The 60948-nt window shown below is 36.3% G+C and overlaps 1 protein-coding gene across 3 annotated transcripts; it reads left to right on the top strand.

The window, feature by feature from the left end:
- Positions 1–6537: 6537 nt before the first annotated feature.
- Positions 6538–45874, top strand: LOC148948906 (proteasome inhibitor PI31 subunit-like). Of its 3 annotated transcripts, none has more exons than XM_089094131.1 (6): positions 6538–6604; positions 16624–16749; positions 26221–26368; positions 29756–29999; positions 42749–42865; positions 45609–45874. In XM_089094131.1, exons 2-6 carry the CDS (start codon positions 16633–16635, stop codon positions 45778–45780), a joined length of 798 nt encoding a protein of 265 aa, XP_088950257.1. In that variant the 5' UTR covers positions 6538–6604; positions 16624–16632; the 3' UTR covers positions 45781–45874. The 3 variants fall into 3 exon arrangements, with proteins under 3 accessions (XP_088950257.1, XP_088950258.1, XP_088950259.1); XM_089094132.1 differs by having other exon boundaries at positions 6540–6668; XM_089094133.1 differs by lacking the exon at positions 6538–6604 and adding an exon at positions 7942–7963.
- Positions 45875–60948: the final 15074 nt, after the last annotated feature.

Here is a 60948-nt window from a genome sequence, read left to right as displayed (position 1 = left end):
GGGCTGTCCCCTCCTGAACGCCTCGCTCTTTACGCTAAAGTTTGACTTTCTCACAACTCTATTTTTTTTAAACAATGAAAAACTTTAGCGTAAAGAGCGAGGCGTTGAGGAAGGGACAGCCCCTTTCAAATACGGAATAATTTCTGTTCGTTTTAATGTCGTTTTAATGTCGCTCCTTACTTTCAGTTAAAAAAAATTGTTTTTTTTATTTAATGCGGACAAGGATCGAAGCGAACGCTACCATTCATTAAAAAGCTAGAGATTAAAAAGTCTAAAAAAAAAGACTTGATGTTCTAATTGCTGATTGTTATTTATTGTGTTACATTCCTCGAATTTATTTTGTTATCATGTACTGCGTACCCTCAGAGTTACAAATGGCTTTAATGGACATGTCAATTATTCGGATTTAAAAGATACGCCACTGGTGTTTTGAATAGCTTCGAAACTCTTCTTGATAGGAAGAATTGCCGCCAACCGGTAGCGTGCCGCTAGAGACAAATTGGTGGCACGCCGAAATTCTTCCTAAAAATCCGTTATTCACCGCAAAAATTACCTTGCGAGGTGTCACTTCATAAAATAAAGAGGGGGCGCATAATCAACTTTTCGGAATTTAAAATGGAGAGCAAATTTATCGTTTTTTCAACAAAAACACCAAAAAGGCATTTTCTACTGAAAAAAAAACAGCCAAAAAGTATTCTTAAAAATCTAGAGGAGATATGTGCATCTCATGGACGCTACTGACCACAGACGAAAAAGTGTGTAGATTTTTAAGTATTCTTAAAAATCTAGAGGGGATATATGCATCTCATGGACGCTACTGACCACAGACGAAAAAGTGTGTGATACAAATGTCGCTGTGCAAGACCCCAGCGCCACGTCGATATTCTTTTGATGGCAAATAGCTAATTTTTAGGGAAAATATTGGGACGTCGCCAATTGTTCTCCGTTAGTGTGCCGGCGGCTGAAGCCGGTCTTTCTATTTAGAAGGAGTTTCAAACCTCTTGAAAACACCCCGAATGATGTATGGTTCAAGTCCGAATGAACATACGAGTCGTCCAAAGCCTCTTAGAACTCTGAGGACGTACTACAAATTACCAAACGTAAATTTGAGGTAAAAGCGACACAAGTAACAACACGTAAACATCTAGGGGACCAAGAGTTTACTTTCAGACTTTTTAATCTCTTTTTATTCGACACGGTAGTGTTTTCTTCCCTCCGTATCCCTCCGTTCCCTCCGTGTTTTCATGATACATGTCGTTGTATTCAATGAAACCCAGTTATCACAGTATTATACCTTTCAACCCAGTGTGTGTCACGAAAGTGAAGCAGCTTTTGTTTTTCATGTGCAGCAGAACACAGGAAAAGCTAATGACTCAGTTTGTTTGGGGAAGAGGAAGAAAAAGAAAAAACAACAATGTCTTGCAAACACCTTATAACATTTAAATTAGATACAGTTTGGAGGCCTTAACTTGGACAAAATTTGAACAGTGGAAGCTTGAATGCCTGTGAAAGCAAGTAGACTTTCTATCTCCATTCTAGCAGGATCTCAAAGGCTCCAAAATTTCAATCCGATTTCAATACCAATTCTAAAATAAAGTAGAAAGGCCCAAAATTTAGCAGTAGAACTTACAAATTCTGCTAAGGAAGCCTTGCAGTGATATGTCTAGCTATTAAATATAGTGAAAGTCGAATCAAAATCTAAAATTGTTCCACAGATTTGAAAAAAGTTGAGGATATGTTTTTTTTTTATTTATTTATTCAACATTTTAATCTCATTCCTTTTTTCTTTCCGAGATCCAAGTGAATTTTCTGGAACAGATATGGTAAAGTGCGAGATTCGTTACCTTTGCATTTTCTTAGTTTCGCCAAAATGACCCAATTGAAAGTAAGAAATTAAAATCTGTTTCTGACCTAAAATAAGTTATTCGTTTACCGAATTTACTGCTTTTGCATTGATTTGACCTTTCTTATTTTTCACCCTTTTTTACCAAAGCTGAACAGTGAGCACTAAATAAATAAACAAGATTTGGCCTTGATTTCAAGAGTTGAAGAATATACTTTCAATTCACGGTTTTCTTAACTTAGAATCTATTATCTGAGCTAAATTCTCATCTACGTTTTCAGAGGCAACGCTTTAGCGTTGCCTATAGTAAAGGCCATACGGCTCCAAAGTTTTATTATTTATTTATTTATTATTTTTTTTCCCGGAGGCACTTCATACGGAAGGGGTCGTTGTAGAAACTTCAAAGGTGGCTCATTCGATTGAAAATCGAGAGTTCTAGTGCCCTTTTTAATAGTCGAAAATGATTGGAGGGCAACTAGCCCCTCCCCCCGCGCCCATCATTCACCCAAACACATCCCATCAAAATTTTGAGATAGCCATTTTGTTCAGCGTAGTTCATTTCACGATAGAAAACATGTTTTTGAAGAGGACAATCCCCCAAAACCCTCAGGGCAAGGGTTTTATGTTATGCCCTATGGGCATATAAGGTCTTTGTAGACGGCGTTGTCGTAGAAACTTCATAAAAGGCTCATTCGATTGGAAATTCGAAGGGCTAGTGCCCTTTTTAATAGTCGAAAGTGATTGGAGGGCAACTAGCCCCCCCCCACGCCGATCATTCCCCCGAACATATCCAATCAAAATTTTGAGATAGCCATTTTGTTCAGCGTAGTTGATTTCCGGATATAAAATATATTTTTGAGGTGGACACTCCCCCACAACCCTGAGGACAAGGGTTTTAAGTTATGCCCTGGGGCCATATAAGGTTTTTATAGAAGGCGTTGTCGTAGAAACTTCAAAAAAGGCTCATTCGATTGGAAATTCAAAGGGCTAGTGCCCTTTTTAATAGTCGAAAGTGATTGGAGGGCATCTATCACCCCCCCCCCACGCTCATCAGTCCCCCAAACACATCCAATCAAAATTTTGAGATAGGCATTTTGTTCAGCGTATTTGATTTTCAGATAGAAAATATATTTTTGAGGAGGACACTCCCCAACAACCCTCAAGGCAAGGGTTTTAAGTTATACCCTGGGGCCATTTAAGGTTTTTATAGAGGGCGATGGCGTAGAAACTTCAAAAAGGGCTCATTCGATTGGAAATTGAAAGGGCTAGTGCCTTTTTTAATAGTCGAAAATTATTTGAGGGCAACTAGCCACCCTCTCATGCCCACATTTTCCCAAAACACATACAATCAAAATTTTGAGTACAGCCATTTTATTAAACGTAGTTTTGAGTTCTGGAAATGAGGTCTTTGAGGATGACAACTCCTACATCCCTCAGGGCAAGGGTTGTAATTTAAGGATTCTCTGAATCCTTCATATTATGGCTTATGGAAGGGATGCTCGTATAAACTTTAGAGAGGGCTCATTTGATTGGAGATTGAAATTTCTTGTTCACTTTTTAAGAGTCAAAAGAGATTGGAGGGCAACTAGCCCCCCCCCCTAACGTAGTCTAAAGTAATGTAATTTACTTAATTAACGCAAGATTGTGTTAATTAAACTTGCTCCTAATTCAAGTTTATCGGATCAACCTATTTTGCCCCCCCCCCTCCCCTAAAAAAAACCCTGGATCTGCCCCTGGGGTAAGGGCAGTATAACTTTTAATTTGTAATTCAATGAACCCCGTTCCAAAGTTTATGCGACCACCTCTTCCACATAAAGTGCCCCTTGGAAAAAAAATAAATAAATAAGCAATCCTGCAATAACTAAACTTATAAAGTATTTTTGAGTATTTTAACGTCTTTCAAAACTCAAACGGTCCAGCATTCTACCGCCCAAAGAGTCTCTAAACTCCTAAATCGGGAACAGAGGAGATAAATGAAGTTCCGCCCCGTATTGGATGAGTCTCCAACCTCATCCCTCCCCCTCTCCTACTGTCTACTACGCTAAAGTTTGCTTCTTTATGCCAACTACGCTGCCCCACTCCAAAGACTTTAATAAGGTAAAGTTTTGTATGGGAATAACACATAGTAAATCTATTATAAATACATAAAATTACAGCCATACTTAAAATAAGGTTAAAATACATACTTTGCGATAAATGCTAAATTATTGTGGCACAAAAAATCCGAAAAATGGTCTAATCAAAACGATCCTGTTCTTTCTGCATCAACAAATCGAATAACCTTTTTTTATAAGCTACAACAAATGGACTTTTTTTATAAGCTATTATTTCGATCCATTCATTGTTGTGTGAAAAAATCGGGTTTGATTTTTCAGAAGCATGTAATTAAGCTGTCTATAGCAAAGGTCATAAGGCTTCCATGTTTTATTATTATTAATTAAAAAAAAACCTTACATAAAATTAAGTTTTCTTAGAAGAGTAAAGAGCCATATTGAACTCAGGACCAGCAGAAATTCATTTCTATTATAGTTAAATCTCAAAAAGACCAGAAATTACTGTTAAAGAATAAAAAAAAACCGAACGAACAGAAATTAAAATTAACTATCTTACAAACATAAAGATAACCGGTGCAACCATAAATAAATGAATAAATCTTATATAGCTTCAATATTTTTTATTATTTTCCCTCCAGAGCTGCTTTATATGCAGGGATTAAAATTACCATTTTGTTAAAAATAGTTGAAAGGTTAAGTATCAAAAGTTCGGGCGTCGACAAACCCCCCAGGGCCCGGGGGCAGGAAGGGATTCTCGTATTAACTTCAGAGATGTCTCATTTGATTGGAAATTGGAAGTTCTCGTCCAGCTCTTAACAGTCAAAATTAATCGAAGGGCAAATAACTCGCCCCATCCCTTCCTTTGAACTAATTCTGTTTATACCTGAAGGCCCAATGCGAGTTAGAATGTTTTGGTATTAACACACACCTATTAGGCATCTGCTCTCCTCCCTAACCAGAAAAGAAACAGAGAGTGTAAGGCAGTGGCGGATCCAGGGGAGGGGAGAGGGGGCACCCCCCCCTCTCCGAACGTAGTCTAAAGTAATGTAATTTACTTAATTAACACAAGATTGCATTAATTAAACTTGCATTTTTTTTCAATCCATTCATTGTTGTCAATCGCTCTCCACAAGTTATGCAAGCTGTCTATTGTTCATATATAAGGTTTTTATCAAAGAGGTAATCGTATAGACTTTGAAAAAAGCCTCAGTCGATTTCAATTGAAAGTTATAGATCCGATTTTTAAAGTCAAGAATAAACGTACATTAAGCAACCCCCCCCCCCCCCATGCCATAAAAACTTGAAACTTTTTGCAATAAAAAACGAACAAAAATTAATTAAAACAACTTTCCGAAAAATAAGTTTTTCAAAGAAAAGTAAAGGCCATTTTAAACTTAAGCTCAGGAGATACAAACACCTGTTAAAATTCAAACTAAAAACGACCAGAAATTACTATTAAAGAATAAATGAAACCCAAAACGAACAGAAATTAAATAAACAATCACAGCAAAAAACATACAACAAGTAATAACAAAAATGAATAAATGGATCTTAAAGCGAGTAATGCTTAGATTGTATTTTGAAATCAAGCTTAAAACGAAAATAAATATTTTGCTATTAAAGTATAAATAAAACTTAAAACGAACAGAAATTAAATAAACAATCAATGCGAACAAACATACAATATATATTAATGTAAATGAATAAATAAAACTTAAAACAAGCAAAACTTAAATTGAATATGCAAATCAAGAATTAAACGAATAAAAATAACTACAAACAAGAGTTTGGGTATCGCCTCACTGCAGAAGCCTAAAACCTAGTGCGTCATTGGCGCTTTACTGAAATTGAATTATATTACAAATGTTTTCTTTTATACTTAGTATTGAAGATAAATATTAAAATTACAGTAAAATTTTGAACTGATGAGCTTTCAGCAATTAATATCATTATACATAAAATGTTAAGTTTAATTTATTATTTCCTTCCGAGATTAGTCAAGACAAATATAGTTTCACTACAAAAAAAAATTGGATACTGCACCCTTCTTTAACTGTAAAAACCTAAAGCATTCTGCGTCATTGGCACTTCACTGAAAACGAATTAGTCGTATATTACAAATGTATTCTTTTCCAGTTCTTACAGCATTGAAAATGAAAATAAAAATTATAGTGAAAAAAAAAGTCTTGAACTAATAGATCTTTCAACAATTAATATCATAATATATCTAATATTCAATTTGACTTTGTTTATACTTTCCAAGACTGTTCAAGACTCATATAGTTTTCAGTAAGGTGCCAATGACGCAGTAGGTTTTAGGCTTCTGCAGTGAGGCGATACCCAAACTCTTGTTTTTAGTTATTTGTATTCGATTCAAACTTGATGCGTGCTAGAAGACGTTAATGCGTGCTAGAAGACGTTAATGCGTGCTAGAAGCCTAAGAAACAAAGGATAGACAATTAAGAACCACCAAATCGGTTGGTATCGTAACATTGCTCCAACTAGACTGTTCTGTTACATACATTATGTCTGTACTAGTGACCATGCTTTTTCGATCTCTATGGATCATCTCAGTGGGGAAATTTTCAGCTTTTTCTGGTTTTCGCATTCGGCAACAGCGTAAAGTAAGAAGTTGATACTTTCGAAACCTAAGAACCTGCTTCTTATGTTCAGAAATAAATGAAAGAATAAACTTGAATTTATTGTGGTACATTTTTTATTATATCCTAGCCTCCCTTCTTTGAAGTGGCTTTGCAGTCCTTGATGAGGGGGTAAATTTTTACCAAATCATATTATTGAGTTTCAAATAAAGTGAATATACCATTTGATGCCTTTTTTTATGCTGATTTTAATATAGCCTAACAATCATTTCTATCGGAAATGAATTTTATCCCCCCCTATATATGTCAATTCAGGATATATATTTGCACATATGGGGTGGGGGTTAGGCTAGGCTAGGTTAGGGGGGGGGCTGAAATTCATTTCCAATAGAAATGATTGTTATATTTGTAATCAGCATAAAAACAACAGTAAATATATTCCAAATCATATTATTGAGTTAGGAATAAAGTAAATACACCATTTGATGCCTTTTTTTATGCTGATTATGAATATAAAAATCATTTCTATTGGAAATGATTTTTAGCCCCCTCCCCCCCCCCGATATATGCCAATTAAGGGTATATATTTCTTCATTAGGGGGGGGGTATAGTTTAAACTTACCTCCCATTTACATCAGGGTAAAGTTCTACAAAATCATATTAATGAGTTAGCCTAGGACAAAAGTGAATACACCATTCAATGCCTTTTTTTATGCTGATTACAAATATAATAATCATTTCTATCAGAAATGAATTTCAGCCCCCCCCTATATATGCCAATTCAGGGTTAGGTTAGGTTAGGTATAGCCTATATAGGGGGGCTGAAATTAATTTCTGATAGAAATGCTTATTATATTTATAATCAGCATAAAAAAGGCATCAAATGGTGTATTCACTTTATTCCTAACTCAATAATATGATTTCATAGAACTTTACCTACATCAGAAACAAAAATTTGCCCCCCCCCCCGTCAATGTAGAAATATTTACCAAATCATATTATTGAGTTAGGAATAAAGTGAATATACCACTCAATGCCTTTTTTAATGCTCTTTACAAATATAATAATCATTTTTGTTGGAAATGAATTTTAGCCCCCATTCCTATATATATCAATTCAGGGTATATATTTTCACATTAGGGGGGTGGGGATAATTTTATTTCTGATGTAAATGAGAGATAAGTTTAAACTTCCCCCCCCCCTAGTGTGCAAATATATACCCTGAATTGGTATATATAAGGGTAGGGGCTAAAATTTATTTCTGACACAAATGATTATTATATTCATAAAGAGCATAAAAAAAGGCATCAATTGGTATATTCACTTCAGTTATAACTCAATAATATGATTTGGTAAATATTTACCCAAATTTTGTGTTATGAACCAATTAACAAGAAGCAAGGGTATGAAAAGATAAATATATAAGAAGGTGGCCACTCCTAAAGGAAACAGGAGCAGCTCTTGGGGTAAGCAAAGGATAAATTTGTCACAGTTCATATTATGAATTAAAATAAAGTGAACATACCACTCAATGCCTTTTTTATGCTCTCAACAAATATAGTAATTGATTCTAATGGAAATTAAATTAAAAAAACAAGTTTTTTAACTGAAAGTAAGGAGCAACATTAAAATTTAAATCAAACAGAAATTATTCCATATATGAAAGAAGCTGTCCCCACCTCATCGCCTTGCTCTTTACACTAAAGTTTTTTATTGTTTAAAAAAAATAGAGTTGTGAGAAAATCAAACTTTAGCATAAAGAGTGAGGCGTTAAGGAGGGGACAGCCCCTTTCATATATGGAATAATTTCTGTTTGTTTTAAGTTTTAACATTGTTCCTTACTTTCAGTTAAAAAAGACTTGTTTTTTTTATTTTATTTTTGAACGTTTTTGAATTAATGCAGGTTTTGATTTTGGCTCACTGTACATGAATAATTAAAAAAAAATATAAATATTATTTTTACTTTTATTTAGTTAAATGGCTTTCTCAAAACCTGTTTAATTTTATTTACCAACGTTTTCATTAGTAATAAATATACATAAGTTACAAATCAACTTACATAACAAACCTCTATATTCTTATATTTTTAATATGTATATTAGAGGGTTTGCCCCCTAGTCAATAGCTTGCTCTTCAAGCTAAAGTTTGAATTTTGTTCTAATTCTTTAAAAATGACCCCTAAATCACAAATGCCATGAATTAGAATAAATAGCTCTTATGAAAGTACTAAATAATCTTTGGCTTAAAGAGCAAGGTATTGACTAGGGGATGAACCCAATCATATATGTAATGTTTTCTGTTGTTTCAAGTTTTGATGTTGCTCCTTACTTTCAGTTAAAAAATTTGTTTTTTTATATATAATTTCTGATCTTTATTTAAATAATGCTGGGAAATCCGGTGCCCCCTTCATAGCAATGTCCCTTTTCCCATGAAAACTTCCTTCATGGTAAGATCCTCCCACATAACCCCAACCCACTCCCCCCCCACTACTAGAAAAATTCCCCTCTGAAAATGTCTGTATACTTCCCAATAACCAATACTATATGTTAACATTGGGTAAAGTTCATAACTTTCAGCCTTCCCCCGGGGACTTAGTGGGATTTAGTCATCCTAAAAGACATAGTTAGAATATTTTTGATCGTTCTGAACAAAATGGCTATCTCAGAATTTTGATTCGGTGGCTTGGGGAAAAAAGTGATCGTTGCAAGGCGTCAAGTTGCCCTCCATTTTTTTGTCACTTAAAAAGGGCACTAGAACTTTCAATTTCCATTTGAATGAGCCCTCCCACGATATTCTAGGACCACTGGGTTGATATAATCACCCATGGGAAAAAAATAAATAAATAAACATGCATCCATGATCTTTCTCCTGGCAAAAAATGCAAAATTCCATATTTTTGTAGATAGGAGCTTGAAACCTCTGCAGTAAGGTTCTCTGATATGCTGAATATGGTGGTGTGATTTTCATTAAGGTTCTATAACTTTTAGGGGGTCTTTCCCCCTTTTTTCAAAAATCAGCCAAATTTTCTCAGGCACATAACCTTTGAAAGGTAAGACTAATCTTGATGAAACTTATATATTTGAAATCAGCATTAAAATCTAATTCTTTTGATGTATCTATTGGTATCAAAATTCCGTTTTCTACAGTTTAGGTTACCATTGAGCCAGGTTGCTCCTTACTTTTGATTCAAACTGTTTGATTCAAATTTATCCACCCCACCTTCTAATGTGCAAATATATGCTCTGAATTGGAATATACCATGAATTGTTGACAGCATTTGAGAAACTTCAAACAGTAAGAAAATGTTTTATATTTAAGTTGCCTACTAAATGAGGTTTGAATTGTTATAAATGAGTATTTTTGGAATATGTTACTCTTGAACAACTAATTTATAAACTAGTGATATGTTTTAACAACTTTTCAATAACTTAACTTGTGTTGATAACTTCTTTGTGTGGTTACAATTCAGGGTATATATTTGCACATTGGGGGGGTGGGGGTGGGTAAATTTTAACTTCCAATAAAAGCAATTATTATATTGGTAAAGAGCATAAAAAAGGCATTGAGTGGTATGTTCGCTTTATTTGTAAGTCAATAATATGAGCTGCAAAAATTTACCAAGCAAAGTAAGCAGTTGCATAGGGCACCAAGCAACAAGGGGCACCTTGAGCCAATGGTGTCAGAGGTGCACTCTGTGTTGGAGGGAGAGACCATTGCCAGGTGCCTTGTGACTAAATCAAGACAAAAATGATTAGATAATTGCAAATTCTCCAAAACCAATTTATATGACCTAAAGGATCTTGTGTTTTCTTAGGTATGAAATTGCCTCAACTTGAATACTCCCTCTTGCTGCAACACATATCAGTTGCTGGTGATTTTATGGCACTAATTTCAAATTTATTAAGGAGAGTTGTGTTTATATGGCCAAACATGTCAGAAGGATTACTTCAAAAGAAATAAATATTCACTACTTGATCAAAAATGTACAGAATGAATTTGTTTCTTCCCTTTTGAAAAAGATCCAAGACCACAGCATGCAAAATATTATTCTATAATATTAGAATGCACTCCCAATGTTGGCCACGCAGAGCAAATGGCATTGGTGGTAAGATTCTTCAAAATTGCAGCAGATGAAGATGTGTTCATTAGGGAAAATTTTTTAGGCATTGATCCTGTTGCCAATTCTTCTGGTGAAGGCCTCGCAGAAGTATTACTAAAAGAGTTGCAAATATGAGACATTCTTTTAAATCATAGGCAGAACGATAGCACTGCCTAAGTAAAGAACAATGTGGGCACAATGTATTATTTTTTTTCTTCTTCTTCTTCTTTCTCCATACCTGAGTACTTCATATTGAAGTAGTTGTTGTAGAAACGTTGAAAAGGGCTCATTCATTTGGAAACTGGAGTGGCTAGTGCCCTTTTTAATAGTTGAAAGTGATTGGAGGGCAACTAGACCCCCCCCCATGTCTATCCTTCCCACGCACATATCCAAGCAAAATTTTTAGTCAACCAATCGTCTAAGAGTAGCTGATGTCCATCTATAAAGTTTCTGTTTGCTAAGAGCCCTCTTTCACGGCCCTCATGAACATACTGGCGATCTATGTCATGGGGACAAGTTAGATTGATCTTGGCACAAAGTATCATTTATTATTTTTTTTTTCTTTAGAGCAGGGCACTTCATATCAAAGAAGTTGTCATAGAAACTTTGAAAAGGGCTCATTCAATTGGAAATTGGAGTGGCTTGTGTCCTTTTTAATAGTAAAAAGTGATTGTAAGGCAACTAACACCCCTTCCACTCCCACCATTTCCCAAAACAAATCCAATCAAAATTTTGAGATCTCCATTTTGTTCAGCGTAGCTGATTTTCAGATGCAAATTATGTTTACGAGGAGGACACTCCCCCACAACCCTCAGGGAACGAGTTGTAAGTTATGCCCTGGGGGCATATGAGGTTTTTATAGAAGGCATTGTTGTAGTAACTTCAAAAAAAGCTCATTTGATTAAAAATTCAAAGGGCTGGTGCCCTTTTTAATAGTAGAAAGTGAATGGAGGGCAAATAGCCCCCCCCCCCACATCCATCATTCCCCCATACACATCCAATAAGAAGTTTGAGGTATCTCGTTTGTTCAACGTAGTCGAAAGTTCAGGAAAATATATCTTATATAATGATAATCCCATCAGAACTCTCGGCGCACGGGTTATAAGGAATCCCTAAAGGGCATATAAGGTTTATATAGAAAGTTCTTGTAGAAATTTAAAAAAAGGCTCATTTGATTGGAAATTCAAATTGCCCTTTTTAATAGTCAAAAGTGAGTGCAGAGTAATTAACCCCCCTCTCACGCCCACCATTTCCCCAAACACATTCAATCAAAGTCTAGAGGTAGCCATTTTGTTCACTGTAGTTGAAAATTCTGGAAATTATGTATTTAAGGATGACAAACCCCCAGAGTCCCCAGGACAAAGGTTGTAAGTTATGCCCTGGGGGCATATAAGGTTTTTAATGATAGATTTGTCATAAAAACTTCAAAAGGGGCTCATTCAATTGGAAAGAGGATTAGTGTCCTTTTTAATAGTCTAAAGTGATTGGAGGGTAAATAACCCCCTTCCCAAGCGGACCATTCCCCCAAACACATCCAATAAAAATTTTGAAATTGTCATTTTATTTCACGTAGTGGAAAATTCTGGAAATTAAGTCTTAGAGGATGACACCCCCCCGCCCTCAGGGCAAGGATTGCAAGTTATGCCCTGGGGGTATAGAAGGTTTTTATTAAAAGCGTTGTCGTAGAAACTTCAAAAGGGCTCATTTGATTGGAAATTGAAATGCTAGTGTCTTTTTTAATAGTTGAAAGTGATTGGAGAAAGACTAATGCCCACCATTATCCTTGACACATCCAATGAAAATTTTGAGATAGCCATTTTGTTTAATATAGTTGAAAGTTCTGCAAATTAGATCTTAGAGGATGACAGCCACCCTCACAGCCCTTAGGGTAAGGGTTGTAATTTATGCCCTGGGGGCATATAAGGTGTTTATAGGAAGTGTTGCAGAAACTCAAAAAGGGCTCATTTGATTGGAAATCAAAAGGCCTAGTGCCCTTTTTAATAATCGAAAGTAATTGGAAGGCTTGACATTTTTATAGTAAAGATCAACGTGGCTATGATGTATTATTTTGTTGTTGTTGTTGTTGTTTAGACCAGGGCACTTTTATCAAAGGAGTTGTTGTAGGAACTTCAAAAAGGGCTCATTCGATTGAAAATAGAAAGGGCTGATACCCTTTTTAATAGTCAAAAGTGATTGGAGGGAAACTAATCCCCCTCCCATGCCCACCCTCCCCATTTGACTTAATGTTTAAAACTAAATGTTGCTATAAGATTAAATCAAAATGCACTGTGTTAATGCTAATTCCCAATATGGCATCTCAGCAGTATCCCAAGAACAGCTGAGGGTATTATGTTCAAACTTTTGGGGCTGCTTCTGCTCTTAAAATTTAACCAAATCAAAATAGTATAAGTTTATCCGAACTATCAAAGAAAGTAAGCAGATTTTTTGCGAATGGTATCAAGTTTTCCTTTTCAGGTCAACTAGAGGAGGTATGAAACTAAATTAAACACTACTATTTTTGTCCAGATTTTTAAGAGGGTGTATGTTGTTAAAAATTGCTGAAAATTTTTCTCTGGCATACAAATAGCCGGCCAAACTATAACTTCTTAAAAAAACGAAAAGATTTAAAGTATTATTTTCTTTTTCTCTGAAAAGACTATGTCAATATAAAACAAACAGAAATTAATTAAAAAAAAATTTTCTACAAAATTAGTTTTTCAAAGAAAAGTAAAGAACTCTATTAAACAAAAAATGAGCAAAAATAAAATCAAATATTCTACCAAGCGTGAAACTACCACAAATCAGCATCGATAAATAAATGAAACCCAAAACGAACAGAAATTACAATAAATAACCAAAAAATGAGCAAAAATAAAATCAAATAATCTACCAAGCGTGAAACTACCACAAATCAGCATCGATAAATAAATGAAACCCAAAACGAACAGAAATTACAATAAATAACCAAGTCAAACTCAAAACGAGCAGAAATTAACATAAGTGGGGCTCAAAACCCCTATGCCTTTTCAAGGCCAGAAAATAATTTGCTCTTATGTTAATTTCTTATGTTACGTCAAGGCACCACAAGTCCAAAGGGGTACAAAAAATCATAGGCAATATTAGGGAGGGGCAGAAAGGGCACTTGCCCAGGGCACAGAAATTTTAGGGGTGCAAAATTCCAAATAAATAATCAAACAATTGTGATTTTGCCATTCTTGAAATTTTATTTTATAAAAATAAAGTAGAGGGTGTTTTTTCTTTTTTCCCATATTTTTACCACCATTCCTTGTGAATAAAAGTAAGTATATCAAATTAAAGAAATTTTACATTGAATTTCAAGCAAAAGGCAAGTTGACCAAATTCATGAAATTAGAAGCATTCAATTGGAAGCTAATAGATGAAAATTTTGTTGACAAACGAAAATTTTGTTAAAATTTGTCTTGAAATTTTTTGGGAGACATGGGGAAAGGGGCACTAATCAAGAGTTTGCCCGGGGGGGGGGGCAAAGAAAGGCCAGAACTACCACTGCAAAAGAACAAAGTTACAGCTGAAAAGTTTGACAGTGGTAACATTGACTACATGGAGGGAACTTTGAACATAGGTAACCCCAAAGTAACCCCATTTTTTTCTAAAATTGGAGGAAACTTTTCTCAGCTCTAACCATCAGAGATAGCCAATCAATAATAGCCTGATCTTAAACATTTTAAATGTTTTTGTTAGTTTACCAAATTAAAACTTCCTCACATATCTCTAAAAATATTCATGTCAGGTTTTAAAAACTGTATAAAAATGGAAAAAAAATATTACTTAGGCCTACTCATCAGCACTAGACAGCAGCAATCTGCATAGCAAACTGAAGAAAAAAATTGTGTGTATCAAACCTGATGTTCTTCTGGTTTGAATGACACCTTGTGGATGATATACAGAGACTGTATGTTTGGCCAGTAGGTGTCACAAGAATGAGTGAAAGCAAAGTAGCAAAGTAAGCACAAGAATTCACAGATTGCCATGACACCATCAATGATGACGACTGCTCTGGTTGCCCTTCTTTGATTACAGGTAATGGTAGTGGCTTCAGCTAAACTTAGGATTTTTAAGAACAGGCACTTCACAATAATATTTTTATCAAATGATTTTCCTTAGGTGTTGAGATCAGTGCTTTACAAAATTGTTTCTGAGTACCAACAGTTTAGGAAACTGTGCTCCTATTGGGTCCCAAAATTCCTAACTGAGGACTACAAAACCAAAGATTTGAGTGTACAATGAAGCTCTTGACTCATTACAATGAAGAAGGTGATGGTTTCTTGAGTCAGGTTTTATGTGAAGACAAAAGATGGGCTCTGCATATTATGCCCAAATCAGAGCAACAGAGCATGGAATGGAGACACACACTCACTTGTGAAGGTGAAGGGCAAACAGACTCCGTCCCAGTGTAAAATCATTTAGTCAGTGTTTGGGATAAGCATGGTGTTTTGTTGGTTGATTTCATGCAATGATGAACCACTGTTGATACAGAAGCACACTGTCAAACCCTAATAAAGCTATGCAGAGCAATTTAAGACAAAATAATTGCTATGCTGACAAAGCGAAATGTTCTTCTCCATGACAATGCAAGACCTCACACTGCAGGTCAGAACTGCAGTTTGTTGGACAGTTTTGGCCGGTACGTTTTAGACCACCCGCCCCACAGTCCTGATCTTGCACCAAGCAATTACCATTTGTTCCTCCACCTCAAACAACACCTCGGTTGTAACCATTACAATGAGGATAATGGCATGAAAACAGCATTGAAATCTTGTTTATCAGAGCAGGTGGTAAGTCTTTATGAGAGGGTGTTTTAAAATTGGTTCAGAGGTATGATAAGTGTTTGAACAAACTTGGCAACTGTGTCGAAAAAGTATGAACCCTTAGAGTGAAGTCTGAACTTTCTGGAAATAGATTTACTTTTCTAAAATAATCTTTTGTGTGTACTTACGTTCAAAAAGACCTTACTTAAAAAACACATCTTATATTTAGAAATAGGCTAACATAAAGTAAGGAATCTAAATGTGAATAGGCTACTTCTATTAGCATATTTTGCTTCAGAAGCAGCCAACTGCTATATTTAACTGCAAAAAAAAAAAATTCAAAACAACAAAAGAAACGTCCAACAAAACCAGACAACAAGGGCCAGGCGGAAGATCCCTGTCCTTGACAGAGGTCAAATTAGTCCTAAGCTCTAAAAACTAAATAACCCAAAACAAAGGTCTTGTGGGATATCCATCACATAGCTAACATAGAATAGTATAGTTTATATGCAGCTAGCCTAGAGAAAAATTCCATATCCAGACATTATATATATATATATATATATATATATATATATATATATATATATATATATATATATATATATATATATATATATATATATATATGTATATATATGTAAATTTTCCTCATCAACTAGGTTGCTAATATAAATGAGTGTGCCTAGGCTATAAATGTCTAGATTAGCCAACTTATTGGCTACACCCAATTAAGGTGTTACAGGAGTTTAGATTAGCCACCTGATTGGCAAAAAGCAAGGAAGCATTAAATTAGGCTAGCTAACTAGTTGACTATTAAAATATCAGCAAGGGTAAGATCACCATTTCAAAAGTTAAATTACTGTAAATCTAAAAATCGAGTTGATTCACTATTAATTTTGTTTAAATTTTCTTTATAAAATGTGATGAGCTTGAATATTTTAGCCGTAAACAACCCTGAATATTTGGAATGTATTGATAGTCAATAATTGAGTGTAATCTTGGAAAATGCTTTCCAATCTTTGACATAGTATTTTAAAGTTAAAACAAAGTATCCAAATTACATATAGACTCAATCTTGGGCAGATTTAATTTAAAACAAGTGTTGTGAAGCGGAATAACTGTGTTTAAATAGGTTAGGCTAAATGGATAGCTTTTGTCAAAATTTAGGTGCCACTCTTTAAGCCAACCTTGTGAACATGGGCTTTGAATGGGCCTCAATTTAATTTTCATCTTCTAGAACATTGAGATGGAGTTCAAATTTATTTTGGAGCTTTTGTTTAAGAGTGCTACTGTAAGAAGTAGAGCTGATGCCCTACTTCTCTTGGTAAATGCAAAGCTCATTGAAGTTGGATGTCACTTTGAAGTAAGTCTAAATATGTCTAATCAAAATATTTATACATTTTGTGATTGATGCTACTTACATTTTTATTGGAACTATTGTATCAGTTTTAGAAGTGAGAGTTCAAATTCATTATTTTTTTACAGTATATGTACATTACCAAAAATATGAAATAAAACATCCTCCCCCCCAGTTGGGTTCATGACTCAAAAACAGGGAAACAAGGAATTTAAAAAAAGGTCAATCAATATACATATATAAAAAGAAAGAGTTCCTACATACATACATCCAAGCTGTAAGAGCAAATAATTATATAGTGAATAAAATTATCAAGAACTATTTATAGCTTTTAAACACCAGATATTGAATCAAAGGTAAGTCAAATCAAATGCCTTAAAAAATTTAACTTTCTATTGGTTGTGCATCAAAAACAACTTGTTCTCATCATCTGCTGCATAGCTAAACTATTTTAAACAGCAGTTGCAAAAAGGTCTCTTTTTTAAGTGATAAATTTTGATTGTGGAGGGCAGAGCTCACTGGCTAGCTAAAATGTATTGTATTTGCAAGATCCAGCCAAGTAAATACATATCTATGAATTAATAAAATATTATTTGCCAGCTCGCTTTGCTTAATTTTTCATCTGATATTTATAATTAGTAAAAAATTATGTGATTTGTTTGAACAATCATCATCACAAATTATTTCCTTCCTTTTTTTGTCACATGTGCATCATCTCCTCATGATTATGAAACTAAAAGTTCTCTTTTGATATGTAGATTGTTGGCTGTAACTGCATTTAGTATTAATTATGTCGGTTCACTAATTTGAGAAGATGTTTTACTAGATTTACTAGAAATTTTTTGAATTGCGTTGTTTTAAAGTTAAGGAATTTGGTGGATTATTCTTAGTTGTCTACATTTTTCTTTTTCTTTTTTTAATGGCTGATGGTGTATTTCTGTGAGAAATTTTGACTTTTTGGGTAGATTGAATGTCTTAAGCTGAGTATGTCAAGCTCCTTTTTTACCTCCTTCTGTTCTTTTTTCACTTGAATTTTCAAAAAGGGCTCATTCGATCGGAAATTGGAGTGTCTAGTGCCCTTTTTAATAGTGAAAAATGATTGGAAGGCAACTAACACCCCTTCCACGCCCACCATTTCCCCAACATATCCAATCAAAATTTTGAGATAGCCATTTTGTTCAGCGTAGTTGATTTCCACCTAGAAATTATGTTTTTGAGGAGGACACTCCCCATAGCCCTCAGGGCAAGGGTTGTAAGTTATGCCATGGGGACATATGAGATTTTTATACTAAGCATTGTCGTAGAAACTTCGAAAAGGGCTCATTCGATTGGAAAATGAAAGGCTTAGCACCCTTTTTAATATTCAAAAGTGATTGGAGGGCAACTAACCCCCCTCTCACGCCTACCATTTTCCCAAACGTATACAATCCAAATATTGAAATAGCCTTTTTATTTAACCTGGTTGAAAGTTCTGGAAATTATGTCTTTGAGGATGACAGTCCCCCCCCACAGCCCTGAGGGCAAGGGTTATAAGTCATACCCTGGGGCATGGGCGTAGGCAGTATTAGGCATCATATTGTCTAGGGGAGGGGCAGTCGATAGTGTGATGGAGTTTTATCAACTGTTTTTTCCAAACCATCTGCTTTTTCAGCCATATCTAATGTAAATTTGAAGCTCTAGGGGGGGGGGGTCAGCTGCCCCCCACCCAACGCCCATGCCCTGGGGATATATAAGGTTTTCATAGAAAGTATTGTCGTGGAAACTTCAAAAGGGGTTCATTCTATTGGAAATTGAAATGGCTAGTGCCCATTTTAAAAGTCGAAAGTGATTGGAAGCCAACTAACACCCCTTCCACGCCCACCATTTATCCAAACACATCCAATCAAGATTTTGAGATAGCCATTTTGTTCAACATAGTTGAAACTTCTGGCAATTAGGTCTTTGAGGATGATAACCCCCTCAGAGCCTTCAGGGCAAGGGTTATAAGTAATGCCCTGGGGGAATATTAGGTTTTCATTGAAAGCTTTGTCATAGGAACTTGAAAAAGGGCGCTTTTGATTGGAAATTCAAAGGGCTAGTGTCCATTTTAATAGTCGAAAGTGATTGGAGGGCAACTAACCCCCCTCTCACGCTCACCTTTTTCCCAAACACATACAATCAACATTTTTAGAAAGCCGTTTTCTTCAACGTAGTTGAAAGTTTCGGATATTAGGTGTTTAAGGATAACAACCCATCCCCCCCCCACAGCCATCAAGGCAAGGGTTGTGAGTTATGTCCTGGGGGCATATAAGGTTTTTATACAAAGCGTTGTTGTAGAAACTTCAAAAAGGACTCGTTCCTCTTGGAAATTGAGAGGGTTATTGCCCTTTTTAATAGTCGAAAGTAATCAGAGGGAGAATCCCCCCCCCTCTCAACGCCCACCATTTTCCCAAACACATACAATCAAAATTTTGAGATAGCCATTTTTTTAACGTAGTTGAAAGTTCTGGAAATTATGTCTCTGAGAATGACAACCCCCCACAGCCCTAAGGTTGTAAGTTATGCCCTGGGGGCATATAATGTTTTATAGAAAGTGTTGTCGTAAAAACTTTAAAAAGGGCTCTTTCGACTGGAAATTTAGAGGGGTATTGCCCTTTTTAATAGTCGAAAATAATCAGAGGGAGAATCGATCCCCCCTCCAGCGCACATCATTTCCCCAAACATTTCCAATCAACATTTTTATATAGCAATTTTATTGAACGTTGTTGAAGGGTCCGGAAATTATTTTTTGAGCATGACAACCCCCAACAGCCCTCAAGGCCAAGGTTGTAGGAAATTGAGAGGGTTATTGCCCTTTTCAATAGTCGATAGTAATCAGAGGGAGAATCCCCCCCCCCCCAACCCCCATCATTTCCCCAGACTATTCCTATCAACATTTTAAGATGGCCATTTTGTTCAACGTAGTTGAAAAGTCTGGAAATTATGTCTTTTACGATGACAACCCTCCCCCCATAGCCCTCAGGACAAGAGTCTTAGGTTATGCCCTTGGGGCATATGATATTTTTATAGAAAGTTTTGTTGTAGCAGCCTCAAAAAGGGCTCATTTGATTGAAAATTGAGAGGACTATTGCCTTTTTTATTAGTCAAAAGTCATCACAGGGCAAATGTCTCCTTCCACGCCTATCATTTCCCCTAACACTTCCAGTCAAAATTTTGATATAGCCATTTTGTTAAGCCTATCAGAAAGGTCTGGAAATTGCGTCTTTCAGGATAAAAAATCCCCCCAGCCCTCATGGCAAGGGTTGTAAGTTATGCCCTGGGGGCATATTGGGTTTTTATAGAAAGTGTGGTCATATAAACCTCAAAGGGGGCTCAGAGGATTGGTAATCAGACGTTCTAGTGCTCTTTTTAAGAGTTAAAGTGATCAGAGGGCAGCTACCCTCTCACCTCTACACACACGTCATACTGTCCCGAAATGCGTCTAATAGAAATTTTGAGATAGCCTTTCTATTCAAAATAGTCTAAATATCATTTAACAAGGCTTTTGGGGTTGAAAAATCCCCTGAGATTAGGGGCAAGGGATGTAAGTTATGCTCGGGGTTTTTCTGGAAGGGATGGCTGTTCAACTTCAGAAGAGGCTCAGTCTTTCTCCCTGAAAAAGACTATATGAATATAAAACGAACAGAAATTAATCAAAAAAACTTTTTGCACAAAATAAGTTTTTCACAAAAAAAGTAAAGAATTCTATTAAACCAAAAATAGAATCAAATAATCTACCAAGCATACAACTAGCACAAATCAATGTCAATAAATAAATGAAACCCAAAACAAACAGAAATTAAAATAAGTCAAACTCGAAACGAGCAGAAATTAATCTGAGTAGGGTTCTAAACCCTAGTTTTCTAAGTTTTCACTTATAATTTTAAGAAAACTAAAATTAATTAAGATTTTAAGGAACAAATATCAGCATATGTATATTAAACTGACAATGCACATTTTTTCAGTAAATTCATTTGATTTTTTTCTGTCAAGTACAAATTATATTTGTACTATGGAAGGACCACCTCTTCCAAAAATGGAAGAGGTGGTCGTATAAACCTCGGAGTGGAATCAAATGATTAGAAATTGAAAGTTCTAATTCACCTTTTAAGAGTCAAACGTGATCCGATGGGGACTAGCCCCTCCCCCCTGTCTCCCAACCTTCTTTTCCTCAAATGCGTCCAATAGAATTTTATATAGCCATTTTGTTCAAAATAGACCTAGGACAGTAAAACAAAAACTCCAGGGATAAAACAGTCCCCCAGAATCCGGAAGCAAGTCTTGTAAAATGTGCCCTGGGGGCATATAAGGTTTTTATGGAAGGGAAGATCGTGAAAACTTCGTAGGGGGCTTATTCAATTGTAAATAATAATTTATAGTGTCCTTCTCAAGAGTCAAAAGTAATCGGAGGGCAACTAGCCCCTTCCCCAAGACCCTTTTTCGCAAAATTCATCCAATCAAAATTTTCAGATAGCTGTTTTGTTCAAAATAGTTTAAATATCAAATAACAAAAACTCCGGGGCGATACATCCCCCCAGAGCCCCGGGGCGTGTTTTAAGCTCTGCCCCGAGGGCATATAAGGTTTTATGTAAGGGGTGGTCTCATAGACTTCAGAGATGACTCGTTTGATTGGAAATTGAAAGTTCTAGTTACCTTTTTAAGAGTCATCAAAATTAATCGGAAGGGATCTACTCCCCCCCCCCGTCCCCGGCGCCTTTTCCCCCTAATACATTGAAGTTATCAAGTATTTTGCAGTAGGTTGCATAGGTTGCATCAAGACACGGCTAATTGTAGACAGAGAAAAGCCAAGACAGATAGTCCAAGTAATTGAGAGGCAAATGTTTAAATGGCGGGGGCATGGGTAAATGGCAGGGGTATGCATGACTCTCTTATTGGACACATATTTGTTTGTTAGTTTTTTGGAAAGGCATGCCTGCCTAGAGTCTCAGGCATGTTGACCAAGAATTTGAAATTAACATAAGACCGTTAGATTGCCTGTAATGAGAGGCAAACAAGGCACGCCCGCCTATGGTCTTAAGGAGGTTGACCAAGAATTTAGAATTGACACAGGACCATTAATTTGCTTGAAATAACAGGCAAACAATCGTTTAAAGCCATCTTTATCTTTCAAATAGTACCTATTCGTTGCCTAAGCTCAGCCCCACATTCTGATAAAATTTCAATTTTTCACAAATTTTTAGAATCTTGGGTCACTTGCCCGAGACTCTGGGTGGGGGGGCGTCCCCAAATATTGTCCCAGATTCCTGTCTCAATTTAGCACTTGTTCACGGATGCCCAGCGTCTCCAATCACTTTCCCAATAGTATCTATTCATTGCCTCAGTTCAGTTCAGTAATCTGAGCCAATTTCCACTTTTCCTAGTTTAGGGTCACTTGCCCGAGACTCTGGGCAGGTGAGGTGATATGTGCATTCTATCACCTGGGTGTTTGAAGTCAAAGTACGGAAAAACATGGATATGCCTATAGTAAAATACGAAAGCTAGAGCTATTCTTGTATTCCTCTTAAAACGTGTTTAATAAAAGCCCCTGTCCATTTTAGCCTTACTTAATGTAAGCCTCGAATCAAAATGGTGTTATTTGATATTGTAATAATAATGTTAACATGTATAAAAATGTTGTATTTTGCTATCATTTATATAATTTATTTACATTAAAATGTTTACATACCAATGTTATACAGCACCCAATTTACTTCTCCTTTCACTTCTTAATTTAAACACTTCAAACACCTTTTTTTTACTGTATATTTTCACCATAAACAAATACGACTCAACAATGTTTAAATATTTGTTGGGGGGGGGGGGTGACGAGTTGTAACTCCGCCCCGGGTGTCAAGACCTTGATACACCACTGCTTATATGTATTAGTAACTATTGTTTGTTTATTAGCTATGAGTGTTTATTTAGTTTCTGCTCGTTTTGGGTTTCATTTTTGCCTCAATAACAGAATATTTTTGTTTGTTTTAAGCCTAATTTGCATATCTAACTTAAGCTTTACTTATTTTGTGATTTATTTTAATCATTTATATTAGCAACTTTTGTACGTTTTTTGCTATGATTTTTTATTTAATTTCTTTTAGTTTTGGGTTTCATCTGTTCTTTTAAAGTGACTTATGGTCGTTGAATATGATTTATCGTGCATTTGAGTTTCTTCTGATCTCAAGTTTAGTATGGCATTTGTTGTTGGTTAAAAAAGTTCTTTTTCGATTTTTTTAAAATTAATTTATTAAAATAAACTGAATAGGATAATTGAATTGTGGTCAATTTTCAAATAGCTTACTTTTTCAGCTAATATTTGTTATAGTTTTTACTAGCCTGCTGTATAAGTCAGGTGAACTTACCATGGAATATTTGCAGCTGGTATCTTTTTGCTATTAATGCACAGCTTGTCGCAACTAAATCATTATATATAGGCCTAGGTATAAAAGGTTCCCAGAAACTATTCCAGAAACTATTTTGTATTATGAATATTTATTCCACCAAACTATAATATAATACTGTTTTTAACACTGTTTAATACTGTTAAAAACACATTTTTTACACCAAACTATAATATGACAAAAATTGATCCACTCCTGTTATCATAATGCAGAAGAGAACACAGTGTTAGCCGCTTTTGAAATTTATGAGCATACAAGTGGCTGAATTTGCTACTTAAAATACTACTTAAAAACAACAGAATTTAAAAAGAAACCGGTGTTTAAAGTTAAAACGGATATAAATTATCCTATGTACAATGGGAATTAAATGCCCCTCCCGCCTTCTTAATCCTCCTGCTCTTTACGCTGAAGGAGGATAAAAGATGAATTTCAAACGTTATGAAAGACAATCGGTTAATAAGATACTTACAATGACCAGCTGGCTGTCTTCGCTGCAGTCTAAAATGCTTGCAAGAAAGAACTATCAAACTTAAGTGGGAAAAGGGGAAGAGAAGGTATTCATCTCACATCATTAATTTGTTGATTTAATAATCAACAATTTTAGAACACTATGATCAGAATAATTAATAAATATTGATAATAATCTACTCTTGGAATGCACCCATATTCTTTTCTTATTCTCTATGTGATTTTTTTTTCTATTTTAATTTCTTGTAAGGCTCAAGTAACATTTTTCTGTATCATGGATAGAAGAAGAGGGGGTTAAGGCAAATCCAGTCTGAGTAAAAAGATTCTTATTTTCAATCTGATGAAACCACAGTTTGTATAATTATCCAGTGTGATCTTTCCTTATCTCACCCATTGTAAAAACCCGGACCAAGGTGCGAGTGCTCCAGAGAACGTTTTTGCAGATAGAAACATAGGCGGCATCAGATCTTTTCACGGGTAGACAAGTCAGACTGTGATCTAATCGGAAACAAGAGGAAACCCCCTATTACGAATAATGTACTTTGTTGGAAACAATCGGAAACAGACTAACCCGCTAATGCAGAAAGAAGTGGGAGGAGCTTTTTGTTCGCACCAAGAACGAAGACCAGAAATGATCTGCGATAAGCTTACTGGATAATTATATGAACTGTGGATGAAACAAACAATTGAGCAACAACAATCTTATTCTATAGGGAGTACTGAAAGATCGGTGAATTAAAGTTGTAGTTATGATCGAGCAAGAGCTTTGATATAGAGCAAGGATTCTAATGAATTTTTGGTAATGTTTCTTATCAACAAAATTCATAAGATTTTGGGTGATCTTATGAACTTTGCAATGATCATTATTATTCCAAAATCCTCAAATATTCCATACTGGTTTGTAAAATTTGATGTACCCTATTTTGTGTACTTTGGTAGTCATTGTTAAACAGCTTTTTTATGTAATTTGATTGGAATGCAACTTTTAGATTAGATGAGAATTATCTGTTTAGTCTAAATTTAGTTAAATTAAATTCAACTCTTAAAATTAATTTAGATTGCTAGCAGGTTTTTCTTACCTATAAATATTTCTTTATTCTAATTAATTTTCTTAGTCGTAGCTCTTAATCTCCAGAAAGTTCAATTGATCTTTTAGACCACTATCTATTAAGGCTAGAAAATACAAATGAACCTATAGTAACATAAAAATTGACAATGAATCTTATTCCAACTCTTAATATGAGGAGCAATTAATTTGCTTAGAAAATGGTTTCCAACATGAACAAACTACTCCCAGCTTCTTAACTAAAAAATCACATCTGATCATGATATGTGCTCCTCGATATACCTGCTGCAGAAAGAATTTGAGGAGGCAAGTATGGGTCCCCACAGTATGGGGACCTTCAATCAGAAGATATTCAACATATAAGTTAATCTTCAAATGATTAGGCGCACCAAAAAATCTACTTGGAGGCAAAGTAACCATTAGTAAAATCCAGCTGAATGAGGCGTTGTGTCGTTAATAAAGAAGTGATGACAGCCATGGCTTGGAATTTTTTCTTTAAATTTTGTTTATCAATACCAAACACGCTATCAAAGCTTTACAAAGCTGTGAAACTCAGGAAAGGAGTGAAACTCAGAGTGTTTTTTTCTTGGGAACCTTCACCTAATAGTTACGGGATTGCAAATTTGTCAAGAACAATCTTCAGGGACAAGCTATTTAAAAGGCTCTCGATGTCTCTGTGTGACCGGTCACAGATTCTGTCTTCTCTTTGGTATAATTATAATCTTGCTTTCTATTTTTAACTTTAATAGCATATCTACGTGCATATATACTGGTAACCTTTCAAGATTTCCTCTATGATACTTATTTTGTCAGCTTTATTATTCCGTAACATCTAATCACAGGAATCCCTACTTACTTGGTCCAAGACCACCACTCTTTGGGATTATTTTCGAAATTTCAGTCTTGAGCTTTAAGATATTGGAAACATTATGTATTAATTACTACCTTCAAAAAGTATATTGTAGGCTATATATATTTTTATTAATAAATTTTGAATCATGTGATTTTTTCCAGTGAATCTCATGGTTTTTTGTTTTTTTTTATTCCTGGTGGCAGTCCTCGTTTGACCCTTTAAGTAAATGCAGGGGTTTTAAACATAGATACGGTAAAGCTTTGAGACTCAATTCCTTCTTTTGTGGCTCCAGAGGTTTTTGGCAATCGATTAAACTATTTATCCATAATTTACACTTTTATTCATCACAAAAATTTTGACCCTTTTTTTTTAAATAAAAAAAAGATTAGCAACAACAACATAAGTATTTAACCCTTGGTCTATATTTACCATTTATTGATGTATGATTTCAAACAAAAAATAAAGAATATTTTTGAGGTTTACAGTCTTCCACTTATAAAATTTATAGTTTGTTTTATGTTTTTAAAGGTATTATCTTTGTGTTGTATTTGCTTTATGGTTATGATATGGTAACTAAGGTTCATTGTTTGTAACTGCACTTAAATAACGGTTTTGCAAGAATGTTGTTATGAGCGTAAACTAAGAGCTTTGTGCAAATGTTGATTCTTGCTTAGGTTGGGGATGAGACTACAGTCGTTCCACCGGAAAATTGGAATGAAGGTGAAGTTTACGATTTGAAGTTAAAGTATGAGGGGAAAACTCTATTGTTGAAAGGTGTCAAGACAGAAGAAGAGCTTTTTGTTAACTTGCACCTCCAATCGGGTAATATTTTTCAGGCTTTTTTGTATTTCTTATGTTTTTGTCTTTATAATTTTTTGTATTTACGCTTTAAATAGTTGACATAACATGGTTTAGGGGGTTTCTTGTTCCCATTGCATTAAAAAAAAAGTATCCGCTAGAAAAACAAATCCAAGTTTAGCTGCCACTTGGGGCTGTTTAATTGAGTCAGTGAAAAGGGTTGGGCTTCTGGTAAACCCTATCTAAGTTTAGCACAGGTTTCTGTAAATGGCTTTTTATAAAAAAAAAAATTGCCCTGTTTTTTTATATTAAAATTATTTATGCAAGTTTAATAAAAATGGATATGAGTTTGTAAAGAAGTTTGCGGAATGAAACACATGCAAAAAGACGAATGTTGCATATGTTCATTATTACATATGTTCGATATGTCGGAGAAAATAATTCAGGTGAGCATAAATTACACGACAAACCCTTTTCTGGTATTAAATGTCATTCCTAGCAGTGAAAATTTATCAGCACGGCAGCTGTCCGGAAATTAACTTGATCAAATACTTACCGGTTAAAGTAAGTTCTGACATACAGGTAACATAGTTTCTCAGGCTTTAAAAGCCATCATGCCAGAACATAATTTGTACTTTACTGAAAAATATTACAAATGAATGTGCATTGTCATTTTAATATTCATATACTGATATTTAACAATCAAAATGTTAAAATTACTTGTCTGAATAAAGTTGTGAAAGTAAAAAAATTTTTAGTTCTTCAGTAAAGTGCAAGTTTTGTTCTGGCATTGGGAAAACATTGAGGTTATGAGCTCTACTCATATTAATTTCTGATCGTTTTGAGTTTGAATCGGTTATTTATTGAAATTTCTGTTCGTTTTGGGTTTCATTTATCTATCGATGCTGATTTGTGGTAGTTTCACGCTTGGTAGATTATTTGGTTTTATTTTTGCTCATTTTTGGTTAAATGGAATTCTTTACTTTTCTTTGAGAAACTTATTTTGTGGAAAAAGTTTTTTTAATTAATCCAAACATAGGCCCAAATAACTCGTTATTTGGGTCTATGTTTGCTCTCGTTTCCCTAATAAGCAGCGCTTTTCGCTTTAGTTGAGATCGTTACAGTTCAGCGGTAAAAACTATGTAGGTCCAAACAACAGATGAAAGCGAGTTAACAGAGCATAGTCTCGTCAATTAAAGTGAACGATGAAACCGATCTAGTAAGATAAAGTCTCGCTAATTAACTTGTTTTTATTCCGTTTTTTTTCTGATTCTGTTTATTATTATTATTTAATTTTGACCCACACTATACAAAGGTATAATATGTGGAGTAACACAAAGAAAAACACATAAAAATACAATGCAAATTAAAATAGAAATCACAAGGAAACCAGTTACTGAGTAACACGTAAAAAGTAAAAGACACTAAAACAAAAGAGAACAAAAATGAACAAAAATTGGAAAATCCAATAAAGCAGTAACATAAAGAAATATGGACGCAAGCTGTCTTTATTGTTATCATTATTCGATTTTTACTCACATTAAAATACTAAAAAAACGTGGAGTAACAAATGAGAGACAAACAAACAATAAAGGAAAAATAACTTAACGACTGGAAAAACCGGATGAGGCGGTGGTGCGGAGAAAAAAGGATACAAGCGGTATTTGAAACCTTTGTGTGTAGTACTTCCAAATTGACAATAATATCGGGAACAAGAAATTTGTTAATAAGAACCCGTTTTTTTTGCCCAAGGAGGAAGGAAAAACAAAAATTTTCAAGATCTAAAATAATTTATCCGGATTCTTCTTAAAGAAAAAATAAAGAAACTTTTTAAGTTTCTTTACCTTAAAAACCAGTAACGAAGCTTAAAAATATATGGTTGAAAAAAAAAATAAAAACTGTAATCGAATATCTAGAGATGCAAGAATATAAAAAGTTCAGAATAACATATATGAGACAGCTTTCACGCAAACTTTACTTCGTAATACGAATACAACTAAAGTTAAAGCATACTAAACACCTTCCACAGAATCATGTCTAATGTCTATTTTTTTTTCCATAATAGACCTTGGAGGTCTTTGGGGGAGTTCTTAATGTTGCCTATTTGCAACTAAGTAAACTGATGAGAGTTAACTTATCTAGGTGCCACGCGCATGACGTCCACTGGAGAGGGTACTCCCCCTCTTTCTACTCACTATTTCTTTCTTTACTTGATACTAAATACGAATTAATTGATGTATAACCGAAATGTTTGTCATCTTTCTTGTTTTTCTTCCTCTTCCTTTTGTCAGTATTTAGATCTGTTTCCTGCTACTTTTCTTCATTTTTACATATTTACATTTTTTGAAATTGTCAAATTTAACTTTAAAAAGTCAAAACTTGACCAGCAGTATCAGTAGTGTCTGTGAAGTTTCTTTTACCATTATACATGAAAATGGGCCAAGATCGGACTACCCTCTCGGAAAATTTGGAACCTGAAAACATTTATTTCCCTTGCAAAAATTAATTCAGTATTTGTTTGGAATTTGAACTTTTTTTAGGATTTGGAATTTAATATTATCATTCTATTTTTGATGGTTTTCCTCCAAAGCCTTATGAATCTTAGTGATTGATAACAATCCATCAAAGAAATATTGAAAAAAAACGTTGCTATTTGTTACACACAGGAGAAGATCATGTGCTCCCCTTTTCCGTTGAAAAATTGTAAAAATACGAGTATAGAAGGGTTTGTTTCTGATCTATTTGTTTAATTCTTTTTTTATGTGGTAGATTAATTAGTGTTGATCTGTCTTTTCATCTGCACTCAATCTGTATAAGGCATTCCATAAGGTTCAATTCTAGGAAGAAAAAGTCTGATCGTACTAACCAGTCTGATAATTTCATTGTGTTTTTCCTTTCTCAGTTTTTGTAAGTAGTTCGATTAGCAACGTAGTCAGGAAATACTTAGGTGGTCCAGATCGCCTCTCCTATTCCCCGTCAAATGTGACAAATCATACCGAAATATAGAACTCAGGAACGAAATTCAACCGTTTTATTCCGAAGAGCTAAATTATTTTATTTTCAGTATGAATTTCACGTTGAATTTGAAAATGCAATCATAATTGTTTAGTACCCATAGTTTTACATAATGATTTTTATAGTTTTTTTCCGATATTTTGTTCATGTGAAATATTGCGACTTCGACTTATAATTCAAATATTATGACTTTGAATCCTGGTTTTGCCACGGAACAGGCTGATTTAGTAAACAATCAATTAACACCGCTGAATAACTATTGCTCAGATAAAGGATAGGATTTACTACATCAATTTATTGTAGGTGAATTTAAGCAGACTTTCAGTGGTGGTCATTACAAAACTCACAAATCCCTTACACATAAGATTTTCTGTTTTTGACTTTCGTTTTTTCAAGGTGATAACGGAATCGATGCTAGCGTGGCGCTCCGACTTGATGAAGCGACTGATAATTATTCTCGACTAAACGATGCTTTTCACCATTGCGATTTATTGGTTGCTCGGATCCAGAAGGATGTAATTCAGCCCCTATTCAAGAAGAAAGAGAAGACTCAGCTGCCGAAAGTTGTACCTTCGGGTGGACCGAAAAGTCCTCCTCGTGATCCACTTCGTGTGGAACGAGGACGAAGTCCGCGAGATGAGTAAGTAAAATTTGCGGAGTTATAACACGTCCAAAAAGGGGGCGTGTCTGTTTTTTCCTTTAAATGTAGTTGGAAATTGAGAAGATTCTAGTTAGAAAGATGTCTATTTAAAGTCGTATTTGTCTAGATAAATGTACTTCTTGAGTGGTAGGGAATATGACCTATGATTTGGACATAAAAAGGTGTTTTAACGATTTTTTTTTTGCTTAAATTTTCAAATAAAAATACTTCCTGCAAAAATGTCAAAAATCTTATTTTTGGTCTCTTGTAAAAATAGCAAAAGGTTAGATACGCCCTTTAAGTTTAAGGTAGACGATATATAAACAACATATAGCGAATTCGTAGGTGCTAATCCCTTGCTCATCAAGAATTCCATTGTTCAAAATCAAAGTTTTTTACTCACAAAAACTTTTATTTGGTATTTTAACAGTTATTTTGCCCTATCTTTATAGGGAAAATAATATATCCCACTGAAACCTGAAATATATCCCACTGACAACTAGTATAAAGTAATAGAGCGAAGAATAATAGAGAGAAACGTAAGTTCAATATTATTGTATTTTTAATTGATGGCCACTGATAATCCATTCAACTTTGATTGCTATAGATATATTACATCGTGGATAATGAATTTAACTACCGACATTCTTGGAAATTCCATTTTGTAACTAATCTCCGTAACTAGAGAAAAGCCTTTTGGTGACCTAATTTTACAAGCCTGGCTAGTTCAATGGCCAGGACATAAAATTTCCAGTTTTGGAGCTATAGGGTTGACCTCATTTCAGTTGATTCTCCTCTATAAAAAAATAAAATATTTATAATATAATCCTATATATTTCCTATGTATTGTTTCTATATATCTATTCCTATGTATTCCTATAAGGTATTAAATTTAAAAAGCAAGTTTTTTTTTACTGAAAGTAAGGAATGACATAAAAACTTAAAACGAACAGAAATTATTCCGTATATGAAAGGGGCTGTCCTCTCTTCAACGCATCGCTCTTTACGATAAAGTTTGAAACTTTCTCACAACTCTATTTTTTAAAACAATAAAAAACTTTAACGTAAAGAGCGAGGCGTGGACAGCGCCTTTCATATACGGAATAATTTCTGTTCGTTTTAAGTTTTAATGTCGCTCCTTACTTTCAGTTAAAAAAAAATTGTGTTTTTTATTTAATTTCTGAACGTTTTTGACAGAGGTGCCATTTCAGCCAAACCTTAGGGTGGGCAAGCAATCGACATGGGCCCCGAAGCAGGCTTGTATAAAAAAAATATTGCCTCTAGCTTTATCCGAAAAAAAAACTGCCTTCCGTGGGAGTTACCGTAAAAATTAAGGAAATTGTCTCAATTGCTTTGCCTTTCCTTCCTTCGCTCTTATGCCATAGGTTCGGAAAAGGCCAGATATGTGCGGTATGTGCGATGTTAAAAAAACAGCCGTTTGGGAATCTTCCACTTTTCCGAAGCTATAACTTCACGAAAGCCGAACCTCTGTAGAAACTCACGCTTTGACTAAAATATATTCTGTAGCCGAATTCTTCAGCTCGCTGCTTACAGTAAATACCTTAGTCCAAGTCGGAGTCACGCTCCGGCTATGACGATGCAAAACTTTGCTCGATCAAGTATATTTACAAAATCAAAAAATACAACAAAATTTTGAAACAGATCAGTGAACACTCAAGGCAACAAGGGGAACCGTCGTGGTTTCATCTTTGCAAAGTCGTCAAAAAGCTGGTCGAAATCCAAGTTTTTATTTAAACTCTTCTCTGCAAAGATCAAAAGCAGGTGACTAAGACGATCGTCTCCTTTGGTCGAGCGTAGATAGTTCTTCACTAATTCCAGCCCAGAAAACAAGCGTTCATTGCTGGCTGCCGTAACAGGAAGTGTGGCAGAAATATGAAGAACTTTGATAATTTCTGAATAGGCCACTGGAAGTGTCTCGATATTATCGATGACGTCCATGAAGTTCTTCGGCTTTGCCTCCTCCTCCTCGAGCAAAAACCACTTGGCAATACCAGTTTGGGCTTCAAGAAGAATCTGGTCAATGTCCATTTCAGAATAAAGTTCAGAGAATTGCTTGAGGAGCCCTGTATCCATGAACTTGGTAGAGCTGGGGTCCAGAGCTTCGAGTGTACTGAGCACTGGAAGGTTATCTGTAAACCGTCTGTCGAATTCCGCAATCAGACGATCTGCAGTCTCCAGGTATTCTCTTTTCAGTTCTTCCTCTACAGTTGGAGCTCTATTGTTGGATTCAATAAAGTTTTTTTCTAAAGTCGAAGTGTTCATGAATTCTTTCATGTGTTTGATAATTTTTTGGGTTCTTCTAGGTCGTCCCTTCTGACCCGCAGAGGAGGATCCGGTCGCAAGTCCATTCACGTCAGGTACTTCAATTTCAAGACCTACAGCAAACTCTTTTGCCTTCTCCAAAAGCGATGCAAATGAAGTGTCAGAGGGCAGTTCAACTATTTCCTTCCCTGTTACTTGAATCAAGGTGTGGGACCTAGATATTACCAGATCGACTGCCTGAAGCTGCTCAGAAAGGGAGTTTGTCGTCCTCAGAATTGCTTCCATATAGAGCAACTGGAATATAACTGTTAAAGATTCCATTTTTCTCTGGAGCCCAGCTGCTTCTGCTCGAGCTTCACTATCAGCTCCCTCGCTGACTGCAGACAGTACAGCCAGAACACATTAATATCGGAGTCTTATATTCGATATTGATCGATACCAGTATGACCATCTTGTCGTAGCACTCCTTTCTAATTCCAGGACTGGAAGTTGAGTAGCCTTTTGAGACTCGACAAAAAGCTGATGTCTGGTGTTGCTGTTGAAAATGAACGTGTACAGATTTTGGACTAACGAAAAAAATGAGCCAACAGTCCCAACACCTTCAACGCAGTTTGCAATGACCAAATATAGTCTATGCGCATGGTAATGGATGTATATTGCTTGTGACGCTTTCGCACTCAGTCGCGCTTGAACACCAGAGAAGGGCCCGCTCATCACGCTTGCTCCGTCGTAGCACTGAGCGGCACAATAGTTCCAGTCGAGACCAAGTTTTGCCACTATGTCGTGAATGAAGCTGGCTGAACTCTCAGCATCCCGGCTTTTCATATGGTAGCATCCTACTGGTCTTTCTCGTACTTTTCCCTCGTCGAAGTACCTCAGAAGAATGGCGAGTTGTTCTTTCTTCGAATTATCTTTTGTCTCGTCGACAAGAACAGCAAAGTATTTGGCACGCTTAAGTTCTTGCACTATTGTAGACCGAAGTCTAGACCCGATAACTGAAATTAGATCGTTCTGGTATTCGTGGGAAGTATAGTGGCCGTATCGTCTTTGTAGCTTGTTGAAAAGCGTGGAGAATATTGCAACTCGGCGAGAAGATTGCAAGTTTCGACGAAATGTCCTTTGTTTCCCGAAGATCCAGTCTCATCGCGGCCGCGAAAGGCTGTACCCAGTCGCCCCAGCAGGGCCTTTACTTTCAGTAAAGCCCTTACGTGTTCCCTGTTTTCATTCATCTCCTTATTCCTGTCCGTTGACAAAATAGATGCGATGGGTTGCATCCACTTGGCTTGTATAGCTTTGAATTTCGTCCACGAAACTGCACTTTCCCTATGGCGGTCACTTTCCGCATGCTCTCCTAGAAATGTGGCGATGCCCTTCCATCGTCTAACGCCAGTCTCGATGAAAGGGCTTGCCCTGTATCTCTGTTCGCGAAGGGTCGACGTGCCGCCAAAATGTCTGCAGCAGAAACAGAAAACCGAATTTTCCTTGACTGAGTACTCAAGCCAAGGATGCTTTCCATAATACGAAATATTAAATGACCGTCTGAGCTTGCCGTTTGCTGAAACCTGCGCAGGGTACCGTATCAGCTGTGGTTGACATGGATGGTCGTGAGAGGATGAAGAAATATCAGTAGGACCACTTGAACGATGGTGCTCTTCATCTCGAGTCGTATCTCGTCCAGATTGTGCCTCTTGAGCAGTGACAGGCGCAGTGTCTCTTTGAGTCGTCTCGTTTTCTACTAGCTCGATCTGACCGACCACCACGTCCTTCGAAGGACCCAAAGCGATGGCAATGGATTGTTCGGGTGCTGAGTCAGGCACCTGAAAGATATACCCAAAGGTTAAAAGCCACTCTTGTACTTTGAAGCACTATTGAACTCATTTTCAACATTTAAACAGTTGCTTTTTTTTAGTATGTTAAGTCCAAAGTGCGTAGCAGTTTCCGCTTTCGGCACAGCAGTTCGGGAAAAATAGTGCTAGAACTCATCGCTGGTTTGACAGTTTACTAAAGTATATCGAACTTCGGAAAAAAAAACGGAAATTTCAACAAAGTCAAAAAGGGCGTTTATCAGATGATTGTACATGCGTTGATCCTTATCCACCCGTAAAGACAGGAATATAAACTTTGGGGTTCACGCAATAGCAATCCAAATTGCAAAAATCCTTTGAAGAAGTCCTTAAATGAATGACTCGGGAGTCATGTCAGATCGCAAATAAACTAAAGTCGCGTTCGATTTGCTGTAGTTTCAGTTACGTCCTTCTCCGTTGTGGGCTTATTTGAATTTTTTCTGCGACGTTCTCCCATTTAGCCTGAAGAACTACTGATAATGTGACCGCCAAACAGGTTCATAATTTTGGACCAAATGGCGAAACGTGAAGCGTGACTACAGCAAATCGAATGCGGCTTCATATCACCAGTCGACATTGTAGCAAATCGAATGCTATAAGCACTGCCAAACTGTGTGGTTCCATCAATAAAAAAAAAAAAAAAAAAGAAAAAAAACGACAATCTTTGGCTTATGCCCCTAAACCTATGTAGAATTTTTATCAATAAAATAAACAGAACTGCAAAACTGTGTGTTTCAATAAATAAAAAAAAGAAAGAAAATAAAATAAAACGACAATGTTTGGCTTATGCCCCTCAACCCATGTAGCATTGTTATCCATAAAATTAACAGTGTTTTGCATAAGAAAAAAGAACAAAACAAAACAACATAGAGGTAATCTTAATCAAACAGTTCGTGGTAACGAACTGTAAGTAAGGAGCGACCTTGATCAATGGTAACCGAAACTCTAGAAAACGGGTTTTTGATACCAATAGATTCATCAAAAGAATCAGATTTCAATTCTGATTTCAAATATATAACATTCATCAAGTTTAGTGGCTGATTTTAAAAAAAAGGGGGAAAGACCCCCTAAAAGTTATAGAACCTTAATGAAAATCACACCCTCATATTCAGCGTATCAGAGAACCCTAATGTAGAGGTTTCAAGCTCCTATCTACAAAAATGTGGAATTTTGCATTTTCTGCCAGAAGAAAGATCACGGATCCGTGTTTATTTGTTTGTTTTTTTTTGTTTTTTTTCCCAGGGGTGATCGTATCGACCCAATGGTCCTAGAATATCGTGGAAGGGCTCCTTGGAACGGAAATTAAAAGCTCTAGTGCCCTTTTTAAATGACCCAAAAAATGGATGGCAACTAGGCCCCTTCCCACGCTCATTTTTCCAAAAGTCACCCGATCAAAATTGTGAGATAGGCATTTTGTTCAGCATGGTCGAAAATATGATAACTATGTCTTTTAGGATGACTTAATCCCCCGAAGTCCCCGGGGGGAGGGCTAAAATTTATGAACTTTACCCAATGTTAACATATAGTATTGGTTATTGGGAAGTATACAGACGTTTTCAGGAGGTTTTTTTTCTGGTAGTGAGGGGGGGGGGGTCGGGGGTTATGTTGGAGGACCTGTCCATGAAGGAAGTTTTCATGGGGGAAGGGAAATTGCCATGAAGGGGGCGCCGGACTTGCCAGCATTATTTATTGGTTATTGGAAAGTATAAAGACATTTTCAGGAAGGATTTTTTTCTGGTGGGGGGCCTGGAGGAGGGGGTTACTCGGGAGAATCTTTCCGTGGAGGATGTTTCTTTGGGGTAAGGGAAATTTCTATGAAGGGGGCGCCGGATTTCCAAGAATTATTTAAAAAAAGATCAGAAATTAAATAAAAAAAAAAGAAGTTTTTTCAACTGAAAGTAAGAAGCAACATTAGAACTTAAAATGAACAGAAATTATAACGTATATGAGGGGGTTCTCCCCCAAGCCAATACTTCGCTCTTTACGCTACAGTTTTTTTTAGTGCTCTCAAAAGAGCTATCTATTCTAATTAAACGGCCTTTGTGATTCAGAGGTTTGTGATTTAAATTTTTTCTTAACTTTTAACGTAAAGAGCGTGGTATTGACTAAGGGGGGAACCCTCATATACGTAAGAACATATACGTAATAAAAAAAAACAATAAAAAAAACAAGTGATACCGCTCAACAGTGATCGAAACTTATAAAAAAGAAAATTTGATGTTAATAAATGTATCAAAGGAATGGGTTTATAATGCTGATTCTGAAGATATAGATTTTATTAAGTTTAGTGTTACTCATCAAAGGCCACGAGCCTGAGAAAATTTACCCGATTTTTTAAAGAGCGGGAAAATATCCCCTACAAGTGAAAGAATTTTAATAAGAATCACACCGTCAGATTCAGCGTATCAGAAAACCCTATTACATAGGTTTCAAGCTCATATCTGCAAAAATCTGCAACTTTGTATTTTTTGCCAGAAGAAAAATATACGAATATAGAAGTTAGTTACGTAAGTTAATTTGTAAATTACGTCATAACCAATTTTAGAGACAGCCATTTAGCAAAAGAAAAGTAAAATTTTTATGCAAATTTTGTTTACTTATTCAATGACGGTGAGCCAAAATAAAAGCTGCATTAACTAAAAAACGATCAGAAATTAAATAGAAAAAAAACAAGTTTTTTAAACTGAAAGTAAGGAACGACATTAAAACTTAAAACGAGCAGAAATTATTCCTTATATGAATGGGGCTGTCCCCTCCTCAACGCCTCGCTCTTTACTTTAAAGTTTGACTCTGTCTCACAACTTTATTTTTTAAAACAATAAAAAACCGTAGCGTAAAGAGCGAAGCGTTGAGAAGGGGACAGCCCCTTTCATATACGGTATAATTTCTGTTGGTTTTAAGTTTTAATGTCGCTCCTTACTTTCAGTTTAAAAAACTTGTTTATTTTATTTAATTTATTTGAAACCAGGTCTACTGCATATCCAGTATTATTTTGTATTTATTATTTTTCAGTAAAAGGCTAGTTAATTTTAAAGATAACTATACTTCATTGGTTGAGGGGCTATAATTTTTCGTTTATTAAAGAAGAATTAAATGACAGAAAAAAAAGGAAAGATCTAAGAAGAAAACTAAAAAGTAAAAGCGGCTACCTAACTTCTGAATTAGCTTTTTACAACAGTAAGAAAGAATAAGCTTTTTTTAGCGCCATAGGGAGTTCCCAAAGGGACTAAGCTGGTCAACTGATAATTCCTTTGAGGTGATTTTCGGCGTTTTCCTAGCAGGTATGCTGGAACATTTTGAGGGACTGTCCTTTCCTGAACTTTAAAAAGAAAATTTACTCCGATTAAAAGAAAAAATAAAAAATAGGCTTCCCGATGATATATGTTTCATTAAAACTGAACATCTCTATCTCCGGGACAAACCGCGAGAAGTTATATAGTTTTTCTAAGATTTCCGGGAAAGTAGGTGTCAGCTTTTAGTTTTGTGTCGATTATTCGAATCTTTTATCCAAGCTCTACAAGCCAGGGCAAGACTGCCCAATCAATTCTAAATAGTTTGGCCAGACAAACTAAAAAAGTCTATAATGGGCGAGATAGGGTGAACATTTAAGGTACTGCATCCCCTTAACACCATATAAACTACCCAGCGTGGTTCAGAATAGTAACTTTAGTCAACCAGATCGCTAAAAAAAATAAACGACTTAATAAAACACAAATACTGTAGGTTGCTTACTTGCCGAGCCGGTTCACTTGGCTTTTGCTTCTTAATCCATCTGTTCAGAGAAACTTGCTTTTCTGCTTCTTTCTCCTTCTTCAATGCTACCAATTTACGCTTTTGAGCTCCTGACAAACTCATGAATTCTCAATGGCTCTTCAGCTACTGATATTAGATAGTAAACTGGCGAACTGGGCGAATAATTCATGGGTTATATATGGATGGTGTTACGGTTTTAAACAAATTCATTCATTTAATAAACTGATCTTTATAATTTCCCGAATTTCCTTTTTGGCGCTCCCGACAAAGATGCCGCTTCTAAAAACAATTGTACCCTTCCATTCTATAAGACATTATAGGATTACAATTCAACGGAATCAAAACCAAAATAGTTGGCCGGCACGAAAACTTAAACCTTCAAAAATAAGTAGAAAGTACGTAGATAAGTAGATCTAATATTTGGAAGTAGAATAGTCCCAAAATAAGTATTCTACTACCAAAATAAGTAGAAGTGGAAACACTATTCATGACAGCACATAAGAAAGATGTTGAATCAATAAAATCAGAAACTGATATATCACTTCACCCCTTGCACGACCCAGTTACACTATTAATCTCACTATTATCAAAGTTAATCTACACATAAGTGTAGCAGTTTAAAAATTCTTACTAATTGCTAATTGTAATTTTGTTCCTGTATATTTTGTGAAAGAAAAAAAGGCCTTTTTGGGAGGAAGCTTGGGCCCACCCCTGCCCCCCCCCCAAATGGTGCCCCTGGTTTTTGAATTAATGCAGCTTAATTAATTTTAGCAATGAAATTGCTAAAAATTAGTGCAGCAGTGTATGTAGAGCACTTCCAAGTTTGAATTTCGTTACAATTCTTTAAGAATGCTGGGAAATTCGGCAGCCCCTTCATGGAAAATTCCCGTCCTTCATCAAAAATTCCCCCATGGAAAGATCATCCCATGTAAACCCTCCCTCAGCCCCCCGCCCCCCAGAAAAAAAACCCTGAAAATGTCTGTATGCCTCGCAATAACCTATACTATATGTAAACAATGGGCAAAGGTCGAAACTTGCAGCCCTTCCCCTGGGACTGTGGGGGAAGTCATCTTTAAAGAATAGTTTTTAGATTTTTCGACCATGTTGAACAAAATGGCTATCTCAAAATTTTGATCGGGTGACTTAAGGGAAAAAATGAGCGTGGGAGGCTGCCTAGCTGCCCTCCAATTTTTCTGGTCACTTAAAAAAGCCACTATAACTTTTAATATCTGTTCGAATGAGCCCTCTCACGATATTTCATGACCACTGGGTCGATACGATCACCCCCGGGGGAAAAAAAATAAACAAACAAATACGCATCCGTGATCTTTCTTCTGGCAAAAAAAAAACAATTCCATATTTTTGCAGATAGGAGCTTGAAACATCTACAGTAGGGGTTTCTGTTACACTGAATTTGATGGTGTGATTTTCATTAAGAATCTATGATTTTTAGGGAGTGTTTCCCTTTTTTTCAAAAATAAGGCAAATTTTTTCAGGCTCTTAGCATTTGATGAGTTAGACTAAATTTAATGAAACTCATATATTTGAAATCAGCATAAAAATCTGACTCTTGATGATCTACTTGTATCAAAATTCCGTTTTTTAGAGTTTCGGTTACTATTGAGCCGGGTTGCTCCTTACTTACAGTTCGTTACCACGAACTGTTTGATTGTGATATAGTTATTCACAATGTTTTGAGTGAAATTTACATTAGTGGAATAGAAAATTGACATTAGACTAATTTAAGTGAGTATTTGGATAAAGAATTTGGCTGTTTGTATTTGGGTTTGTTAAGGATTAGGGTTGGATAAGGGTTTGAATTTGGGTAGGGTTTATAGCTTTTGTAAGGCTATCCGTTTTGTCTCACGGCTGGGCATTGAATTGAAACTTTTAGTGACAGTTTTGTTGAAGGAGGGGGGGGGAATTCTGTGGTGGGAGAAGGGGACAGAACAATTTTTGCATGAACCTTGCAAAAGAATATTTGCACCGGTTTTTCTTTATTATAACAAGCATTCAACAGGGGTCGCTGGGCAATACTTTTAACTAGACAGTGAAATCTTTTCCTATTTTACTAGTTTACTTTCAACAAACTTTCAACAACTTTCAAAGTTTACTTTCCTAATTTACGTACAGCGTACGGGGGGAGAAGGATCAATTCGATTTCACTATTTTAAAATTTAATCCCGTTTTCCAATGTTTCTATTTCATTTTTATTATGAATGAAAGGTAGGGTGATTTCAGAAATGTTTTTGCTCTTTGAAGGACAATTTGAAAAAGAACACAGTAAACCGATTTGGGCAATATTGTCAGAAATGGAGATAGTTTAGGTAAAAAAGTTTGGATTTAATATTTGGGATCATACTGGCTAAGCACGACAAAATGAGAAAACATAGGAGAACAAAGAAAAAACGAGGTAAAGAAAAATGCAAAAAAGCGAAACTCTTTTTAATGTTATTTCTGCTCTGAGGATGGTTGTGCGTAGTTCTCAAACGAAATATTTGTATTAAACTTTTCTTTCTTTTTCTACTGGTTGCAATTGACTTCCTCATTCTCGTGAATTTTATAGTTTTTTCAAAAAAGTTCAGAGCTTGTGGGGAGGTGGGATGCCGTCTAAGGTAAGAAATGACTTAATATTTCTGTCCTTTCGTCTGTGGGCTCTATCAGTACTCTGTGGAAAAACTGATTCTTGATTCGATTTTTTATTTAGCATAAAAATAACAAAATAAATTTTTAATTCCTGATTACTGGTCCTTGACGTATTCACTGACAGTACAAATGTTGACAAACGTACTGTTTCCCCTGTTTACTGTTGCAACCAGAATTCGCATCTTATCTTGAACCACCTTGCCTTAAAGTATCAAGGACATCGAAATAGGAACACGCTTCCAAGGATTACTCCCTGGGCATTCAGATAACCATAAGAAATGTTTAAAGTAGCAAAGACATCAAAATGAAAACATTTTTATCCCCGGCTCCAACTTAGGTCTATTCATGCCTGAATACCGGGTTTTTCTGTGATTTTTCTTTTGATTGCTACAAAATTATGAACTTAACAAGACACGCGCAAAGTATAACCATTTGTTGCCATGCTTAACCGTAAAAAAAGGCAAAAACTAAATCGGTAAGTTTGGAAAGGCTTTTCCTTTTGAAACAATATAGACCAAAGTATAATCACCTACGGAACAAGTACTGACAAAACCTATCCTCTCCACACAAAAAAAGTGACCCTTTGTATACCTATGCGAACCTGGCAACTAAAAACCGTAGTTACACAATTCATCCCGGTCACTCGTGGCCTGAATCACGCTCTGGCATAATTATTGGCCGGAGCAAAGTACTTTGGCTCGGAGCGATTAAGTAGTACAACATTTTGCGTCTAGAGGCGCTGAGGTACGCGGGGTCACTTTTGGAAAGTTTTGTCAGTACTTGTTCCGTAGGTGATAATACTTTGATATAGACTAACCACAAAAGTGATCAGTGGGTTTTTCATTAAGTGGTTTTATGACATTTGAATGCATCATGTCTGGGAGATTTTTATCTTCCTGTCTGAATCAAAAATTAATTTTAACATTTATACTTCATATGATAAAAATTAAATAATGAAAGTGACATTTCGGATTCAGTAGAAAATAAGGATTCTTCTGATATGTGAATAAAGTTGAAAAGCTAAAGGGATAAACTTTAAAAAAATGTATGACTGCTATTTCAAAAAAAAAAATCTGGTTTGCAAGTCAATTAACTAAAATAATCCGAAGTGTTTAATATTAAAAATATCAATGCATAGCTTAGATTTTCTGCTATTCCATGACATATACATTTCTCTTCAGCTTCTATTTAGTAACAGCATGTCACGGATATATTCTTACATAATTTTACTAATTCAGTCGCCTGATTTTCTACTCAGTTTACTGTCATTTGATGGTATTGCTGGTGTTTTTTGATTACTGGATCGGAAAACATCCACTTTTTAGAGCTGCATGATGATATATTGTTTTCGCTCATTTTGTGGTGATTTTTTGCACACGTTCCTTATTTTTAACTATGACGCCCTTTAAGTGTTAAAACTGCATAACTTCATTAAAAAATGAAATTGTGGGTTTTCTAATGTTTTATGACGTATTTTTATTGTCCTTGGTATTTTCAAGTAAGTTTTTTTTACTTTATGTTATTACTTGAAGGAAAGAAGAATTGATGAGTTTCAAGTGAAGATTGAAACCTCTTTGCCTATCAGTATTTTTCAAGATCAGCAGTTTTGTAATAAATATTATATTATAAAATCAAATATTTAGTATTCTTAGTAAAAACCTCTTTGCCATTCAGTATTTTTCAAGATCAGTAGTGTTGTAATAAATATTATATTATAAAATCAAATATTTAGTATTTTAATAAAAACCTCTTTCATCCAAACCACAACCTCTTTGCCATTCAGTATTTTTCAAGATCAGCAGTGTTGTAATAAATATTATATTATAAAATCAAATATTATAGTATTTTTAATAAAACCTCTTTCATCCAAACCACAATCTCTTTGTCATTCAGTATTTTTCAATACCTGTAGTATTTTAATAAATATTGTACTATAAAATATATTTAATATATGTAATGAAAAATTGCTGGATTCACCAAGGATCGTCTTTGGGATTCTCCTTAAAGGGGGAGGGGCCCTTCAAGATTGAAAAGCGTTTTTTTACTAGTTAAATATCTGATAAGCAAGCGTTTATATATATTTTCCGCAATTCTCGGGGGAGGGGGCTTACATAGGAACATCTCCCTTTCTAGGTACGGTTGGGATATTAAGATGCTATACCAGAAATGATCGCTTTGCCTTCTATTTCATTTGTCTTTAAAACAGATTATTGTTCATTTCAGTCGTTGGTCTTATGGACGTGGGGATCTAGATCCTACGGGGAGGAGTAGAGGAGGAATGATAATGGATCCTTTTGGTCGTGGACGCCCAGACTGGGAAGGAAGTCATGGACTCCCACGGTAATGTTTAGTGTTTAAAATTATCGATTGAATAGATTTGTTCCAAGAACATGTGTCGCGGTGCCTTAGGGAGCTAGGATTTTCTGAAAAAGTGGCGTGGAATATTAAAATCTGTTTTATCTGTTTCTAATTCAGTTTGTTTGAGTCTGGTCCTTATTTTTGTTGTTGTTTGTTTTCTTCTATTAATGTACTATTCTAATGAAATTAAGATTTTGCTTCGACCTTGATAGAATAAATTTACTGAGATTATGTAGTAAATTTCAGCTAAATGTATTAGGCTTATTAACTTTTTTTTCCTGAACATTGAATAATTTTAAGTAAAATTATTATAATTTTTTGCAGAATTTAAGCTTGATGATATTTCTGTTTTTGTTTCAATAGAATTAAATTATTTGTAAGTAAAATTGAGACTAAACTATTACCGAACAGCTTTATGTGGCTTATAATAAAAATAAGGAAAAACTGCATTCTAGGCCTTCTTATCTCAGATAATCTTGCTTGAAGAGGGTGTAAACCAAAATCCGCAATATCTTCCACCTCATCATAGATTTCAAACAGGCGTTTGATCTTGTCTGGAGAAAAAGTCTATGACACATTCTTTTTCACTTTCCACCTAATTTGGTCTCCCTGATAAGGCACATGTACACGAAGCTCAGAAGCCGTGTTATCACTAAAGAAGATCTTACCAAAAGCTTTGAAACGTTGACTGGTGTTCTGACCGGTGCCCTCGTAGGAGGGGTAATGATGGACAAACATGCTTATGCCGATAATGCAGCCCTAATTGCTGAGTCTCTCTGTGTTTTCTGATCCCAGGCCGACACCGTCCACACGACCACCAACATTTTTGGGATAACCAACAACATCTCGAAAATGAAAGTCATGCACTAAATCTGACGTAAACCTGATTTCGGGTAAACTCCAATCTTCAGCTTGAAGATGATAATATAGAGTGGATTGAAGAATTTACCTACCTTGGCAGCTTACTTACCCTGACACTGACCACTCCATAAACAGCAAGAGACGCCTGGCACTTGCGAATTCCAACTTTTGAAGTCTGGTGACCATCTGAGGAATAAGAACTTATCAACGAAACTTAAAGTGAGGCTATTCAACTCGCTTGTAACCCTATCACCATTTATGGCCGTGAATCTTGGACTCTAAAAACAGATGATCAGTACCGTCTCGCTGCCTTTGAAATAAAATCACTACGATGTATTGCTGGTATCGCTCATCATGATAGAAGCTTTAGCATCAAGCTTCTTCTTAATTTTTAGGTCTAACTTTCCATCCTCGATAGAATAAAACTGCAGAAACTTAGATGGCTAGGACACACCAAACGTATGGAAAGCACTTGTTTCGCAAAAATAGTCGTTGAAGGCCGAGTACATGGTTCTCGGTCAAGAGGGTGCCCCCCAAAGAAATGGTGGGACAACTTCTTGTCGCTCAACTTGCCGCACCTTCTTTGCCTGGCAGAGCATGGGAGTTCACATAGGAGTTACATCAAGACTGGTGAAAAGAGGCCCGAAAACGACCTTCAAGGATGGATGGGATTTAAGAAAAACCAAATCAAGGCCCCTTTTCACGGTACTATTATGTAGACATAGTAAAGGACGATTTGCATTACGTGTTTTTATGGCGTTATTTTCTCAGAGTCATCGTATGGAACTGATATTTGTATGTTGCTGGGAAATGGCTCATTAAATTGTGAATGCTCAGATTCAGCGTCCTTTAAGTGACTAAATGTTCGGGCGTCTTGTTGTCCTCTATATAAATGTTGCCCTCCTGTTTTGCCTCATTTACAACCGCTCGGGCATCTAAACAAAATCTCAAGATACCTTTTTTATTTGGATGCTGAAAAGTATGCATTCAGGACTACATAATACCTCATTTATGAAATTAGGCCATACAGATTTCTTTATCTGTTATTATTAATTGAGGAAAGACGCAAATCTAGCATTCTCTGCTTCTGCCACTTGTTCTGAAATTAGCAAACTAATATCACTCGGAAATCCAACGAAAGGAAATCTTAAGAGGCAAGGTTGCTCTCAATCAATCTAAACCGTTTTAATTAACAGGTGTTCCTTAATACCCCATTCATGACGAGATCTCAGTGATACCGACATTTAGCTAGCGCTAATTTAAGCCAATCAAAATTGTTCCTAGAATTTTTCAGCCAGTCAGAAATTCTATGAAAATCTTATTGACTCAAATTAGTGCTACGTAAATATCGGTATTATATATACTTCATTGTGTATGGGCCTTAAACAAGTTGACTTAGCACAGACTACTGGACATAGAGCAACTTGAAATGGGCAACTCAATCCACCTAATTCATTGCGCGGAACTTAACAACAACAAGAGAGTATAAGCAACTCGGCCGAGGAAAGCTCAACAGAGGCATTTCACCGTACTGGAAAACTCAATAGAAAGACGACCTAACCCTAGTTATATACTGTTCTTTCACAAAGAATAAAAAAATTGCGAATGAAATAGATAGTAAATAATATAAAAGAGGAGAAAATCATAAAATAATATTGCTAGAGCCCAGAATTATTAGAACAACTTACTTTTTTGTATTCTATATTGCAAGTATTTAGTGATTAAAAAGGTTCAATATCCTCCAGGTCCATTGATGGCGCTTAGGGCGTCGAATCGAGGTTTCATTTGCTAGGTCTTTTTTTTACAAGGACAGGGACAAATAGACCTAAAAAAATAAAATTAAATTTCTGTTTTTTTTTTTAAGTGGTGCTGTTCCCCCTGGAGCGCGCTTTGACCCAGTTGGACCGATGAATCCGGATGAAGTGGCTCCACCGTTTGAAATGCCACGTCGTCGCGAGCCGCCTCGTGGACTGGGAATGCCAGATCCAGATCATATGAGAATGCCAGGTTTTGGCGATGGACATGGCTTTATCTAAGCTTTTGTTTAAACAGATTGATTTTAAGTACCTTACTTTATCGGTGATTCTACTGTAAATTTTGATATGATTTAAAATACACGTATGCGAGTAACCATTGACTTACGTAAGAACCTTTGCAAGAGTACGCTCTGTGTGCTTTCGAGTAGTTTAGCAATTGACTTATGTAAGAATTTTTGCAAGAGTACTGTTCCATCGTCTTTTCATTCTTTGATGTTTGACATAACAGAAGAAAATGACAAAGATCACACTGCCTTTCCGTCATAGAAAATATAATAAGTTAATGAGGAATTTTCTGAAAACAGGGAATAAAATACAACTTAAGCGAATGTTTTGACTAATAAATAATATGAATTACTTCTTATATTTTGATAGTTTAAAATGTTGACCCAGGTATTAGGTTTCGAAAAATCCTAACCTGATTTCGAAAATAATGTTTTGTGCAAATTTAGGGTTTTGGAAGAAGCCAAAAGTTGCATCTTCTGTTGGATTTTTTTTCTGAAGCTGAGCGTATATTCAGTTTTTTTAGAGGTCTGGGATGGAAAACCTTTCAAGGTTTTACCGTTTAGAACGGTAAATTATGACAAGCTTTACATTTTTGTTTGTTCGTTTCATCAGAACATTTGTACTAGCCACTGGAAATATTTCATCCATAAATATTGGAAAATTAATTCCCAAATTAAATAATGATAATTTTGCTTTGAAACTTTTTTTTACTAAAATATTTTTGAGAAAAGGCAAAATCTTCGAAAAAAATTGGGGGGGGGAGGGGGTATCCCTAAAGTATGTGTTCGTATGCATACAATTAATTAAATTCGTGTGTCATCGAAGATATTGCAGCTGTCGATGTACCTATGGGGTACGTCGTTTGTCAATACATTTTTGGAGGTGGTAATGATTATCTTAATACGGTTTTGATGGTCTTAATACGGTTTGGTATTGCGCTGTAATAAGCCCTATACGTCTTCATATTTTAAAAAAAAATTAGGATAAAGTAAGAACTTAAGTCGTTTTCCTTCTTTTTAAAAGTGGCCAAGGAAAAAAGTTTTTGCTTGGTATAGGAAAACGTATATTTTGTTCTACACCTCCACTCTTGGGAAACCATATACCCCCCCCCCTTCGATGGGCTGGACTTGTACCCACTTAACCTTGAAGGAACTAACCTGCGTATAGGGGTTTATGGGGGGCGAAAGAACTTCTCCCAAAAAGACCTGAAAGATCATTTTCTCCCTACAGAAACTGTCTCCATGAAAATACTTATATTTTGATAAGTAGCTGCAATCTAGACAACGGTGAACCACTGTCTATAGTAGCCAAATTTAAAAAACGATTTTAACGAAAATGTCTAGTGACAACCATGCAAGACTGTTTGAAAAGTCCTAGATTTTCTTCAGATTCAACTGAACAGTGATTTGTCATTGGAAGAATATGTTTTTGAGGATTTAAAGAAAAGGCCTGAAGCTCCTCAAGACACATTGAAATCAAAATTTACTGTTGAAACTCCATTGTTGGAAATTCTTGACAACCCCCTACCGTGAGCAAAATGTAAAATAGAACTTTTTCACGGGTAGCACTACTGTGCCTCATTTCCTTCCGTTTTGTGTTGTTTTTTGTTTGTTTTTTTTTGCCGGGAGGTGATCTTATCGAATATGTGGTCATACAATGTAAAGAGGGGACGTATTTTTGATAAAAAAGGAAATATCTAGCGATTTTTAAAGTAATGAAAAAGCTCGTGACCGATTAGTTCCGTATTCTGTCATAGAGCATCAACTTTGGTCGAAATTTGACTAATATTCCGGAAAATTTAAATTTTGCGGAAGGTAATTGATTTCTCTTGGTCCAGCTCTTGACTAACTTTCTAATCTTAAAACCAAGGAAAATCCTGTTTAGCAAACAAAGTAAATATTTATTACATCTTGCAACTACTACTAACAACTCACTGCAGCACCAAGTCGCCTAAAGCCAATACAGCTAAGCACGCTGCTACTCCATCCTAATGTATTTGAAGCCTTTCTCTTTGCACCCTCCCAATAAGTTCCAATTTGCCCTGAATTCTTTCTTGCGACCTTCTCTCATCCGAGTCGGCTATGAAGACTTAAAGGAACAGTGATAAGAGATAATATGATCGTAAATGTTAACTGAGAGGTAGTATTTTCATTCGTTCAACATATTACTTTTTTTTATTTATCTTTTTAATTTGTTAAATATTTGTTCTTTACATAGTGTCCTTACATAGTAATTTCCAACTATTGATTTAGAACAGCATGATATAAGATCTGTCTCCACTCGATTGATTTTAGCAGCATATCTATGAAATTTAATGTATTTGATCAGTTTCTAGTAAAGAACATAGTGAAAAAGGAGACAAAGCTTAATAAGCCAAGCTCCAGGCATATGAGTAATTCGGAAGCCAATCTGACCAAGTCCGTGGCTTTACATTTCTTAGGGGGGTTGCTCTCAAATTATTTAATAGAGAACTTGCAGTCACGCAGATATTTTCAAAAATGTGAAAAAATTATAGACAGCGCAATAGCGCTTCCTGAGTAAAGAGCAATGTATTAATTTTTTTCTGAACAGGGTACTTTGTATAGAAGGAGTTGTCGTAGGAAATTCGAAAGGGGCTCATTCGATTAGAAATTGAAAGTTCTAGTGCCATTTTTAAGACTCAAAAGTGATTACTACCACTACTAACAACTCACTACAGCACCAAGCCGCCTGGGGCCAACACAGCTACGCACGCTCCTTCTCCATCCCAATCTATTCAAAGCCTCCCTCTTCACACCCTCTCATAAAGTTCCCATTCCCTTTAAATCTTTCTTAATGACGTCCTCCCACCCCAGTCGCGGACGACCAGCTTTCCCTTTAGCCCTAGACGGTTGGTCAAAAAGGACAATCTTCGGCAATCTGTCATCCTTCATCCGTGCAACGTGCCCTAGCCACCTCAACCATTCTCTCATTATAGCCCTAGAATGCAAGATTGAACCACACTTTTCGCACAGCCTACTGTTCGAAATACGTTCAGTCAGCAGGGTACCTAGAAGAATCCGTAGGCAATTTCTCTGGAAAATATCTAGTAAATCTTCATCCGCTTTTCTGAGCGCCCATGCTTCAGAACCATGTACTGAAAAAAATACAAATAAATTTACTGAAAAGAATATGCATTGTGAGTTTAATATGCATATTCTGATATTTATTCCTTAAAATCTTAATTAATTTTTGATCTCTTAAAGTTATAAAAGTGAAAACATTTAAAATAATTTTTTCAGCAAAGTACAAATTATATTCTGGCTTTTAGAAAGCATAGGGGTTTTGCTCGTTTTGAGTGTGACTGTTATTTATTTTTATTTCTGTCCGTTTTGGGTTTCATTTATTTATTGATACTGATTTGTGGTAGTTGTATGCTTGGTAGATTATTTTATTCTATTTTTGTTTATTTTTAGTTTAATGGAATTCTTTACCTATTTTTGAAAAACTTATTTCGCGGAAAAAGTTTTTTTTAATTAATTTTTAGTAAAGACGGCGGGAGCAGTGAAGATGTTAAAAGTAGAATAGCCAAGGCTTAGGGTGTTTTTTCACAGTTAAAAAAAATGACATTAGTGTCGTTAGTTATAGTAACCGTAGAAGCAGCATTAAATGAATATACACAGTGTCTTCTGGCTAGCTCAAAATCCACAATCTATGAAGGTGAAATTTTCAGAGAATATTTCTATTTTACCGATGACAACCTGCCACCCGTATGCAGGTTATCAAAAGGGCATATCAGCAAAATCTTAGGAACAGTTTCGTGTGTGAAATTAAAACTTACAACGCTTGTTGTGGGGGATGTTGAACTAACGAAATGACAATATTTGCATCATAATACTAATACTTCTACCCCCACAACTACTGCTATTATTACTGCTACTACTATTACTGCTACTAAAGCTAAGACTACTACGATTAACTGTACTTTTACTGTTACTACTATATTTACTGGTGCTACTACTCCAATTAACTAACCTAAGGGTATTAAGGCAAAAATATTCGGCAATATTGTAGCTGTATTGAAATAAATCGAAATACACTATGCCCATACAGGTTATCGAGGACGTATCAGCAATGCTACAGGACCGGTTGATGGTATTAAGTTGAAAATTTCATCGTGTATTGAAGGGGATGTTGAAAAAAGGTGGTATTTGCATACTGCTACTAATGCTACTACAACTATTGTTACGCATAATTACTGAACCTTTAAACAATGCTAAAAAAAAAACGATGTCGAAAAACTTTGTTTGTATATTTGCTATCGGAAATGATGGGTGTGGGGAGGGGAGGTTCCTCTCAAATCAATTTGACTTTTAAAAAGGGCATAATAACTTCAAATTTAAAATCAAATGAGATCCATCTGAATTTAATACGACCACGCATTCCATAAAAACCTTATATGCCCCAAAGGCAAAACATAAAGCCCTTGCCCCAGGGCTCTGGGGGGTTGTGCCAACCTAGGAAGCATTATTATATGTTCTTTGGACTATTTTAAACAAAATTGTTATCGCACAATTTCAATCAGATACATTTGGTGAAAAGAGGGGTAGTTGGGCGGGGGGGGGGCACTTGACCTCTATCACTATTGACTCTTAAAAGGGAACTAGAAATTCCAATTTCAACCAAATGAGCCTCCTCTAAAGCTTATACAACCATCCCTATGTCCCAGAGGCATAACTTACAACCCTCGCCCTCAGGCTCTGGTGGTTTTTATCAACCTCAAAAGCCTTGTTATATTATATTTGGACTATTTTGAATAAAAGGACTTTCTCAAAATATCTATTGGATACATCTCAGGAAATCACGACGTGTTTGTTTGTGTGGAGGGGGGGGGGGTTACCTGTGCTCTGATCACTTTGACTCTTAATAAGAGCACTAAAACTTATGATTACCAATCCAATAAGTTCCCTCCAAAGAATTTAAGATCACCCTTTCTATAAGAACCTCAAATTCCCCAGAGTTACAGCTTACAACCCTTTCCTTGATTGCTGTATGGAGGGGGGGGGTGTCTTCCTCATAGGCGTAATTTCTGAAACCTTCAACTAAGATGAATAAAATTGTTATTTCCAAATTTTGATTGGAGGTGTTAAGGCAAATAATGAGCGTGGAGGGAGGGGGCTGTTTGCTCTCAAATCACTTTGACTCTTAAAAAGGGCGCTATAACTTCCAATTTCAAATCAAATAAGCACCATCTGATGTTTATACTACCGCCCATTCAATAAAAACCTTATATGCCCTCATAAAATAACTTACAGCCCTATCCCCAGGGTACTGGAGGGTTGTGTCATCCCTAGAGACATTATTATATGTTCTTTGGACCATTTTTGAAAATAATCGCTATCTCATAATTTCAATCCGATGTGTTTGATGAACAGTGGGGGTGTAGAGAGGGGGGGCTAAATGCCCTCCATAACTTTTGAGACTTAAAAAGGAACTAGAACTTCCAATTTTCAATCAAATGAGTCTTTTCTAAAATTAAAACAACTATCGCTTCCACAAAAACCTTAAATATTCCCTGGGCATATCTTACAACCCTTGCCCCTAATCTTTGGAGTTTGTTTCAATCCCAAAAGCCTTGTTATATGATATTTAGACTATTTGAATAGAATGGATATCCTGAATTTTCCATTAGATGCATTTCTGGACAATACGACGTGTGTGTGTGTGTGTGGGGGGGGGTAGCCGCCCTCCGATCACTTTTCTTCTTAAAAAGAGCACTAGAGCGTCTGATTACCAATCCGATGAGCCCCCACCAAAGTTTATATGACCACGCTTTCGATAAAAACCTTATATTTACCCAAGCATAACCTACAATGCTTGCCCTGATGGCTGGGGGTTTTGTTATCCTCAAAGACATAATTTAACTCAAAACGAGCAGAAATTAACGTAAGTTGGGCTCAAAACCCCTATATCTTCCCAAGGCCAGAACATAATTTGCACTTTACTGAAAAATATATAAATGTTTTTACTTTTATAACTTAAATAAATCAAATAATATTAACATTTTGATTACTAAATATCAGTTTATGTATATTAAACTGACAATGCGCATTCATTTGTATTTTTTCAGTAAAGTGCAAATTATGTTCGCCTTGGGAGGGCATGGGGGTTTTGAGCCCAACTTATGTTAATTTCTGCTCGTTTTGAGTTTGACTTGGTTAATTATTGTAGTTTCTGTTCGTTTTGGGTTTCATTTATTTATAGATGCTGATTTGTGGTAGTTTCACGCTTGGTAGATTATTTTATTTTTGCTCATTTTTTTTTTTAATGGAGTTCTTTACTTTTCTTTGAAAAACTTATTTTGTGGAAAAAATCTTCTTTAATTAATTTCTGTTCGTTTTATATTTACATAATCTTTTCAGGGAAAAAGTAAATAATACTTTAAATCTTTTCGTTTTTTTAAGAATATATAGTTTGGCCTGCTATTAGTATGCTGAAGAAAAGTTTTCATCAATTTTTAACAACATACACCCTTTTAAAAATCTGGACACAAATAGTAGTGTTTAATTTAGTTTCATACCTCCTCTACTTGACCTGAAATGGAAAACTTGATACCATTCGTAAAGAAATCTGTTTACTTTCTTTGATACCTTGGTTACACTTACGCTATTTTGATTTCGTTATATTTTAAGAGCAGAAGTAGTCACGAAAGTTTGAACATAATACCCTCAGTCGTTCTTGGGATACTGCTGAGATGCCTTATTGGGAATTACCACTAAAACAGTGCATTTTGATTTAATCTTAAGGCAACATTTAGTTTTTTATCATAAAGGTAAATGGTGGGAGGGGGATTAGTTTCCCTCCAATCACACTCGACTATTAAAAAGGGCATCAGCCCTTTCTATTTTCAATCGAGTGAGCCCTTTTCGAAGTTCCTACGACAACTCCTTAGGAACAGAGTGCCCTAGTCTAAACAACAACAACAAAAAATAATACACTATACCCTGATTGATCTTTACTATAAAAAGGTCAAGCCTTCCAATCACTTTCGACTATTAAAAAGGGCACTAGGCCTTTCGATTTCCAATCGAATGAGCCATTTTTGAGTTTCTACGGCAACGTTTTCTATAAGCACCTTATATGCCCCCAGGGTGTAAATTACAACCCTTACCTTAAGGGCTTTGAGGGTGGTTGTCATCCTCTAAGACCTAATTTCCAGAACTTTCAACTACGTTAAACAAATGACCATCTAAAAATTTTGATTAGATGTGTCTGGGAAAATGGTGGGCGTAAGAGGGGCGTTAGTCGCTCTCTGATCAATTTCAACTGTTAAAAAAGGCACTAGCTTTTTAAATTTCCAATCAAATGAGCCCTTTTGAAGTTTCTACAACAACGCTTTCAATAAAAACCTTATATGCCCCAGGGCATAACTTACAACCCTTGCCCTGAGTCCTGGGGGGGGGGGGTTATCATCCTTAAAGACCTAATTTCCAGAACTTTCTGCAACGTTGAACAAAATGGCTATCTGAAAATTTTGATTGGATGTGTTTGGGGGACTGGTGGGCATGAGAGGAGGGTTAGTTACCCTCCAATCACTTTCAACTATTAAAAAGGGCACTAGCCCTCTCAATTTACAACTGAATGAGCTTCTTTTGAAGTTTTTACGATAACTATCTATAAAAACCTTATGTGCCCCAAGGGCATAACTTACAACCCTAAATTTTGATTCAATGTGTTTGGGGAAATGGTGGGCGTGAGAGGGAGGTTAATTACTCTCCACTCACTTTCGACTACTGAAAAGGGCAATTTCAATTTCCAATCAAATGAGCCCTTTTTGAAATTTCTACAACAAATTTTTATATAAAACTTATATGCCCCCAGGGCATAACTTACAACCCTTGCACTGAGGGCTCTGATGGGGTTATCATCCTAAAAGACCTTATCTCCAGAACTTTTTTTGACTACGTTGAAAAAAATGGATATATCAAAAATTTGATTGGATGTGTTTGGGGAAATTGTGGGCGTGAGAAGGGGGTTAGTTGCCCTTCAATCACTCTCGACTATTAAAAGGGCACTAGCCCTTTCAATTTCCAATTGAATGAGCCCTGTGTGAAGTTTCCACAACGTCTATTTCTATAAAAACTTTATATGCCCCCAGGGCATAACTTACGACCCTTGTCCTGAGGGCTGTGGGGGTGGAGAGGTTGTCATCCTTAAAGACCTAATTTCCAAAACTTTCAACTACGTTTAATAAAATGGCTACATAAAAATTTTGATTGAATGTGTTTAGGGAAAAGGTGGGCGTGGGAAGGGGGGTTGGTTGCCCTCAAATCACTTTCGAGACTATTAAACAGGACAATAGCCCTTTGAATTTCCAATCGAATGAGCCCTTTTTCAAGTTTCTACGACAAAGATTTCAATAAGAACTTATATACCCCCCAGGGCATAACTTATAACCCTTGCCCTGAAGATTGTGAGGGGAGAGTTCTAATTAAAGGTATAATTTCCTGAAATTTAAACTGCATGGAACAAAATTTAGCTATGTCAAAATTTGGATTGGATGTTTTTGGGGAAATGGTGGGCGTGGAAGGGGTTTTAGTTGCCTTCCAATGACTTTCGACTATTAAAAAGGGCACTAGACATTTCAATTTCCAATCGAATGAACCCCTTTTTGAAGTTTCTACGACTACGCGTTCTATAAAAACCGTATATGCCACAAGGGCATAACATACAACGCTTGCCCCGAGTGCTGTGGGGGGGGGGGTTGTCATCCTCAAAGACCTAATTTCCAGAACTTTCAACTACGTTGAACAAAATGGGTATCTTAAAATTTTGATTGGATCTGTTTTAGGGAAAGGTGGGCGTGAGAGGGAGGTTAGTTGCTCTCCAATCACTTTCGACTATTTTCCAATCGAATGAGTCCTTTTTGAAGTTTCTACGACAAAGCTTTCTATAAAAACCTTATATGCCCCCAGGGCATAACTTACAACCCTTGCCCTGAGGGCTGTGGGGGGGTGTCCTCCTCAAAAACATAATGTCTATCTGGAAAATCAACTACGTTGAACAAAATGGCTATATAAAAATTTTTATTGGATGTCTTTGGGGGAAAGGTGGGCGTCAGAGGGGTGTTAGTTGCCTTCAAATCACTTTCGACTATTAAAAAGGACACTAGACCTCTGAATTTCCAATCGAATGAGCCCTTTTTGCAAGTTTCTACGACAACGTTTTCTATAAAAACCTTATATGCCCCCAGGGCATAACTTACAACTCTTGCCCTGAGGGCTTTGGGGGAGTGTCCTCCTCAAAAATATAATTTCTATCTGGAAATCAACTACGCTGAACAAAAAGGCTATCTCAAAATTTTGATGGGATGAGTTTGGGGAAATGGTGGGCGTGGAAGGGGTGTTAGTTGCCTTCCAAAAAGGGCAAAAAGAGCACTAGCCATTTCAATTTCCTGTTGAATGAGCCCTTTTTCAGGTTTCTACGACAAAGCTTTCAATAAAAACCTTCTATGCCCCCAGGGCAAAACTAGTATCCCAAGCTATAAGAATTGTGGGGGAGTGTCATCCTCATTGTTATAGTTTGTGGAACCTTAATAGGCTTTGAAAGAAGCTGCTGCCTCAAAAATTTTGATTGGATGTGTTTGTATCATTGACGCCTAAGAACGAGGACGTTGTGGAATTCAAGACATCTTCGGCTAGTAATAAGGGTATAAGCCATTTCAATTTCCAGTCAGATGAGCCCTTTTTGAAGTTTCTACGACAACGATTTCTTTGAAAACCTTATTTACCCCCAGAGCATAACTTATAACCCTTGCCCTGAGGGCTCTTGGGGGGTTGTCATCCTCAAATACCTAGTTTCCAGAACTTTCAACAACGTTGAACAAAATGGCTATCTCAAAACTTTGATTGGATGTATCTGGGGAAAAGGTGGGCGTGAGAGGGGGACTAGTTGCCCTCCAATCACTTTCGACTATTAAAAAGGTCACTAGCCCTTTTTCTAAATCGAACGAGCCTTTTTTGAAGTTTCTGCGACAACGCTTTCTATAAAAACCTTACATGCTCCCAGGGCATAACTTACAACCCTTGCCCTGAGGGCTGTGGGGGAGTGTCGTCCTCGAAAATATAATTTCTATCTGGAACTCAACCACGCTTAACAAAATGACTATCTCAAATTTTGATTAGATGTGTTTAGGGAAAAGGTGGGCGTGAGAAGGGGTGTTAGTTGCCCTCAAATCACTTCCGAGATTATTAAAAAGGGCACTAGCCCTTTGAATTTCCAATCGAATGAGCCCTTTTTCAAGTTTCTACAACAAAGATTTCAATAAAAACTTATATGCCCACAGGGCATAACTTATAACCCTTGCCCTGAAGACTGCGGGGGAAGTGTTCTAATTAAAGGTATAATTTCCTGAAATTTAAACTGCATGGGAAAAAATTTAGCTATCTCAAAATTTGGATTGGATGTCTTTGGGGAAGTGGTGGGCGTGGAAGGGGTGTTAGTTGCCTTCCAATCACATTCGACTATTAAAAAGGGCACTAGACATTTCAATTTCCAATCGAATGAACCGTTTTTGAAGTTTCTACGACAACGCGTTCAATAACAACCTTATATGCCCCCAGGGCATAACTTACAACGCTTGCACTGAGGGCTGTGGGGGGGGGGTTGTCATCCTCAAAGACCTAGTTACCAGAACTTTCAACTACGTTGAACAAAATGGATATCTTAAAATTTTGATTGGATCTGTTTGGGGGAAAGGTGGGCGTGAGAGGGAGGTTAGTTGCTCTCCAATCACTTTCGACTATTTTCCAATCGAATGAGTCTTTTTTGAAGTCTCTATGACAACGCTTTCTATAAAAACCTTATATGCCCCCAGGGCATAACTTACAACCCTTGCCTTGAGGGCTGTGGGGGAGTGTCCTCCTCAAAAACTTAATTTCTATCTGGAAAATCAACTACGTCGAACAAAATGGCTATCCAAAAATTTTGATTGGATGTGTTTGGGGAAAAGGTGGGTGTCAGAGGGGGGTTAGTTGCCTTCAAATTGCTATCAACTATTAAAAAGGGCACTAGATCTCTGAATTTCCAATCGAATGAGCCCTTTTCAAGTTTCTACGACAAAGATTTCAATAAAGACTTATATGCCCCCAGAGCGTAACTTATAACTCTTGCCCAGAAGACTTTGGGGGAAGTGTCCCGCTCAAAGGTATAATTTCCTGAACTTTAAACTGCGTGGAACAAAAAGGCTATCTCAAAATTTTGATTGGATGAGTTTGGGGAAATGGTGGGCATGGAAGGGGTGTTAATTGCCTTCCACAAAGGCCAAAAAGGGCACTAGCCATTTCAATTTCCAGTTGAAGGAGCCATTTTTCAGGTTTCTAAGACAAAGCTTTCAATACCTTATGTGCCCCTAGGGCATAACTTACAACCCTTACCTTGAGGGCTGTGAGGGGGTGTTATCCTCTTAGATATAATTTCCAGGCCTTTCTACTGTTTTGAACAAAATGGCTATCTCAAAATGTTTATTGGATGTGTTTGGATAAATAGTGGGCATGGAAGGGGTGTTAGCTGCCTTCCAGTAACTGTTGACTATTAAAAAGAGCACTAGCCGTATCAATTTCCATTCAGATGAGCCCTTTTTGAAGTTTCTTGGGGGCTCTTGGGGGATTGTCATCCTTAAACACCTAGTTTCCAGAACTTTCAACAACGTTGAACAAAATGGCTATCTCAAAATTTTGATTGGATGTCTCTGGGGAAAAGGTGGGCGTGAGAGGGGGACTAGTTGCCTTCCAATCAATGTTGACTATTAAAAAGGGCACTAGTCCATTCAATTTCCAATCGAATGAGCCCTTTTCGAAGTTTCTACGACAACTCCTTCGACACGAAGTGCCCTGGTATGAAAAAAAAAATTATACATTGTGCCAACATCTTTCTTTACTTAGGCACTGCGATTGCGCTGCCTATGAAAAAGGGTAATTTCAATTTCCAATCAATTGAGTCCTTTTGGAAATTTTTACAACAACTTTCTACACAAACCTTATATGCCTCCAGGGCATAGCTTAAAACCCTTGCACTGAGGGCTCTGAGGGAGCTATCATCCTAAAAGACCTAATTTCCAGCACTTTCAACTACGTTGAACAAAATGGATATCTCAAAATTTTGATTGGATGTGTTTGGGAAAATGGGTGGCGTGAGAGGGGCGTTAGTCGCTATCCAATTACTTTCAACTATTAAAAAAGGCACTAGCCCTTTCAATTTCCATTTGAATAAGCCCTTTTGAAGTTTCTACGACAACGCTTTCAATAAAAACTTTATATGCCCCCAGGGCTGAGGGCTGTGGGGGGAGAGCTTGTCATCCTTAAGGACCTAATTTCCAAAACATTCAACTACGTTGAAGAAAATGGCTACTTAAAAATTTTGATTGGATGTGTTTGGGGAAAAGGTGGGTTTGAAAGGGGGTTAGTTGCCCTCAAATCACTTTTGACTATGAAAAAGGGCACTAGCCCTTTGAATTTCAAATCGAATGAGCCCTTTTTCAGGTTTCTACGACAAATATTTCAATAAAAACCTTATATGCCCCCAGGGCGTAACTTATAACTCTTGCCCTGAAGACTACGGGAGGAGTGTCCTACTCAAAGGTATAATTTCCTGAACTTTGAACGTCGTGGGACAAATTGGCTATCTCAAAATTTCTATTGGATGTGTTTGGGGAAATGGTGGGCATGGAAGGGATGTTAGTTGCCTTCCAATCGCTTTCGACTATTAAAAAGGGCACTAGCCATTTCAAATTCCAATCGAATGAGCCCGTCTTGAAGTTTATACGACAACTTGTTCTATAAAAACCTTATATGCCCCCAGGACATAACTTACAACCCTTGTCCTGAGGGCTGCGGGGGGGATGTCATCCTCAAAGACCTAATTTCAACAACTTAAAACTACGTTGAATAAAATGGCTATCTCAAAATTTTGATTGGATGTGTTTGCGGAAAAGGTGGGCATGAGAGGGGAGTTAGTTGCCTCCAATCACTTTCGACCATTAAATAGGGCACTAGCCTCTTTGAATTTCCAATCGAATAAGCCCTTTTTGAAGTTTCTACGACAACGCCTTCTATAAAACCTTATGTGCCCCCAGGGCACAACAGTTGCCCTGAGGGCTGTGGGGGAGTGTCCGCCTCAAAACGTAATTTCTATCTGGAAATCAACTACGCTGAAAAAAATGGCTATCTCAAAATGTTGATTGGATATGTTTTGGGAAATGGTGGGAGTGGAAGGGTGTTAGTTGCCTTCCAATCAATTTCGACTATTAAAAAGGGCACAAGCCACTCCAATTTCCAATTGAATGAGTGCTTTTCGAAGTTTTTAGGACAACCTCCTCGATACAGTGCACCCTGCTGTAAAGGAAAAAAAAAAATAATACATTGTACCAACACCTTTTTTACATGCCCCCAGGATGTAACTGCAAACCCTTGTCCTAATACCTTTCGGGGATGAACCTCCTTAAAAATATATTTTCTATCTTGAAATCAACTACGCTAAACAAAATTGCCATCTCAAAATTTTGATTGAATGGGTTTGGGGGAATGAGGGGCGGGGGCGGGGTAGTTGCCCTCCAATATCCTTCGACTATTCAAAAGGGCACTAGCCACTCCAATGTCCAATCGAATGAGCCCTTTTCGAATTTTCTACGACAACTCTTTCGATACGAAGTGCCCTGGTATGGAAAAACCAAAAAAAAAAATAATACATTGTGGCAACATCGTTCTTTACTTAGGCAGCGCGATTGCGCTGCCTATGATTTTCAAACCCATTCTAGCACCCTGGATTCGCAAACACCTCTAAAAGTTCATTCATTTTTTTCACACTTTCATGTAGGATGCTTAAATCGTCAGCAGAATCTAAGTCTAGGAAAGTTTTTCCTCCCCATTTGATTTTGTGGTCTCCCATTGCCTATCCTGTGCTCCTTAAGACAAAGTCCATCAAAATGATCCATATAAAGGGGGATGGAGTACAACCCTGCTTAACGCAGGGTTGGAGGGAAACTAGCCCTCCCTCTAGGACACCTGCTTTTCCCCAAACGCATCTGATCGAAATTGTGAGATAGCCATTTTGTTCAAAATAGTCTAAAGAACATACAACAAGGCCTGCCGGGTGGACACAACCCCCCAATTCTGAGGGTCAAAGGTTGTAAATTAGGTCCTGGGGGCATAAGGCTTTATGGAATGGTTGATTGTATAAGCTTCGGATGGGGATCATTTGATTTCAAATCAGAGGTTATAGGGCCCTTTTGAAGAGTCAAAAGTAACTGGAGGGCAACCAGCCCCCCCCCCGTCCATAATTTCCCAAACCTAAATTTCAATTAAAATCTTGAAACATCTATTTTCTTCAGCATTGTTGGAAGGTCTAGTAATCATGATTGTAAGTTTGAAAATTCGTTCATTTTTTACATATATACTATTTAGAAAGGTATTCAGATTTTACCTTTTCTTTCCAAAAAGAACAAAGCGCATTCAGGTGAGCCTTTCAGAGAATATAGAAGGGAGTGTTGAACTAAATCAAAGCACGTTATGTGTAAATGGATTGTCAGAAGGGCGTAACTCAACAGTAACTAAGTATATTAATTTGGAACTTTTAGAAAACCAACCTTGATAATAATTAATTGAAAAAAACTTTTCCCAAAATAAAATTTTTCAAAGAAAAGTAAAGAACTCCATTAAGCTAAAAATGAGCAAAAATAAAATCAAATAATCTACCAAGCGTGAAACTACCACAAATCAGCATCGATAAATAAATGAAACCCAAAACGAACAGAAATTACAATAAATAACCGAGCCAAACTCAAAACGAGCAGAAATCAACATGAGTAGGGCTCAAAACCCCTTTGCCTTCCCAAGGCCAGACGATAATTTGCACTTTACTGAAAAATATAATATAGATAAGACAATCCTCCTGTCAAAACTGGCGTATGTTTTTTTTTATCTTCGTAACGGTACAAGAAAGGACAGTTTTTACTGAGTATACCCACAATGCATATGTAACTCGTTTTTGGCTAAAATGGAATATGTCGCACTTCTAATTATCATAGCCAAAATGATAAGGGGGGTTAGATCAAAAAATCAATATTTGCACGCTACTACTACTACTACAACTACCACCAACTACTACTGCTACAGCTGTTACTATTACTGCCACTAAAACTACTGCTTC

Source organism: Artemia sp. Qi Xiang Cuo, chromosome 9, assembly GCF_049724085.1.
Source record: "Artemia sp. Qi Xiang Cuo chromosome 9, ASM4972408v1, whole genome shotgun sequence".
Taxonomy (NCBI): Eukaryota; Metazoa; Arthropoda; class Branchiopoda; order Anostraca; family Artemiidae; genus Artemia; species Artemia sp. Qi Xiang Cuo.
Note: the sequence above shows the minus strand (reverse complement) of the source record. Positions and strands in the feature narration are given on the sequence as shown.

What these genes read in the sequence shown, in the direction of transcription:
- LOC148948906 (XM_089094131.1), top strand. Translation starts at nt 16,633, where the DNA reads ATGGAGTTCAAATTTATTTTGGAGCTTTTGTTTAAGAGTGCTACTGTA. An exon ending in AAGTTGGATGTCACTTTGAA is followed by an intron (nt 16,750 to 26,220) that starts GTAAGTCTAAAT and finishes ATTCTTGCTTAG; the next exon opens with GTTGGGGATGAGACTACAGT. An exon ending in GGAAGTCATGGACTCCCACG is followed by an intron (nt 42,866 to 45,608) that starts GTAATGTTTAGT and finishes TTTTTTTTTAAG; the next exon opens with TGGTGCTGTTCCCCCTGGAG.